At 45.8% G+C, this 53,548-nt stretch overlaps 1 protein-coding gene and 2 pseudogenes across 1 annotated transcript; 2 read left to right on the top strand and 1 right to left on the bottom strand.

Moving 5' to 3' along the window:
• The first annotated feature begins 15,627 nt into the window (after positions 1-15,627).
• Positions 15,628-16,260, top strand: LOC136504126 (NDR1/HIN1-like protein 10; annotated as a pseudogene).
• A 4,758-nt stretch (positions 16,261-21,018) lies between these two features.
• On the top strand, positions 21,019-21,960 carry LOC136506123 (NDR1/HIN1-like protein 3). Its single transcript, XM_066501242.1, has one exon. It carries the CDS (start codon positions 21,090-21,092, stop codon positions 21,738-21,740), a length of 651 nt encoding a protein of 216 aa, XP_066357339.1. The 5' UTR covers positions 21,019-21,089; the 3' UTR covers positions 21,741-21,960.
• Positions 21,961-28,762: 6,802 nt separating this feature from the next.
• On the bottom strand, positions 28,763-35,940 carry LOC136503166 (uncharacterized; annotated as a pseudogene).
• Positions 35,941-53,548: the final 17,608 nt, after the last annotated feature.

The raw sequence follows: 53,548 nt of genomic DNA, 5'->3' as shown, positions 1-53,548 counted from the left end.
GGCAGATCCAACGGTGGCAAAATCGAGTGACAAAGCCAAACAAATCACGCGGGCAACATATTGTTTGCATGAGAGCCAAGTTCTTCATTCTCTCAATCTCTCATCCATTCTTTTTCTCCATATCAGCAATAATGTCGACTAGTTTGACTATAGATCATTATCATACTTGCTCTAAGGCCATTCTCAATGAAGAGTTTCATGACATTGTTTTCAAGAACTGCTAGTCTCTCTCCGTTCCAAAATATATGACTTTTTTTTATACATCCATTTTGCTATGCATCTTGATATAACGTATGTCTACATATATAGCAAATTCTACATACCAAAAGTCAAAACGACTTATAATTTGGAACGGAGATACATCTAAAAGGTAATGAAACATGAATGAAACATCCATGCTCAAATATATAGTTTCATTCCATATATGGCCCCGTTCGCTGGTCTGAAACTTGGCTGAAAAAACACTGTTCCGGCTGAATTGTTGTGAGATAAAAACACTGTTCCGGCTGAAAAAAGAAGCCGAACAAGCCGAATATGGGGTAAGCCGAACAGGGCCATAGTTTTATAAACATTTGAATTTAATGACTCATGTAGAGTTGATAATCGTGCCAATAGATGAAACTCCTCTCTTGTGAGGCTCGCCTAAGAGGAAATGCAAATAAACTCATGTGAAACTTCCATTAAGGCTGACCTAAGGAAAAAAAAATTCAACCGTGTTATTTCCAAAAACACCTTAACGTGGGGCTCACTTGGAAGTAAGGCTGGATAACGAGCCGGCTCTGGCTCGTTTCGGCTCGGCTCGTTAAGATAACGAGCTGCTCGGCTCGGCTTGTTATCCTAACGAAGCCAGAAAGTCAGCTTCGGCTCAGCTCGTTAAAAGCTCGAGCTGGCTCGTTAAGCTCACGAGCCAGGTATAAAAAATACACAAAATATAATATTTGTATTTATCTAAAGTTTAAGAATAATAATAATACAAAAGAAATGCATCTAACAACCTTAAATCGAATAAAAAAATAATATGCGCTAATATATATACAAGTATAATAAAATACTATAGTATTCATGCATCTAACAACCTTAAATGATACTTTTTTTTCCTGGAAGCTTGGCTCATTTAGCTCGCGAGCGGCTCGCGAGCTGGCTCGAGTTGGCTCGTTATAGCTAACGAGCTAAAATCATGGCTCGACTCATTATCTTAACGAGCCGAGTCGAGTCAGCCACGAGCCGAGCAAGCTAACGAGCAAACGAGCTTTGAGTTTTTCGTCGAGCCTTACGGAGTCATCGACAAAACAGAGACAGAACAGCAGGACGACGCGTGCGGTCCTATGAAGGGCATAGATGATGTGATGTCGGGTGTGCCGTGTGCAGATCCAACGGTGATGACGCTAAACACATCACACGCAATATATAGCTTTTCTATTTCCTCGGATCCCCTGGAACTGGAAGGCCGCCCGCCCGCAACCGTGTCCAGACAAACATGCTCAAAAGCGCACGCATACACAGCCTATTCGTTTCGGCTGAAACGATCGTGGATTATTACGGCTGACTGATTTAGTGTGAGAAAAAAATACTATTCTAATTTATAATCCACGATCATTTACGATCAAACGAACAGACCGACGGTTCATGGCAGAGCGTGAAGCTCTCATGGCCTCACATACACGCTCGCTGTTTCTTAATTTACTACTCCCTCCGGCCTATATAGGCCTAGGCACTAGATACAACATCTCGCGCCAATAAAACCAACAGCCACCACAAAAAGAGAAGCTTTCAAAGATGGCGTCCATGAAGATGGTCCTCGTCGTGGCGGCGCTGCTGCTCGTCGCGCTTGCGCTGGAGGCTGCCCCTCCGGCGGCCGCCATGGACTGCAAGGCCGGGTGCGCCGAGGTCACAGGCCCACTCGGCATGAGCATGGAGGAATGCCTGAAGAATTGCGCTGCGATCGCCGAAAGAGCAGGGACCCAGGGACCCTAACCTGGATCAGAAGTGGGACATCCCATAAATGCTCATACCTGGTGATATCTGCCTAACCATGCATGGACGATAGATCATGCATCTATCTATATGAACTATGCATATGCCTGTCCATGAAATTTGGTTTCCCTTTTTGTTTGGCGTCCGACAATGTTCGACAAGCTAAGTCACCCATGGTTCCTCCATGGATCCACCGATCGATGGATCTGTAATAATGTAATCGGTCCACACAAGGGATCAATGCTTGCCATTTTATTTGTATTCCACATTATAAGAAATACAAAGGAATGCAATTGAGCTGGATTTATTTTTGTGTCATGATTATTGCTCCCCGGCCCTATGCAATATGCATGAGTGATTTATTTTTCTGTCAATGAGTCGACGATTGCAAGCAACTTCCTCGAGGAATCAACTATCTTAAGTTTAGCTAGATTTATAGAATATAAAAAAATACTATTAACATTTATATCTATAAACAAGTTTACTATGAGAATATATGGCATAATTAGTCTAATGATGCGTATTTGATATCATATATTTGGCTAAACTTAAGATTAGTTGACTCCTCAATATAGAAGATGTGCATTTATTTTGGAACCAAGGAAATAAGGTGTAACTTAAGATTAGTTGACTCCTCAAGATAGAAGATGTGTATTTATTTTGGGACCAAGGAATTACAAACCTATCCCTGCTGTCTAGCAGGCTTAGGACAGGGCACCACAGGTCATTTCGACACCAAGGAAACTGCAATATCAATACTATCTTTGTCATGAATATTAAAGAATACAACTAGTCAAACTGTCTAAAGTTTTACTAAATTTATAGAAAAATATTAATATTTGTAGTATTAAATAGGCCTATTACAAAAAATATATTCAATGAAAAAAGTTTTGCGGATACTCATTTGATGTCATATGTATATTTTTGCAATATGTAGACTTGATATGCATTGACTCTGGTACATGCTACTTCCCTCTCTGTCTTGAAAAATATAAACAATTAAGAGTTGTACTAAAATATAAGTTATTCTCTGTCTTTATTAAGCGAACACCACTTTTCTTCCGAGTACACTATACCTTTCCTCTCTAATTCATGGCAGGAAATAATAACATGTAATGTTCCTTTTAAACTAGTAAAACAATAAGTGAAGGAATTCACTCCTTCCTAATTAGTGAGGGGTACTGCGGTATTTTGCCTAGACTCCTCATTTTGTCTGAAAATCGTTCCGATTCGTTATATTTCAGGATGGATGAGGATGCTATAAGGTGAGTAGTGGCAGTCTCATAGAGATTTTGCCGATAAACACATATAGCCCACGATTGCAAATATATGCTTTAATCTGAATTTAATAGTCAATTTGTTGAGATGACCCGGCCCAATTTTCTTTTTTTTTCTCTTTCTTTTCTAGTAAAGGAATTTTGCGAAGATAACAAGGCCAAAGAAAAGACCCGTTCCATTTGGTGCCAGTCCATCAGCAGGAGAGGGATACCAACTAGGAGAGAGTCAATTAGGGTTTGACCCAACTATGTTGCCGGATCCTATCCTCTGATATGGATCCTTCGTCAAATCCTACCCCACGATGCTGGAACTCACCCTACGTCGCCGACAAGATGCTTGGGCTAGGTATGCCATGATGGTCGACCACCTCTGAGACGGCCCTGTGCCTCGTGAAGTGCTGCAATGAGTTCAATGTCAACTATACCACATATGGCCACATTCGCCGGTTGCCCCACCATCCAAGCACCAAGCACTATGCTAGAAAAGACCTTTACTGTCGGACTATCACTGATGGTTATTTTGGAACCAGCAGCGATAGGAGTATCACTGGTGGTTCGTGGCTTCAACCGACAATGATAGGATAACCGACTTAGATAGGTTATGTAAAAAATATTCATAATTTTTGTCATATGAAATCGGATCAAGATAAACTTTATATCACAATTATATAGTTTAAAGAGATTTAAAACTTTGTAATTTGTAATTGACAACACCTGTTTTCCGGACGGACGTGTTCAAAAGCACACGCATGCACCCATCCAATGCACGGTAGAGCGCGAAGCTCTCGTGGCCTCACGTACAGGCTCGCTCTTCCTCGATTTACTGCTCCCTCCGGCCTATAAGCCTAGATACTAGATACAACATCTCGTACCAACAAACCTAACGCACCACAAATAGAGAAGCTTTCAAAAATGGCGTCCAAGAAGATGGTCCTCGTCGTGGCGGCGCTGCTGCTCGTCGCGCTCGCGCTGGAGGCTGCCCCTCCGGTGGCCGCCTCGAACTGCAAGGAAGATTGTGTCGCCGCCAACGAGGACACCATGCTCCTTGTCCCCGCCAAAAGAGGTCCGAAGCCGCCGAGCAGGGATAACAAACTTGACATCCCATAAATGCTCGTACATGCTGATATCTACCTGTGAATGATCGAAAACGGTGACCAGATGGGGTGAATAGGAGTCGTAAAATTTCTAGCGAAATATTCGATCGCTGTCCTAAATTCACCGCCAAACACGTGGAGCAACCAACGTGATGTCTATGACCCAAATGAGTGGGTGGATGTTTCCTATGAATACAGCGGGACACCACAAAACCAACGCAAAGACGGAACTCAAATCGGATCACAATCGCGTAAACCACGGACGAAAGAAATAGAGCAAACGTGAGCACATACTCAAGCAATAATCAATGGAATAATCAATACAAGGATTAGTTTTGTGAATAATTAAATAGATTCCACCATATTGCTTGAAAGCTACAGCAACAAAAGAACTTGCATGCTGCTGTGCACGCAATTGGGAAAACCAACGAACACAGACAGAGGAAGAGCCGAGAGCAAAGCACGAACAGGACAGGGGCTGCGCTGCCTGTTGAACACGGACAGAGAGAGAGAGTGCAGACGCGGGCACTGGACACCCTGAGCTGGACACCGCTCGGTCTTTGACGGTGCACCGCCTGGAGGCCGTCCGGTGTACACCGGTCCCTCCGGTGCCCTCTGCGGAAAAGAACGACGAAAAACCAGAGACCCAGGGCGACGGTGGTGCTGCACGCCGACGCGAAGAGGACCGGAGGGAGCGAGAGCGCACGGCGCTGGAAATCCACGGCCTGTTCGCTTGGCTCAGTCGCAGGGAGCGCCTAGCGCTGAGAGCGCCCTTGCGCAGCTTGGCCCCTCGTGGCCATGAGCGAACGACGAACAGAAAAGAGGGACTGCTCTCCGTGAAAACAGCAAAGCCGCTGCTGTGCTTGCGACTCAGAGAAGAAACAGTGAACAAGAACAGGGACCGAGCACTGCTCCCTTGAGCACGCACGGTGCTTGAGCACCTGCGTTGGTAGTGCTACTACCTGACGCCATGCTCGACCTCCAAGAACGAGCAGAGCAAAAACAAACTGCTGAACGGACGAGCACAGAAAAAAGCTTCCACGAAATTAGATGAAATTCGACTCAAAACTCCATGATTCGTCCCCAAATTTTACAGAGATACAATTCAACTAGGAACGATCCTATCCCCAAAAATTATCGTCTGAAATCAATCCAAAATCCGGAGCAGCACGATTTGGGGAACGACGGGAAATCGAAGAACAAAGAACCAAAACGCAAAAAATAAATCACGACACCGTGATTTCAAAAACCCGGAGGGCACGGTGAGGTTAGGGCCTCACTTCCCAACTCGAATCTCACAAGTGTTTACACAAATTTGGAATTTGAAATTTGTGGACCTCAAGAACAAACCCTAGGTGGAGAAACTAAAGGATAAAAATAAAAATGTCCAAGAGGCACAGGCGGAGCTAGCTAGGTGGCACGTTGTGCCATGGACCACCATAGATTATGGATGAATGTTAAAACTACAGTATATGTGTTCTATAATATAATGCATATTATATTTAGAACACTATTATTTGGCTCATTACATTTAGTTGGACCACCCTTACATTAAACCCTAGCTACGCCACTGCCAAGAGGTGAGGTTAAGTGGAGGCAGCCCCATCTTATTTATAAGCCTATTACTCAATTCCACTAATGTCCCTAGATATTTTAGGGCGAACCACCAAGCCTGAGGGCATTATGGTCCAACCCGATTTCTGTCGATTGGACGGCCATGCTTCCTGCACAGATTTGCTTCGCCTCGACGCAACCTCTGTGATTCCGCCATGTGTCGCCCGTTTCTCCTCGGAACCTCCGCTCGGGTTTTGAGGCCAAACCCGTGAAACCGTCACCGGTGGTTTTGAGGCTCAATCCACCAAACCGCCGCGAGTAGCGTACTCCATACGTGTCCCCCGCCACTCGACGCGTGTCACCTCCGTCCTCGACCGCCTGGGCGCCAGGTCATCTAGAGCCTCCACTCGACTTGCACGTCCGCTGTCTGGACTCGGTCAACACGGTCACTCCCATATACACTTGCGCTTGTCGATGTCCCCAAATGGTAGCCACTGTGGCTGGTCACCAGGCCTCCTGGTCCCTCAGTCCAAGCCTCACGTCCGTCCTTCACCGCTCTCGGTCCATCGACACGGCACGTCCTTACTTGACCTTCACCTCGTCGTCGACTATCGCCTCCGAGCTCTACACCTGCGCACCATAAGCCAAGAGACATGGTGCACAACCTAACTCACGCCATGATTAGTTCACAAACTCAACCCAAGACGCGAATCACGTTGACAACCACCATCACAAACCTGAACCACAAGGGCACATATCAACCTTGTGTTCGCAACCTGTCCATAAAATTTTGGTTCCCCTATTCTTTTGGCGTCCTGGTTAAGTTCCAAGAGCTAAGTCACCCACGGTCCTCCGTGGATCCACCGATCGATGGTACGTTCTGTAATACTCCCTCCGTCCAAGAAAAAAATATAATTCTAGCACAGTGTTATGTTTTAGTATCTCAAGTTTGACTAATTATAGATAAAAAAACTAATATTTATAATACCAAATAAATACCATTAGATTAATTATGAGATGTATTTTCATAATAAATTGATCTGAAACCACAAAGATGAATACTATTCACTAGAAACTTGGTCAAATATAAACTACTTCTACTGGCACGTAGCACGTAGTTACATTCTTTTCTGGACGGAGGGAGTACCCTAGTTGGTCCATTCAAGATCGATACTTGCTATTTTATTTGTATTATTCCACGTTATAAGAAATAAAAAAAGGCATGCAATTGAGCTAAATTTATTTTAGTGTCATGATTATTGCTCCTCCGCCCCGTTTGCGGTCCCATGCATGCGTGGTTTATTTTTCTGTAAAACTAAATGAAAGAACAACAAATATGAAATCTCTGAGTCCATGCATGCTGCTACATGCATTTAAAATCACCGCATCCATTGGGGCAGCAGAAGGATCGGAGTTCGGAGGTGTTGCAACATGTCCAAGGAAGCTACTAGCTCCATCCGAAAATAATTCTTTATCTTGTATTTCCAGAAGTTAACTAATCTGAACTTTAACTAGATTTATATAAAATATATCAACTTTTGTATCTACAAATAGGTTTATATTATGAAAATATATATTGCCATCAATCTAATGATGCTTATATAGTATCACAAATATTAATATTTTATTATATATATTTTGTCAAAATTTGGACTGTCCGACTCCTCACAATTCGAGATGGACACTAGTTTTAGAACTGAGGCAGTAAGGTACCCCTTCCGTCCGTAAAAGAATGCAATTCTTGATTTTTGAAGAGACAAACAGTTTGTACTTTGACTAAAGTTATATGAAAAAATACTAACATTCATGATACAAAATAAAAATACCATTAGATTAGTTATAAAATATATTTTCGCTATAAATTTATCTGGAGACATAAATGCTAATACTATTTCCTATAAACTTAATCAAATTTGAGTTGGTTTGATTGGAACGCATCTTATAATTACATTCTTTTATGGACGGATGGATTACTCTTGGACCTAGTGCGCCTATAACTACACTACATAGATGCGGTCTCACCAGGCCAAACCTATCTTGCTGTCGACAGGGCACCACAAGTCATTTTGACCTGTCTCTTTCTTATCTAAAATCTAAGGAAAACAATACTGATAAAGATTAAGAATACAATTAGTCAAACTATCTAAAATTTGACTAAATCTATATAACAATATTAATATTTGTGACATTAAATAGGTCTATTATAAAAATATATTCAATGAAAAGAAATAATGTTGATACTTATTTGGTATCATATTTATATTTTTGCACTATATAAACTTGGTATGCATTTTTTTATAACTATCTTGGTATGATTGACTCGGTACTATATATGCTATAAGCTGCGGTGTCACGACAGATTTTGCCGATAAACACATTTATATATTCGGTGATTGCGTATATATGCTTTAATCTGAATTTAGTGGTCAATTTGACCAGACGACCTGGGCCAATTTTCTCCCCCCCCCCCCCCCCCCCCCCCCCCCCTTCTTTCTTTTTTATAGAAGGAGATGAAGGAATTTTGCTGAAATAACGAGGCAAAAGAAAAGGCCCATTCCATTTGGCGCCAGTCCATCATCCTTTGTATGCTCTTTGAAAAACAGGTGGGTGGGCCTACAAGTGGCTTATCTACGCTCTTGCCTTCTCCCAACCAAAAAAAAAAGGAAGAAAAAGGCCTCCGAGATAGTTTGCCATGCGCGATGAGGCTATAGGCAACTGCCAAAAGCCCGAAAAGATGTTACTCTGGTCCTCTTCTTTTTGTGCCCTCTGCATAGCTCCCTCTGCACCGGCACAAAAGACCAACAATAGATTGTATTTTCGATTTTCCCATCTTATTTCCACAAATTTTTTTGACTCTTACAAAGGGATGAAGACGGTTGTCTTTCTGATTTTCCCACCTAATTCCACAATTTGTGTTTTTTTACATAGAATGAAGATGATTGTGAGTTGAATGGTGCAAACAAACTCGCGCGATGGTACTATGCTATAAGATGTGTCCGAAAGCACACGTACGCGGGCATCCAAATGCTCGGTAGGGCGCCAAGCCCTCGTGGCCTCAGGTACAGGCTCTCTTTCCCAATTTACTACTCCCTCCGGCCCAAAAGGTTAAGCTCATAAGGAGAGGTCAACAATTCACTTATATTCCAACACTCCCCCTCACATGAAGGCTCCCTCAAGCCTCAGATGTGGAATAGGAGTGAGCAACAATTATTTTATTTAATTGCGCTAACCAGGATTCAAACTCAAGACCTTCGGCTCTGATAGCATATTAAGTTGCATGCACCGACCAGTTCAACCCAAAAACTTAACACTACCGGAGACGGCTTCTTTGCCGAGTGTCCCAGACTTTGCCGAGTTCTTTTTATCGGGCGCTCGACAAAGAGGCTATTTGCCGAGTGCCAGAGAGAAAGCACTCCGCAAACAACTGGCACTCGGCAAAGAGGTAGTTTGCCGAGTGCCGAGCACCCGGCAAAGACCAGTCATGGCGACTTTTCTTTGCCGAGTGTCAGATTAGCACTCGACAAAGGCTTTGCCGAGTGCCCGATAAAGTGCAATCGGCAAAGAGGTCTTTGCCGAGTGTATATCGGTCTTTGCTGAGTGCCTGAGGCACTCGGCAAAGAAACTGAATCCGGTACTGTAAACTGATGAGAAGAGATGGACAATTCACTTATATTCCAACACTATATATATATAGAATAACTACTCTATAGCTGGCTACAAAATAACTTATTCTGTAGCCACCTTGAGTTACTATAATTACTATGTTAATTTATGAGATTATAGTAACTCCTTACTAAGTGGTTTACTATAACGTTATGGTAAATATCCCTATGTGTTATAGTAACCCAACTATAGTAAATATATATTGACATTATCGTAAATTAGTATATAAAATTATGGTAAATGGAGGTGGCTACAGAATAACTTATTCTGTAGCTGGCTACCGAATAGCCTCTCCCATATATATATATATATATATATATATATCTATATATATATATATATATCTATATATATCTATATATATATAGAGAGAGAGAGAGAGAGAGAGAGAGAGAGAGAGAGAGAGAGAGAGAGAGAGAGAGAGAGAGAGAGAGAGAGAGAGAGAGAGAGAGAGATCTCACCAACAAACCCAAAAATGGCCTCCAACAAGATGGTCCTCTTCATGGCGGTGCTGCTGCTCGTCACGCTCGCGCTGATGGCTGCCCTTCCGGCGGCGGAGACCTGCAAGGAGAGGTGTGAGGCCGGTGGGGGCTCCCTTAACCCCTTTTTCAGCAAAGAGGCGTGCTAAGCCGCCGAGCAGGGATAACAAACTTGACATATCCCATACACGCTAGCTCGTACCTGCTGATATCTCCCTATGTATGCATGTCTGTTTGTTATTTGGTTTCCCCTATTCGTTTGGCGTCCGACAAAGTTCGACGAGCTAGGTCACCCATGATCCTCCATGGATTGGATCCACCGATCGATGTTTCTGTAATAATGTAGTTGGTACACACTCAAGATCGATGCTTGTTATTTTATTTGTATTATTCCACATTATAAGAAATAAAAAGGCATGCAGTTGATCTCAATTTATTTCTGTGTCATGATTATTGCTCTTCGGCCCCATGCATGCGTGGTTTATTTTTCTGTAAAAAACTAAATGAAAGAACAACAAATATGAAATCTCTGAGTCCATGCAATTATTTCGAATCACCACATCATTGGAGCCACGCCAGAAGGTCAGAGTTCGGAGGTGATGGAGTATGGAAGCTACATTCTCCTCCATCCCAAAATATAAGTGCACATCTCGCACTTTAAGAAGTCAATCTCATGTTTGACTAGATTTATTGAAAATATACGACGTGTTTAGTCTAATGATGTGTATTTGATATCATAAGCATACCTTTGGTATATGTTTGGTCAAACTTAAGATTGGTGGACTCCTTAAAATGTGAGCTGCGTATTTATTTTGGGACAACGAAGTAAATTAAAGAATACAATTAGTCAAATTATCTAAAGTTTGACTAAATAGGGAGAATGGAGGTAGTATTTGGTATTGTATTTATATTTTTGTACTATATAAACTTGGTAAGCATTGACTCGGTACTATGCTATAAGCTGAGCAGTGGCGGTCTCATGGAGAATTTTGCTAATAAACACATATAGTCGATGGACGATTGCGTACGGGCCAATTTCCTTTTTTTCTTTTTCTTTTCTTTTCTATAGAAACGAGATGAAGGAATTTTGTAGAGATAACGAGGCCAAAGAAAATGTCCGTTCCATTTGGCGCCGGTCCATCGGCGTCTGTATACTGCCTCTTCCAAAAACAGCTGGGCCTACAAGTGGCTTATCTACGCACTGGTCTTATCCCAACAGAAATTAAAAGAAGAAAAAGGCCCCGAGCCAGTGAGCCATGGGTGGGGAGGCTACAGCCAAAAGGATGTCTCCTCAAGTCCTCTTCTTTTTCTGCCCTCCGCATAGCTCCCTGCATGGGCTCAAAAGGCAACAATAGATTGTATTTTCGATTTTCTCATCTTATTTCAACAATTATTTAGTTTTTACAAAGAATGAAGACGTTGTTTCTGATTTTCCCAACTATTTCCACAATTTGATTTTCTAACATAGAATGAAGATGGTTGTCACTTGAATGGTGCAAACAAACAACTAGCACAATGGTCACAACTGGTCTATGTCCTTGTTTTGAAACAATTTAAATCCAGCATACGGTTAAAAGAAGCGAAAAGGCCTTCAATCATGGGCAAATTTCTTGGGAAGCCATTATGGTTAACTGAACTAGACCTTAGCAACCAGAAATGTGGAGCATGGCCATGTTTCTTGTTCCATGTTTCTTGTTCCGAAAACGTCATTCCGAGAACATTTATGTTTTCACAGTACAATTATATTACAAGTATATATAGCTCCACATTCCCGTTCATGAAACTGAGGTTCTGAGCTGCTTCTCGTGGCCACATGGCCCCCAAAAATGAAATTGCACCCGTTACCCTAAAAAAATACCATCCACATACCCAGCTCCATATCCCCCCTACCGAACTGTTCTCGCCCATGCATCCTTATTCCGCGAGTTATGAACAGACACCAACTAGGAGACGAAGGCGACCAGTAGAGAAATGGGTTGCAGTCCCGGTTTCCCAACCGGGACTACGAATCCGGGACTAAAGGTCCTAGCCTTTAGTCCCGGGTCACATAACTATGACTAAAGGTCCATCCTCAGGAGAAAAATAAACAAAATTGTAGGGAGACCTCTCTTGCGATGTGTGAGATTCGAACCCAGGACCTCTTTCCTCGCGCATAAATTCCTTACCAATTCAGCTGTACACCATATGTGACAGGGTCCTGGACACTCTTCTTTTGAATTGACCTGTGGGGTACCTTTAGTCCCGGGTGGGATACCTTTAATCCGGGTTGGTGACACCAACCGGGACTAAAGGTTGAAGGACCTTTAGTCCGGGTTGGTGACACCAACCGGGACTAAAGGTCGACCTTTAGTTCGGGTTGGTAACACCAACCGGGACTAAAGGTGGCATGCTGCGAAAGCGTGCCAGGACAGGGACCTTTAGTCCCTGTTGGTAGCTCCAATCGGGATTAGTTCTTCCTTTACTCCCGGACGTAAAAAATACCGAGACTAAAGCCCAAAATCGAAGCGGATGAAAGGTCATTTCTCTACTAGTGGCGATTAGGGTTTGACCCTACATAACAGAAGACTTTGAAAAGTAGATCCACTTGTTTGGGAAGGGATCCTTAGATTCCTATGATTGAATGCATTTCAGCCAACAAAAGGTTGATGGGCAGAGTACTCTTGTATGCCAAGGTCATTTTTCTCATCGCCATTTGGCAGAACTCTTAAATTTTAGCTTGGGATAGTTGCTATGCAAAACGGCCTCTTTCTGTTATCTCTCTTTTCTCTAAATATAACACACACACACACACACACACACACACACACACACACACACACACACACACACACACACACACACACATGTTGCATTGTCACTGACGTATATACCAGTGCACATGCCCTTTAGCCTAACCCATCGGGTGCCGCCCGTGAAAGAAGGCAACTCCAACTCTGGCCACAAGCCCTTGCATACGTATCAGTTTGCCTACTTGACTGCAACAGCACTCAAGGAATAAACAAAGACGCATGGCTCTATATCTTTGGTCCAAGTCTTGTCCAAATGTGCTAAAGGGCGAGGAGTCGTCCAGTTGGCGCATGCATCTCTAGTTCTCTAGCAGTAGTTGCCACTAGGGGTTAGTTTGCTCACGGTCATCTCTCATATTTCTAATGATTTTCAGAAGAGAAGGAACAATTTTGCTGCTATATCGGCCTGAGTGAAAATCTTTTATCCCATATATCTTTTTTTTTGGCCTTTTCTTTACTTTCTCTTTTTTTCTTGTAAATACCATGCATGGAGGGGAATATAACTAAGATTCAAACGGATATCTTCTTTCCCACACTCCAATTTAGTTATTGTCAACTTATACTGGATTTACAACAACTTATACTAGAGTTTCAATGATTATTTTAGAGCAATATATAGGTAGAATTGGTGTAACTAATAATTCGAGTGAAAAATGTTCTCTCACACACCCCAATTTTAGTTTGTGTGAACTTATGCTGGATTTACTACACTCGATTTGCACTAGAGTTACGGTAATTATTTTGATGTAATTTCTAGGTAGAATTGATGTATCTAAAAATTCGAGTGTGGAGAAGGGATATTCCACCTGACACGTTTAATCTGAGTGTGGAACTCCTCTAAAAAACATCTGAATTTTTCTGATAACATACTCATGAAATTCAGGCGTAGCAGGAAATTTTTTGACCCAGGTACGAAAATTCAGGTGCAGGAGGAAAGTTTTATCCGGACACGGGATAGACAAGCCCAAGAGAAATAAAGGACACATTTTGTGGATATCTATATATGTTTATATTTGAACAGAACGTGCATGTATATATATGCACAACGGATGAGCATCACTACGGGGAACGGAGCGGCACACGGCAAATAAACTAAAACACTCGCAAACAGTTCGTCGAGTGTAACACTTGGTAAACGACACATGTCAAAAATTTATCGACAAACTAACTTTGCCGAGTGTTTTTTGTCGAGCACTCGGCAAAGACTTTGCCGAGTGCCCAAAATATACTCGGTAAACAATTTTTTAGAAAAAAAAAATCCAAGCCCAGGCCCCACCACGCCACGCCGCCACCACGCCGCACCACCACCACGCCGCGCCACCACGCCCAGGCCGCCGCCACGCCCAGGCCGGATCCAGCCTCCCTGTGCGCCACCGTCGCCAGATCCGTCCGCCCGTGCCGGGGCCGGATCCGGGCTCCCCGTGCGCCACCATCGCCGGATCCGCCCGCGTCGGGGCCGGATCTGGTGGAGGCGGTGGAGGAGCGCCGCCGGGAAAGGGAGAGGCAGGGGGAGCGCCGCCATGCCGAGAGAGGAAGGGGGGAGGGCGCCACCGTCGGGAACGGGAGGGGGAGGGCGCCGCCGCGCTGGGAAAGGGAGAGGGCAGGGCGCCGCCGCACCGGGAGAGGGAGGGGGCAGGGCGCCACCGCGCCGGAAAAGGGAGGGGGGAGGGCGCCGCCGTGCCGGTTGAGGAGGGCCGCACGCCAGATCTATCCGCCCGCGCCGGGGGCGGATCCGGCCTCCCCGTGTGCCACGATCGCCGGATCTACCCGCGCCGGGGCCAGATCTGGTGGAGGCGGTGGAGGAGCGCCGCCGCGCAGGGAGAGGCAGGGGAGCGCCGCCATGCCGAGAGAGGAAGGGGGGATGGCACCACCGTCGGGAAAGGGAGGGAGAGGGCGTCGCCGCGCTGGGAGAGGGAGAGGGCAGAGCGCTGCCGCGCCGGGAGAGGGAGGGGGCTGGATCCGCCGGGACGGATCTGGGGAGGGAGGAGGAGAGGGAGGGCGCGGGCGCTCTGGGATGGAAGAGAAGAGGAGGAGAGAGGGCAGGGCGCCGCCGCGCCGGGAGAGTTAGGGGGCCGGATCCGCCGGGACAGATCTAGGGAGGGCGCTCTAGGGATGGAGGAGGAGAGGAGGAGAGAGAGAGGGTGCGGGCGCTCTGGGGAAGGAGGATGAGAGAGAGAAAAGAGAGGGCGCGGGAGGAGGAGAGAGGCCGCGGGTGGATCCAGAATTAAGTAGATATTTTTGCTTTGCCGAGTGTCCTGGATCTGGGCACTCAGCAAAGTTTTTATTTTTATTTTTTTTCTTCTCGTTTTTTTCTAGAAAAAAAAAGATTTTGTTTCTTTGCCGAGTGCATAAAAGAAAACACTCGGCAAACCTCCTCTTTGCCAAGTGTTTTTTTTTTTGACACTCGGCAAACCTCCTCTTTGCCGAGTGTTTTTAGTTCAGCACTCGGCCAAGAACGTGTTCGTCGAGTGCCCGAGGGAATACACTCGACAAACAGAAAAACACTCGGCAAATTTGACGTTTCCGGTAGTGCATGTTTGTGCACCACTGGCATTCCTTGAGACATGTGAGTAGAATATTCGAAACCCTGATCATTAGCTTGGTATTAGTTCCCCGGCATCCCAAGCTCCAAATCACCAATACATATAGGGCCCAAACGGCACAATGAACTGAAAACACGCACGAACTAGCGCTCCTCCCTCCTCCCTTCATCGACCACCGACACCAAGGGCATCAAGCAGCGAGAGGCGGCACGCGGCAGCAAGCTCCCCCTCTCCGGCCGGCTCCTGTGTCCAGTCCACGATGCCCCAAGGAGGGAGCGCGCAAGGGCGGTGCTGCTGCGGAGGATTCTGTGCGCTCCTCGTCACCGCCGGCCTCGTCGTGCTCTTCTACTGGGCCATCTTCCAGCCCCACCACATCCGCGCCACCGTCGACTCCGCCGTCCTCTCCAACCTCACCGTCTCCAACTCCAACGCCTCCTCAGCCGCCGCCGCGGCGGTCTCCTACGACCTCACCGTCAGCCTCAGGCTCTACAACCCCAGCGTCCGCGTCAACATCTACTACGACGCCATCGACGCCGAGCTCCGCTTCCGCGACGCCGTCGTCGGCCCGGCCGCCAACGACACCTCCCCGTCCGTGTTCTACCAGCGAGGTCGTGAAGATGGAGTTCGACTACTGGAGGCCGGGCGGCGGCGGCGGAGTCACCGTCGGCAGCGACGTCGCCCGGGAGCTGGTGAAGGAGACCAGGAGCTGGGGGGCCGTGAGCTTGGAGCTGGACGTGGACGTGCGCGTGAGGTACGTGTTCAGGATGTTCAAGCTGCGCCAGAAGCCGAGGATACGGTGCTCGCTCAGCATTCCGGTCAAGACGGATGGCCGGCACCGTGGCTTCGGTGGCGCTGTTGCCTCCGGCGACCGGTGCAGTGTCAAGTACTGACGCTGATGATTATACTAAGAGTAGTGTGCTTTGCTGCTTTACTGTTTGGAGACTAACTATTGTGGTGGTTCCATTCGATTCATATAAAAGTTTGTTATGAATTGTTGGGTTATTGGTACAGATCACACTGTACGTACGACGGTACATGTAACAATGCTATTCTTGAACCTTTATTCTGCTGTATGTATGTTATACCATTGGATTATTTATCAAGGAGTTCCTGTAAATCACATGGATTTATATTTTTTTGAGATAATATAGAAAAAAATACTTTCGGCTTCAGCCTCCTATTTGAGATTTGAGAAGACTTCGTGAGAGAGTGGATGGCTCATTGGTGGGGGTTTACTCAGTGAAGCACCCACGGCCTAGGTTCAAGCCCCGCTCCACGCAGACTTTGCATCGGAATTTCTTTCCATTTTCTTTGCAGCCTCAAGCGCGGATGTTCTACAAATGGTCAAGGTGTCATATGTCTTTAGGTATACGTGTTCGTCTAGCTTGCGCACAGTGTGTTGTGAGTTTGTGCTTAAGTTCACATACTACAACTTGTACCTGAATGAATTAGCTAGGTCGCTTAATATTAGGTTTCAATTCTATTAACTAAGCTAGAGAACTAGACTAGGAAGGTAAAACACACAAGTAAATGCAGAAATGTAAATAAGTTAGAGATGCGAACTCTTCCACTACAATATTTTGCCCGAGGTCAGTAGCGGAGCGTGACTGTAAATCAAGGGGGGGGGGGGGGGGGGGGCTAATTCAGTGCCAAATTTTTATAGGAAGCACCGTGGCCCGTGAGTTTTAGAACTAATATTTTCTAGCACCAGTATAGCTCTCCTCCTCTCAATTGGCGTACGGCAATTGGTGAGATGTCACGGCTCGGCCTGTGTTTTGCGCAGCAGTGAGTAGCTGCCAAAATTGTCCACACTTGCTGTATCCTTTTTTTATAAGAGTCTGCACTCGAGAACTCTACTACTGAGTACAAAAGGCTAGGTAGGCCTGTTGACAAAACAGACCATGTATGATTCATTGCCTCCAACATGTACTAGCTTAGTATGCTACTCTTAGTGTGACATGCTTTTAGTATCTAATCTTATCAAACTTATAGCTGGGAGCTATAGCTAGTCCTGCATAGTTCATAGTTTTTTTCTTGAAAGGGGAGTTCAGAGTTTAGTCGCAGGCAAGTAGGGGGCGGAGCCTAGTATCGCCTCCACTGAGCTCCCGCCCCTGCCCGAGGTACCGGAAAGCTTACACTTTCCTCTGATCCTGGAGCCCCCCGCAAGGTAGCCGTCTGCGGTCAGGTAATTCCGCAGATACCAGCTCATAGGCCTTCCCAATACACACGTGGGTCTTATAGGGCTTTCTAACACACACGTGCGTCTCCACTAGGTGAGTTTTGGCCGGAACGTCAAGAGCCTCACGTCCCTCATACACCACCGTACCTACGACCACTCCACAAACTCGATTGGAGGGTCTCGCAAGACTTACAAGCCCTGAAGAGTACACAACTTAGTATGAGCAAGCACTGATAGCAAGGAGGTATACGAATCTCATTAAACACTAGGCCTCAACCTAGAGCAAGCTCTAATGCAGCCTCTAACTAGCCTAAGAACTAAAGCTAGCAGTTTTCTAATCGCCTAATCTTCTCTTTAGCACATATGGTCTCTATCTCACAAATCTATGAGCCTCAGCTCAACTATAGCTTCCTCAAACTCCATCACACTCCAAATAGCCGACCAAAGGGATATATATATATATATAGCCCCACAAGCACCAACTAGCTGTTGGGAGCTCGGGTTGCAAAAGCAGGGTGCATCGGATAGCTCCGGTGACCACACCGTAGAAATCTGGTGCCCTCTCTGTGCATGTTTAGGAAGTGCAACCCTCTCTTGATTGAAACTCTAGTGTATTTTCCGCTGCACACACCGGAGAAATCCAGTGCACTGTTTTGCCCTTCATAGGTAGCGCATAAGCTCCAGTGCTTTATTCGGTGCATGCACGACAGAGCTCAAGTGCTCTCTTCTGCTTCCTCCGCCATGCCACTATTGTGAATCTTCGGTGATCACTCCGGTGGCCATATCAGAAGCATACCATTGCTGCTTCCTCTGCCTACCGTGAATCTCTAGTGACACCATCTGAGAGCTTTGGTGCTCCTGAGCGGAGTGCATTTCTTCATGTCCAATTTTCACTTGGCTTCACTTATATGATGGTATCTTTAGCTTCTTGTTTGTTTTATAGGGTCTTCAGTGGTACCCTTTGATCTTCATTTGATGTGTTGATTCATTGATCATCATCGTAGCCTAGCTCAAGTCGTCTTTGCATCCTTAGGCATAGTGTACCTTGTATACTAACAAAAATTGTTAGTCCTAGGTCCTTGCTATAGGGTCTATGATTTTTACGATCTCCTCCTTTTTTGTGATCGATGACAACACAACCAAACCTAAACTACTTGCTTGTATGAAATACAAGAGCAAGATCATATGATGTTAAAAGAAATATGCATGATGCTAAAGAAAACTGTACCTTGTTCTTATCATTTTTACAATTGTCCCCTTTTATGCAGTTATTATGGATATAAGCCTCCCGATTACTCCACAATCCACCTTTGGTAATTTTGGTATTTATTGTTGATTTGGTTCACGTCTTCTCCCCCTTTGAAACCAAACAAAAAAAAAAGATATTAGTGTGACAAGGCTAGGGAAATCATAATGATCCTTTAGGTGTGGATGGGATCTGTTCATGCTCATTGTTCTTGGCCTTAAGTTTTTGTTCTTGCCCTCTGTTCTAATCACACAAACGTAGGATTTTGAAATGTGAGGATCGCTGGTTTACAACACGAATATGGTCCTTAAGTATTAATTGATGAATTTATGTGATTAAGGCCACAATGTTACAACTCAGGGTGGGCATTCGGTCAAGACCGGAAATTCGGTTCGGTCTCTTCGGGTTTTAAAAAAGTTTGGTCTTTGCAAATCGAGAACCAAAATTAGCATGAAAAAATCGGACCCCCGCCTTCCGTTCCGCCCCGCCGCCCAGCCGCCCGCGTTCCAGCCAGGACGCGGAAATGCTACTGCCGCGCACGGACGGTGATGTTGTCCAGCCACCGCCAGGCCGCCACGCTCACGCACACACCTCGGCAAGACACGGTCTCGTCGGCTCACCTTGCTCACACGTTCCGCCGGTAGCTGCGTCTGCGTGCCTGCTCACCTCGCGCGCGAGCGGAATTTCACGCCAATTCACGTCCGGTGCGTTGCGTTGCCAGCTCTGCCGACGCGGCTGCTTGCCATACACCGCGTAGACCTGGACTCCGTCGGTCTTCTGCTCCAAAATGAAATAATCACTGTGACCCAAACAGACGTCCCAATCACTCGCGAAAAGCCACACCAGCTTTGCCTTGAGTCTTCAAGGAATATATACACAAAGACCTGACACAGTCCGGGTCTTTATGCATGCCCAAGAGAAGAGGTTTCGCCGGCCTGGTGGTGTGAACGCGGTCTCGAGGCAGGCAATGCAAGAAACACGTTCCTCCAATAAGCAAATAGACCAAGGGTAGCAACGGTTGGTCATGGTCAATTATTATTACTATTATTCATTAAATAATGGACCCAATCGAGCAAGAAGGATGCAGCTCAACTCCGAAATGCTAGGTAAACACTACAACCAGCAGGTGGTAAAATCAGAAGAAAACAGAGAAAATCAAGTAGTAGTACCTAAAAAGCACCAATATCTCTCCGTTTCATAATATGTCCGGTTAATTAAAATTTCAATTGAACTATAGCCAGTTCCAAAAAATACTAAGTTCGGTTGAATGGATTATTATGAACAACTTGCCAATAAAGCGCCTCTGTCTACCTAGCAAATGCGATATATACTAATGTTACCAAGGATTGGTCTAGGTCAATTGATAATGAATACCATGGAATCCATCCTGAGATCCATCAGCTAACAAAAGGGCCTTAAATTTAACCTAAAAAGGCTAACCTTACATCGCAGAGTACCACCTAAACTCTCAAGGGATGACACTGTCAGTATCATAAACATAACCTTTTTAAGGGCCGAGATTTCTCTTTGTCGCAAAAAAAAAAAAAAAATCTAGATGGGCGGGGTGTGCAGCGGCAACATGTTCAGCATTGCTATCCCCAAGGTACACAAAGAGAAAAAATATTTACATTTCACAACCTACACTAGCAAATGCATATGATGTCTTGAACACAGACACAATCTCCAATATGCAATTTGACCACTTCTTTTTTATCTGAAAATAATGATAGTGAGGAAGTAACGAAACTACTCATTATTGGAACATATTTTCTATAGCCCGATCCAAATAATCCATCTTAAATCCATGGCCAATTTCAATGTCTTAGATTTTTAAAACATCCTGCATTAAACATATGAAAATATCTGTTTTGAAAACTCCTTTTAATACTCTACCAATCCTATTGCCCAATTATCGTTCCATTTCAAATTGTAAGTCTTTTTGTTTTCTCCTAAATTAAACTTCTCTAAGTTTGATCAAAACTTTTTAGAGATGTTGATTTTTATAAACCAAATAATTGCACTATCAATGAGTATTTTAAGTTTGATTTAATAAAACCATTGGAGTACTAGACGGGAAGGAGTAGTACGTTCATGTGTACGACTAGCATTTTGTGTGGCAGTGTGGCACGTCGTTATTAGAATATTCGGAACCATCACCATTAGCAATAGCTTGGTATTAATTCACCAGCATCGCAGCTCCAAAACACACACAAACTAGCTCCTCCCATCTCGTCCCTCCTCCCTTCCCCCCAATTGATCAACCAACGAGGCGGCAGCAAAGTCTTCTGTCCACCATGCCCAGCAGACAGGGCAGCGGCAGCGGCAGCGGGGGAAACCAGAGCTGCTGCGGTGGAGAAGGCTTCTGCGGGTTCCTCTTCACCGTCGGCCTCCTCGTGCTCATCTACTGGGCCATCTTCCAGCCCCACCACATCCGCGCCACCGTCGACTCCACCACCCTCTCCAACCTCACCGTCTCCAACTCCAACGCCTCCTCGGTTGCTGAGGTTTCCTACAACCTCGCCGTCAATCTCAACCTCTACAACCCCAGCGTGCGCGTCAGCATCTACTACGACACCATCGACGCCAAGCTCCGCTTCCGCGACGCTGTCCTTGGCCCGGCCGCCAACGGCACCTCCCCCTCCGAGTTCTACCAGCGCAGAAAGGCCAGCGACGGCGTGAAGCTGGAGTTCGACTACGGGAGGCCGGGCGTCGGTGTCTCTGTCGACGTCGCCGGGGAGCTGCAGAAGGAGATGAGTAGCGAGGCGCCGGTGGTGCGCCTGGAGCTGGACGTGGACGTGCGGGTCAGGTACGTGTTCAGGATCTTCAAGCTGCGGCAGAAGCCAAGGATATGGTGCTCGCTGAGCATTCCGGTGAAGGCGGAAGGTCCGGGCCCCGCCGTCGGTGGCGCTGTTGCCTCCGACGAGCGGTGCAGGGTCAAGTACTGATGACTAATGCTGGTTGATTCTGAGATTATGTCATTTTTGGAACGCGTGTGCAGTGTGCTGCTTCAATTTCTTGTTCAGAGATTAGTGTGAGCCATTATCATGTTACTAGTTCGTGCAAAGGTTGCTACTGTTTGGCCTTGTGGGGTCCACGCTATTCTTGAACCATTTCTCTGCTAGACTAGATAGAGTATTGCATTGAGATCATTCATCTGGTAGTTATAACGCTTCTGTTTGGCAGAATATAATTTTTTTTGCCATTACTACAGAAAGTTCACCACCGCCGGTTGCAAACCCCACTTCACCGACGGTTTTGACCGCCATTGGTGAAAGTCGTTGATGATAGTCATTGTTGATCACCGTTGGTTTCGAACCGTTGGTGGCATTGTTCATCACCGCCAGACCAACGTTCAATCCAGCGGTGCTGTTGTTATCATCACTGGTGTATCAGTGTTCGATCTGGCAGTGATGTAGAGATATCAATACCGGTCTGGCGTACCTCCCATCAGTCATGATATAGACATCAACGTTGGACTAGCATAAAATATTCAGCGGTGATGGGGGAAACATCAATGCCGGTCTGGCGTGCCATCCAGCGGTGATGATGGAGGCATCAACGCTGATGGATGGTGATATTGTATACATCAACGCCGAACAGGGTACTATCCGGCGGTGACGATGGATACATCAACGCGAACGGGTGTGCCATAAGGCGGTGATGATGGAGACGTCAATGTCGGTCCCGCATTCCATCCGACGGTGATGTAGGTACCAGCGCAACCGGTCAGTATTCCATCCAACGGTAATAAGGACAACATCACCGCCACCATTGCATTTGTTCCTGCAGTAATAACTTTCCATTACTGCCGGCATTGGCACTATACATCATTGTTCATAATACAATGTAATAATAATATAGAAAATTTCATGGCTTAAATCGCCAGCAACATATATATATATATATACATGGACAATGTGTTGTAGCCAAACATACATCACCACCAAGACACAAATCCATACAACAAATCCAACCACAATGACATATGTAGTTTTCATAACACAAACAAACATCATATAATCCATAATGAAACCAGCATTACAAGGTGAAGAACATTAGCACCTTGATTAGATAAGGTGACGGTCTCTATCCGGACTTATTAGGACTTGGTCCATAATGAAACCGGCAGGCTCTTTTTTCAACCTAGATATCTCCAAATCGGTCAACTCCGCTATAGATGACACTAGTGTCTACAACACAAGAGAAAGGTGAAAAACACAGTTAAGACATGCTTTGGTATATACTCTAATTAGGACTCTGTCATCAATTGACTAAAGGGGCCGAGGGGACAACCTATGAGCCGGAGTAGACATCTTGGATGAGGCTGCGCATGTAATGGATGACATACAACACACATTGATCAATGCCCATGGGCTGCATTACGATTGAATCGGCCTCGAGTACTTTGAACCCAAAATTCCAATACGGACGGTGTTTCTTACTCTTTTTCTTGTACTTGTCAAAGGACCTATGTGACAAGTTCATGACAGTGACATATGATGATCAAAGCTAACTAACAAATAATCTTATCATTAACAATGTAATAGTAGTTTGTCTTACTTGTTCAGTGTCAATGAAGGGTTGGATATTCTCTCGTGGGCTCCTTTGAGAGTAAAAAACAGTGAGAGTGCATATCTCTAGGTTGATGTCAAGGAGGACATAATGGTTGCTGCATTCACAACACCCCGCTGCCAATTAGGCTCAGCCCTGAAATATGTAATGGAGTAGAAAATTAGGCATTTACAACACACTTACTTGCACCACCTGTTAGTCATCCAATTGCCTAATTAGGCTTCGTCTCCTCCTAATTTTTAATTGCTTGATTTTGTTAAGTTTAATGGGGAGGATAGTAGGAGCACTTGGGAGCATATAAGTCAATATTTAGCTCAATTGGGAGAAGCTAGTTCGGTTGATGCTTTAAAGGTTCGCATGTTTCCATTGTCTTTAACTGAAACGGCTTTTTCTTGGTTTGCATCTTTGTCTCCTGATCCAATTAATTCTTGGTATGATTTGGAGAAGAAATTTCATGAGCCCTTGTTTTCTGGTTCTAATGAGCTTAAACTTTCTTACTTGACATTGGTTAAGCAACAACGTGATGAATCCATTGTTGATTACATAAAAAGGTTTAAAAACACCAAAAATCAATGCTTCAATGTTTTTATTGCTAAAAAGGATTTAGCCGACTTGTCTCTTAATGGTTTGTGCTCTCATTTTAAAGAAAAGCTTGAGGGTTTTGATCATTTTCTTTAGCATGAATCAAGTCAAGCTTCGGATGTTGAAAGCTGAAGTAAAGAACCTAAAGAGCATCACAAACAACATTGTCCTAATATGCCTGCCATAGAATACTAATCCAATAGTTTGGATGATGATTGTAATGAATGTTATCATGCTGAATTCGCATGGCCAACAACTTCTAGTGTGTTTTTTGAAGGCAAGCTTCTAATATGTTATGGTTCCATCTCTTAAGCCGATTCAAAAGAATTAAAAAGATGACACGAAATTTACTTTGATCTAGCTAAGTGTGATTGTGTTTGATGAATTGCTTAGAAACAGATATATTAAATTGACTCATCCTTGGCCATCTCCCGAAGAATTAAAAAGAAGAGCTTATTGTAAATGGCATTCTGGTTCTCATGCCACTAATGATTGTAATGTTTTTCATCGGTGGGTCCAATCGCTGTCAACAAGGGTTGATTGAGTCTTGGTGAAATGCAAATCAACAAAGCCCACTTCCTAGTGAATGTGCTTGAGTGCAACAAACCAACCATCTCGACCGGAGCAAGCTAAATTCATCGTGAGGAATAGTGTGGTTATTGGTGAACCAAGAAAAGATGAGAAGAGGTGGTGAAAGGCCCTAGTTTGGTTTTGGTACTTGAGTGATAACCTAGGTGGACTAACATGTGTTTGATGTGAGATACACAGATGTTTAGTCTATAGGTACACTAGTGGAGAAGTGCTTGATCGGTTTAGGACAGATGGCTATACTATTAAGAGGGAAAAACTTGTTTGCATATCGGTCATCTAGTGCCACTTGAGCGATCTAACTTTGCATGCGTTCCTAGGATCGAGTGGCGGTTGAAAATGAGTTTGAAAATCTTTGCAACATGATTTGTGAAAATTCTAACATGGACTTAAGGTGGTGGTTGTCTCATGGGACAACACTTGAGGTTAGAATGTTTTCAAAGGTTAGTGAAACTTCTTGAGAATGGTTGATACCATTGGAGAAGGCAGTGGTGCAAAAGGCAACGGAGACAACTTTGGTGGGCTACTGCTAGTGGAACCGCTAGGCACCGGTGTGGCTGGTACTGGTGTCCAGAGTGGTGCGTGGGGTGCTGGCATTGGATGGCCCGGCTGGCTAGGTGGTTGGACCACAACGCTGGGCAGTTGGACCACCAATTGGGCTAGAGCACAGGAGTAGGTCATTTGAAGTTTGTGGGCCACACATGTGTGTCTGGTGTGCACCAGATGGAGGGCCACCTGACAGGAGGTCAAGAGGCTAAGTTTTGGCGCTTGTTGGGTCATAGGCCCACCGAACATGTCTGGAGTTTGGGCCGGATGCATCCGACTATTGGTGGGGTGACTTTGCCTAGCGGTGGGAGCGCTGTTATGACCAGTGTGAGCGCTAGGATGAGAGGTTGATGCATGGGATCAGCTATGGTAGGTATCCATTAGGGCTAGCACGATGACCATTGGAGCCATTGGCGGTCTCCAACAGACCAAGCACTAGACCAGCTACAGTCTCCAATGGTAGGTAATGGCTAGTTTAACGGCTAGCTACGAGAAAGGCACTGGACCTGTCCATAGCCCCACCAAACACGTTCGGTGACTGGCACAATGGCTAGCATGTACCCTTGTCCAACCATTTGAGGTGTGTGGGAGTTGAGAAACATACCAAGGGAGTTGAGGCTCCACTCGACTGCTCTCCACATGCATAGTGCTTAGTGAAACACTTAGTGATTAGTGTAGGTGCTTTACAAAGTGCTTAGGCTAGTTAGACCACCACTATTGTGCTTGCTCTAGGTTTAGGCCTAGTGTTTAGTGACGTTTGCATACCTCTTACTCATATGGTGCTTGCACACACTATTGCTATACTCGGAGGGGCTTGTAGTCTTGTGAGATCACACCAACCACTTTGTGGTGCAGCCGCCATCATGTACAAGAGGGAATGAGGCACATGGTAGTTCGGTTGGAAGCTTGATAGTGAAAACGACAGGGAGCAATCCGAGAGAGGTAATCTCGTAGACCCACTTGCGTGTGGGGAAGGGCTCGAGGCTATCCATGGAGTTACCTAATTGAAATCTTGGCCCTTGCTAGGGCATCCTTGTGAGGGGCTCCAACGAGGACTAGGGGGAGCATGAGCTTCTCAATACCTCTATAAAAATATCGGCGTCATCATATAGGAGTTTGCATCTCTATCTCTCCATACGCACAGGAAGTTTGGCCCTTTCGCTTTTAGTTTATGTACCTTGGTTCTGTGTTTTACTTACTGGCTTAGTTTGATAGGCTAGTGATAGGCTTAGAACCTGGGTTGCATAACTCTTTTGCAGTAGAGATAGCAACACACCTAGCAAAACCTTAGTTGCACATCTAGATAGATTATTTCTTGCATAGGTTTTGATTAGGTTATTTTAGAGGCCATAGTTAGAAGTAGTTTTTAGTTGCCTAATTCACCCCCTCTTAGGCATTATGGTTCCTATAGAGGTGTCTGTACCTACCAATGCATGTCATAGGCGTACTAGTTTTATCACAAGGTCTTAGTCAAAGCTTTAGGTTTGAATCATTTGGATGGGAACATCCCTGATCTACTTGTAACGCATGAACACTCCTAGAGGATAAACAATACCATTCACTAGGTCCAAGCCATTATTTAGAAGCTTTCAAAATATAAGTGTCCATGGGAGGAATTTGTTTGTGTCAAAGTTTGTCCTCTTCATGAAGGCTAGAAGACTGAGGAGTTTTTTGATGGCTATCACTCTGATGTGGGGAACAAGTGCCCATATATGAATCTCTAGTGAAATTGTATGTATAGGGATGTGTTTGAGGTTAAGTTGTCTAAGGATGCGACTAAGGGAAAATATTAGATACTATTGATTAGGTGATAGAGGACCTGGTTGGGAAGCTATTGGCTGAGGAGATCAAGCTCATTTGTGAAAAGTTTCCTAACCATCAATGCTAGAACAAGATGTTTTGATGATATCTCTATTTCATAATATGATTGGCTTGTGGTTGCTGATCAAGTTTTTGTGGTGGCTCCTTCTACTCTAGGAGGAAGAGGGAGTCCAAAGGTGCTAGCCCCTCAAAAGCCTCCTAGAGGAAGATGCTAACCTCTAGACCATGAAAAAAGACAATTCAGAGGGGGTGTGTGAAAGGTGTCTACTACTACTGGAGCATCAAAAGTTGCTCAGCATGGCAAAGGTGCTCACTACAAGTCTTCTTAGCATCTCCCTCAGGAGATATTTAGTGGGGAAAAGGATAATTGATTGACACACTACTATTGCTAATGTGCACACCCTACTGACGGTTGAAGTAGGGGAGCACCGCAATGGTCTGGCCACGTGCGTTGAATGAAAACCACTTGCATGTATATATTCTTATCCTATGATCCCTACTAGTATGTCAGGATCATGTAGATTGCTATGCTATAGGATCCGGTAGAAGTCGAGTGATTACCTGCCACTCACGAGAGATAGGAAAGATATTATTGTTACTATATTACTATCACATGGAATATATATGGATGATAATTGGAGATGGGGCGGAATGGTACTTTGGATTTGGTCTTGGTTAGGCATTCAAGTGAGGCTCGGATTGCACTTGTTCCGTCTATGTCGACTGAGGACCGTCCATTGCTATGGATGGTAGTCAGGTCACAGACTTATTATCCTGAGTACATATTTGCTTATGGCAGCGGGAAGGCTCGTTGTGCTCTTGTCGCGGGTTCCGGCTCTTTCCGGACCGACTGATTGAAGGCAGGGAAAGGTGGAGGTCTAAGCACCATACTAAACTAGGTCTCAAGTGTGGGGGCTTGGAGTCCAAGTTTGGGCAGGGACCTAGACCCTATGATAGGAGTGGAATGGGTGGTCTTGTTTGTGCCTAGGGTATAAGCGAGGCGTGTGTTTTGGGGTACCCAGCTGGGATACATTGATTCATGAATCGCTATTTCTGTGAGACGGTACGACTTGGCTATGGTCTAGCACCGTAGTAAGAACTAGAACTTGAAAGGTGATAAAATAGTTCTGATTGCTTACCACCTGCTTGAAAGTAGCATAGGTACTTACATAGAATGGTTAGTTAATGAACTAATGATGACTGCTAATAAAATTGAATATAAGGACGCACATTTAGTAATGCTTCTACTGCAATAACCCACAAGCCAGATAGCCTTGCATATCCTTGGAGTCTTTTATTTTCCTCCTGTTGGGTAAGTCTTGCTGAGTACAATCGAGTACTCAGGGTTTTATTCCCCTGTTGCAGGTGATCGGAGGATACTTAGAGCTGACTCTTATGTGTGGAAACCTCCTGGTGGGCTCAGAGAGGATTCCTTTCACGCTACGACTGTAGTGTTTATTTATAACCCTTACGAAAGGTTTTTATAAGAAAAGATGTATAATCTGCTAGCATCTCTTGTATAAAAATGCATACTATGTTAATGATCCACCATGTCATTAAATTAATCCTGCTTCCTCTGTAACTCTGATAACATTGTTATATTCCATTGTTATAATAAGTTGAGGTAATTCTGGTACTGTAATAAAGTGATGTAAGAAATGACTTAAGAATGTTGTAAGCTTTATTCTTTCATTTATGATCCTGATGGAAAAATATGGATTTTTGAGTTCTTCCTTGGGGTGTGCTTGATGGAACTGCGTAGTTTAGTGTCCTCTCTTGGGTACTTAGTGTCTAATGGAAGACAAGTACTCCTGTGAGGTATTAGATTAGGCGGTTCTACCACAGGTTCTAGAAGTAACTATTGAGGAGTCATAACATCTAAAGTAGCATCATTGTTGTTAATGCATTTCCTGAAGAACCGTAGATCCTTGGTTATGTATGTCATAGCTGGGAATGATCCACTCACAATTGGTGTAGGTGTTATTGGGGTTGCCATTATGGGGCATTCTCTTTATGGTGGAAGTGGCAATGGTAAATGCATTGGATTAGCATTAGTTGGTGGCAAATGTGGAGGAATGCAAAGAAAGGGATTATATCTAGTAGATTGAGAAATAATTTGTGTCATTTGGTACTGATCAGATGGAGGTTGGAGGGAAGTTGATGACTGATTATAAACCTATTATGATGAGGATTCTTAGTAGATTGTAGACAAGGATCAGACTTGTACTTTTCAAGATGTGTGCATAGAACACCATTTAGAAAATCATAGGACTCAATGGAGGCAATTGCCTCAGCAATATCAGAGTCTAATATGATGCTACGATTGTGGGAACATGCATGAAAGGGACCGTGGCGCCTAAGAGGGGGGAGGATGAATTAGGCAACTTAAAAATCTAACTCTAAACTATGGCCTCTTTTTCTAACCCTAACAAAACTTATGTAATAGATAAACTATCTAAATGTGCAACTACGATTTTGCTAGTGTGTTGCTATCTCTACCGCAAAAGGAGTAATACAAAAAATGTAAATGCAGAAGTTAAAGAGCAAGGTAGAGATATGCAAACTCCCATCAATGACTCCAATATTTTTAACGAGGTATCAAGAAGCGCGCAAGCTTCCCCCTAGTCCTTGTTGGAGCCCCTCGCAAGGAATCCCTCGCAAGGGCCAAGCTCTCGGTCGGGTAACTCCGTGGATAGCCTCGGGCCTTCCCCACATGCAAATGGGTCTCCGACGTGCCTTCCGGCAAGCCTCTCCCGGATGCTCCCCGCCGTCTTCACTATCAAGCTTCTGGCCGAAACATCATGGACCTTGTTCCCTCTGGTACACGGTGGCGGCCACACCACAAACACGGTTGGTGTGATCTCGCAAGACTACAAGCCCCTCTGATGTACAACAATGGTGCGCGCAAGCACCGAGTGGAAAGAGGTATGCAAACCACACTAAACACTAGGCCTAAACCTAGAGCAAGCGCATAAGCAGTGGTCTAGTCAACCTAAACACTTCGCAAAAGCACCTACGCTAATCACCTAATAAATCACTAAGCACTATGCAAGTGAAGATCACTAAAATGGTGTATCAACACCCTTGATATGTTTCCTTAGGTCCACACTTCTCATTTGGAAGGTTGGGGGATGTATTTATAAGCCCCACTAAGAAAGTAGTCGTTGGGGATGAAGTCCCGCTTTTCTGCTACTGACCGGACGCTGGAGTCATCCTGATCTGACTTGTCCGATCGTCCCGACCGTTGGAACCACGAACAACTGATCGGATGCTGCCAGCGTCCGGTCACTTGCCACTGGACGCATCTAGTCGCAAGTTCGCTGCTCTAGAACCTCTCCGTACTTGATCGGACGCTACTGTCCTATGTCCGATCGGTTTGCCGCCAGCGTCCGATCCAGTGTCCGGTCGCTGCTGCTGTTGCTGAGCCTCTAATCGGAGCGTCCGGTCGCTTTCCATAAGCGTCCAGTCGCTGCTGCTATTGCCAAGCCTCCTGATCGGAGCGTCCGGTTGTTTTCCTCTGGCATCCGGTCCAGCGTCCGGTCACCTTTGTGAGCTCGTTTCTTCATGATCTTACGTGTGGCTTGGTTCCTATCTTTGTGCTTGGACTTTGCTTGATATATTGGGTCTTCTCTTGTGCTCCTAAGGTCTTGTTTAAGGTGTTGATCATCGGATCATCACGTCGCCTTTGTCCAAGTCACGTCTTGCATCCTATTGAACTACAAAACAATCACTTGCAAATTCATTAGTCCAGTTTGGTTGTGTTGGTCATCAAACACCAAAATTCAAAGTAAATGGGCCTAGGATCCATTTTCCTTACAATCTCCCCCTTTTTGGTGATTGATGACAACACGACCAAAACAAGCAAATAATAAAAATCTTGAATTTAAAACCTATCTACTTGCTAGGATGCAATGCAAGGGGCAAGGTTATATGATGCTAAAAGATACTACTTGTAAGACTATATAAAAACTTATCTTGCCCTTGTAAATGTCCCCATGTGGTATTATGGATTTAAGCCTTGCTTTCTACAAATTCTCCTCATTACATAGGCTAACCCATAATCCACTATCCTCCCTTTTCTTGGATCATTACTATAAATTAATGCTTGCTTTTGGTCCTCTAAATTCTCCCCCTTTGGAATCAAACACCAAAAAGAAAGACATTAGTAGCACAAAGGAGGGTCAAACTTTATGATCCTTTATGTGTAGAGTGAAATAGATCACAAAATTTGACTCTCACATTATATAGACTAAGCTCCCCATAAATATATGCATACATATGATAGAAGGCAAAGCATATGCATAATTGGCAAAGTATTTCACAAGGGAATTTAATCTATATAATGCACGGAGAAAACATATAAATATCAAAATGAAATCAACATGATGATATTGGTTTAGAAATATTGATTTCTATCACTTGCAATCGGTGGTGGATATTTGAAGTATGATGCTTAACTCCGGGGACTCCATTTTCCTTGCAATGAGACTACTACACACATGATAAGCTTGAAAAAGGTGTTAGTCTCAAAGCATCCAACTTGTAGAGTAACCTCCCCCTAAATTTGTGCACACAAGTATGGAATACTTGTAGGAAACATGCACATTGATTTTAGAATAAAAAACACCACTTGAAAGATGACATCACATGAATGTGAGGGTCATTTTCGAAGGCGATATTTGGGAGAAATTATCTACAATTTGGACTTTGGCACATATTAGATGAACAATTGAAGGACAAGCTATGTGATGTGCTCCTAAACAATTTTAAACCATGTAGGATTGCTCCAAGGAATAAGAATAAAACCGAGCAAGCCTACCATATGAAATACCTAGTATGTGCATGACCAAATATATAAGAATGCAAATGCAAACCTAGGCATGAGGAGTAACTAGATGCTAAATGATTCCAATTGTAGGAAAATTTAAATCTAATACCAATTGAAGTAAATTAAATCTAGTTACCTAATATGGGAAGGGGAATTTGGGTTCAAAGTATTTACTAACCCACTTGGCAATGATTTTATCCATCATGATGCACCCCATGAAATGCATCCATACTTTGCCAAGTCTCCAAATTCCCCGAAGTCCATTGAACTTCTCACTTCCTTTTCGGGATCCAAACCTTCTTGGTGCTCTTCATGTTGGAGATGATTTCCTTTGGCACCCAAAAGCGTTTGACCCCATTGTTGGCTTGCTTGTTCACCTTGATGGCCACCACCTTGTCATTTTTCTTCTTCTTTAGCAAGTATGGTGTGGAGGCCTTCTTGTCCACCTTGTTGGTGTAGGTGTTTGAGAGCTTGCTTGTTTTCTTTTTCTCTTTCTTCTTTGCTCCTCCCCCATTCTTCACCTTGCACTCATAGGACTTATGACCTTCCTTGTGGCACACGTAGCAAACCACGGTTTGTCCTTCATCAAGCTTCTTCACTCCCTTGACGGTGTTATCTTGATGAAGTTGGGCTTGCTTCGACTTGCCTTTTACTTGAGTCAAGTCCTTGGTGAGGCGAGCTACTTCTTGCTTGAGTTGCTCATTCTCTTTTGCAACCCCTTATGTACATGTATCTACAACAACTTTCTCAACACAAACTTGGTTGCACAAGGATGAGTCTAAACATAAATCATTACAAGAAGTAGAGGCATCCTTTTTAGACATATTAGAACTTTTCTTTTTAGATGCCTTGGTAGGGGTTGCACCAATGACTTCAAGATTAGCAACTTTATTAGTTAGCTCATCACAATGTTTGCACATAGTTTCCATTTTAGCAAGCAAACTTTTATAAGCATCTTGTAAGCTAGCTAATTTTTCTTTTAATTTTTCATTTTTCTTAACAAGTTGCTCATCATTAATTGTGCATGCATTTGTTGTTGCACTAGCCTTAAGTTGCTCAATTTTAGTAGATAGTTCAACATTGAGATTAGCAAAATTCTCATATTGTTCAAGCAAAGTTTTATATGCTTCTTGTGAACTATCTAGCTTTTCTTTTATTTTTCCGAGTTTCTTTTGTTGACTAGTGCAAACTTTAGCATAATTAAGATTTTGTTGCACAATTTCTTCATAAGAAGGCATTTCATCATCACTATCACTCTCACTAGAGGATAAGCTTTCGTTACCTCATGCCATAAGGCACATACGAGAAGAGCTTGATGATGAGTGCTTGCGCCCTCGCTTCTTGTGATGATGTTCTTCTTCACTTGAAGAATCATCCCATGATCTTATTGATGTGAGGGCTTGGTTCTTGCATGCCTTCTTCTTTGTCTTGGGTGTGGGCTTGTTTGGACAAACTTCAACAAAGTGCCCCAACTCGCCGCATCCATAACATCCTCTTTTTCTTTGCTCATTTCTTTGATTGGTGAAGATGATATCTTGAATTTGGATGGGCACACCCTTGACATTGAGCCTTTGGATCATCTTCTTTACTTTGTTGATAAGTTTGATTGATTCTTCATCAAGGTCGGAGGTGGAGGAGGAAGATTGATCATCATCACTTGAATCTTCTTCATCATCATCATCCTCATCTTCTTCTTCTTCTTCACTTGAGGAGCTTGAGCTTGAGCTTGTCTCAACTTACTTACCCTTCATCTTCTTTTTCTTGCCACATGCAAAAGTTTTGCCTTTGCTTGATGAAGAGGCTTCATCTTGACCCATCTTGCATGACATTTTAAATGCCACTATCTTACCAATGACTATGGTCGGGGTCATGGTGCTCAAGTCCTCCATGTTGTGAAGGATGGTAATGATGCTTGCATATTTCTTTTGTAGTAGCACGGAGATGATCTTCCTCACAATGTCCGCATCATCTAGCTTTGTTAATCCTATAGAATGGATCTCATTGATAATTAGATTCAAACGAGAATATATATCACGAACAAGCTCATCATCATTCATTTCGAAGGAATCAGAATTTTGTTTAGCTAGACAATGTTTTTGCTCACGGACATTACTTGTGCCGCCATGGAGCTCTTAAAGTTTTAACCAAATTTCATGTGCCATATTTAAAGTGAATACTTGGTTAAACACATCTAAGCTAAATGATTCAAACAAGCAATTCTTTGCTCTAGCATTGAAATGAATTTCCTTTTCATCACTCTTCGTGGGTTTATCGAGATTCTTAATGGATTTCATCCCATCACGAGGGACTCTCCAAACTCCCAAATCAATCGCCTCAAGGTAGCAAGCCATTCTAGCTCTATAGTATGAGAAGCTAGTGCCGTCAAAGTGCGGAGGCCTAGAGGTATCCATTCCAACCACTCTAAATAGCGTCGGCTCAACGGTGGTTAAGCCAAATGTCCAAATTGAGCCAACCGGCTCTGATACCAATTGAAAGGGACCGTGACACCTAAGAGGGGGTGAATTAGGCAACATAAAAATCTAACTCTAAACTATAGCCTCTTTTTCTAACCCTAGCAAAACTTATGCAATAGATAAACTATCTAAATGTGCAACTACGGTTTTGTTAGTGTGTTGCTATCTCTACCGCAAAAACAGTAATACAAATAATGTAAATGCCAAAGTTAAAGAGCAAGGTAGAGATATGCAAACTCCCATCGACGACTATAGTATTTTTACTGAGGTATCGAGAAGCACGCAAACTTCTCCCTAGTCCTCGTTGGAGCCCCTCGCAAGGAATCCCTCGCAAGGGCCAAGCTCCTGGTCGGGTAACTCCGTGGATAGCCTAGGGCCTTCCCCACGCGTAAGTGGGTCTCCGATGTGCCTTCCGGTAAGCCTCTCCCGGATGCTCCCCGCTGTCTTCACTATCAAGCTTCCGACCAAAACGCCATGGGCCTTGTTCCCTCCGGTACACGGTGGAGGCCACACCACAAATGTGGTTGGTGTGATCTTGTAAGACTACAAGCCCCAATGATGTACAACAATGGTGCGCGCAAGCACCGAGTGGAAAGAGGTATGCAAACCACACTAAACACTAGGCCTAAACCTAGAGCAAGCGCATAAGCGGTGGTCTAATCAACCTAAGCACTTTGCAAAGCACCTACGCTAATCACCTAAAAAATCACTAAGCACTATGCAAGTGGAGATCACTAAAATGGTGTATCAACACCCTTGATATGATATGTTTCCTTAGCTCCACACTTCTCATTTGGTCGATTGGGGGTTGTATTTATAAGTCCCACTGAGAAAGTACCATTGGGGACGAAGTCCTGCTTTTCTACTACTGACCGGACGCTGGAGTCGTCCTGATCGGACGCGTCCGGTCGTCTCTACCGTTAGAACCACAAACAACTGATCGGACGCGTCCGGTCATAAGTTCGCCGCTCTAGAACCTCTCTATACTCGATCGGATGCTGATGTCTTGCGTCCGATCGGTTTGCCGCCAGCGTCCGGTCGCTATTGCTGTTGCCGAGCCTCTGATCGGAGCATCCGGGCGCTTTCCATTAGCGTCTGGTCCAGCATCCGGTCGCTGCTGCTATTACCGAGCCTCCTGATCGGAGCGTCCGGTTGTTTTCCTCCAGCGTCTGGTTCAGCGTCCGGTCACCTTTGTGAGCTTATTTCTTCATGATCTTGTGTGCGGCTTGGTTCCTATCTTCGTGCTTGGAATTTGCTTGATATCTTGGGTCTTCTCTTGTGCTCCTAAGGTCTTGCTTAAGGTGTTGATCATCGGATCATCACGTCGTCTTTGTCCAAGTCGCGTCTTGAATCCTATTGAACTACAAAACAATCACTTACAAATTCATTAGTCCAATTTGGTTGTGTTGGTTATCAAACACCAAAATCCAAAGTAAATGGTCATAGGGTCCATTTTCCTTACAACGCACACATCCAAGCATGGGCTAAAAGTTCCTGCACAAATATCTCACATGCCTTTGTCATGAAGGTTGGGGTGTCAGATGTCATCATCATTTTACCCTTCTCAGCACAAATGACCTTTTTGAGACAGGTCACGGGGATTGTGCACTCTCCAAAGTTCTCAATCGCCTCAATTTCTTCTTGTTTCTTTATCCAAAATTCTTCTATCATTTGTTGCTTAGACATTGACAAGGGCGTCCTTGGTGATGTACGAATGTTAATTGGACGATCCATTTCTTTCTTGTTTGCGCTTGATAGATTCACCTGGATACATAAAGCACTCGTATAGTTAATGATAAAATAAACTATTGATTCATCTAACAACTTATCAGTTCTATTCTCCTATCTTGCATAGCTTTGGAAAACAACATAGTTTCTCGAAGTACATATATACCTAGAAACAAACATTTATATAAACTACTTTCAAGAATTATAAGATAGATGCTATACCTTAATTGATAAGAGACTTTGAAAGCCATAAGAACTAAAACTCCAAAAAGCACAATAGGTGATCGGTGAGGATGGGCACCGCATATAGTGGCTTTTATAGGAAAACTAAGGGTTGCCTTTTTGTGGAAAATAAAATAGGATAAACTAATATATTAAAAGGTTGTTACTTGTTGATAGATATATTTTTGTTTTTGCTATCCTTTGTAGCTATACACATCTTTTCCGCCGTTTTATCAATACATTCACACATTAGTTAACACATGATGCTATCCATTCATCTTACCCTTGTATCCTTTAGCTATAATCGGTTTGTCGTTTACCATCTTACATGCTTGCTTCTTAATGGTTTCTTTGTTAAAGAAATATAAAAAAACTTTCAGGTTATACTAGATATTACTTGTGTACTTATGTATGACAACTAAGATGATCAAGTGGGCATGGGTGTGCTACTAGTTGGATTCATGCTATATGAGAAATAAAGGTGCTTGTGTAATGCATGGTTCGAGATGAAGCCTGAGTTTCGTGCAAGCTATAAACACTCTCAAAAGGTTACCTTTTTTCTTGCATTGGCACTATTACATTATATGCCAGTTTTTGTGTAAAGGTACACACTTCCTTTCATTTGCTTTACCTTTCTAGTCATTTGATGATAAAGGTTATCTTGTTATTTGGCTCTGTTACTGTGGATGTTTGCTTGCGGTGTAAAGGTATCTGTTTCTAGTCATTTGGTTTATCTTTCTAGTCATTAGGGGAAGAGTTTAACTTGTTATTTGGCTTTATTATAGTTGATGTTTGTTATCAGTGTAAAGGTGCGCTTTCTAGTTATTTGTTTGCTTTATCTTTTGAGTCATTTTAGGAGAAAAGGTTACCTTGTTATTTGGCTCTATTACTGTGGATGTTTGTCTGTGGTGTAAATGTGTGCTTTCTTGTCATTTGCTATTTGGCTCTATTATATGGATATCTATATTTATATCCATCGTACCGTTATATATATATATCCTCTTTAATATAAGTATAGATATAGATAGATATAAATATAAATATAGATATATTTAATTATTAAAATATTTATTATATCTATTATTTTATGACCTTCGCCATTACAAGTGCTATATAATCATATTCTTTACATGTATAGTGATTTTGTTGTACTAAAACAAACGACAAGTAAATAGATATAACTTATCATCAAAATCTCGTAGATATCCGAATGCAAATTCTAATTCGAGATGTCTGTTTTGCATTTGTATTCAATAATATCCGTATTTGTATCTGAATTTGAATTAGAATGTAGTAAATAGTATTATCCGTATTTGATTCCATAATGATCCGATCTGAATCCATCCCTAGTGGTATTCGAGCTCCGCCTTCTAGGACAGCACAGGGAACTTCGTTGTAACCTACTACTATTACGCTCGGTATCAGTTTCACACCAACCACTTCACTCCGTTTTTCTTTGTTCATTCTGCGGCGGCGCTCCAAGGTTGACACCGACGCGTTAGGTCCACACTCGAGTCGTTCCTGATCAAACGAAGGTGAACAACAGCACAAGGGGACCAAGGTGAGCTCATAGGAACAACTAGCTGAACCCCTACCGAGGAGTAGGGCCTTACCCCCAAGTCATGCTCTATTTCGGAGGCGTGATGACCAGCGGCCGCGGAAACACCAAATTTGTCCGCGCCGAGGCACGGCAAAGCCTCGATAGGGGTCGCCTGGCTAGTTGACCCCCTAGGCCACTTGCTGGTGCAAGGAATTGAACTATGACGCTCCGCGCTAAATGAATCGAGAGGCAGAGCGCGCAGTGCACCCGCTGTGGACATGTCGTGGAGAAAAGCGTGCAGATGAGCTCGAGCGGTAGGGCGTGTTAAAACAGGGCTCCGGTCGACGGTGGCAGAGTGAGCTCGTGCACACAGGTTATGAGACTAGGCGGCTTGGCGCGACGCGCATGAATTGGAGCGGCCAGACCCGAGCAAGTCTCACCGGCATTGACTAGCGGGGGCAAGTGACGCAGGACTAGCAGAGAGGCATCACCGTCACCCTATGACTAGGGTCGGTTGACCTAGATGCGGCGGGCGGTGGCACGGGCTCGCGGTAGGTGAGACGTAGGGCAGGGCGACTGTCGCGTCGACAATGGCCACGACCTTGGCTCGACCCCGCGCATGGCTCAGCGGACACTGTGGCGCACGCACACGGCGACAGCGGCGCACGTGATAACCGCACCGCGGTGGTGCCTTGCAGCGCGGCCACCCAGCAGCTACACCGGCGTAGCGCAGTGGCAGCACACCAGCACAGCGCAGCGGTGTGGCACAGCCCTCATGAGCACGTGAACCAAGGCACGGCTCGGCCGGCCTGACACGAGGTGGACACGACTCGCTCGGCCCAAGGCACAGCACGGGCGGCGATGAGACAGCCACCGGCAAGGTCACAAGTGATGTGCATGTGCACCCCCGCGCGATGCCGCACTCCCGAGCACGGTGACCGCGCACACCAGACCAGCCAGCCCGAGGTGAGGTCGTGCATGAGTTTGAAAGCGAAGCAAAAGTTACTAACTATCACAGTTGAGGTTCAACTAACTCCCCTATCGTAAGGTCCACATTGCCAACGACCTAGCAATGCCATCGCCATGACCGGAGAGAACCCAGGGAAGGAGATAGATGGATGCCAATATGAGCTCGTCGCGCTGAACGCCAGTTCACGGACAGAGTGCCAACACGTGGTTTACCACACGTTCCAACGAAGTTGGGAAATTTTTACGAGAGCAACGTGACACTCAACACAACAACCACCTATGCCATGCTCAAGTACTCACTTTGATGCAATCAACAATACAAAAACATGGACCTAGTGTTTAAACATTTTTGTTAGAAATTAAATGTCAAAATAGCATTGTCTTACTACTTTTCCATACTTAGGAAAGTTAAGGATTTCAATTGAGGCTAAGTAACCATTAACTCTTTTGTCTCAATTTTTAATAGATCTAAACCTTGTTAACTTCAACCAACAAATACTTCATGCAATAGTCCATACCTTATACTAACCCGTAGGAGCAAAATATTTAAGCACCATTTAACTATTTTGCTCAATATAATTCACCAAAAATGGTATTTTAACAATAGTTCAAGTGATTTCCGACTTAACGAAAAGAGCTTATCTTAACGTCAAATTTGATTTTTGAGCTCCCAAAACACTAGTTAACAACATTTATTTTTCCAAAAGTTAAAGTAGCATTTCCATCTACTAAACTTGTACTTCAATTTTTATTTAAGTACTAAATACAAGTTATGCTTGATCCTTGTTCCTAGAAATTGTTTTTCACCTCACGTGTGTTATAATTTTTTAACACCAGGAAACTTGTTAGGTTAATCCTTGTCGGACCTAAATCTCGGTGCTAAACAAACTCGTAACACCATGGGTGCTACAGAACCACTACCCAATATTCCAAATAACTGCTACATGAGTACCATTGCTTCTACTGATACATATTTGTGTTGGTAGTGCTAGCACTTGTAATTTTGTTGCTCAAGATGGTGACATGGCATTCCATTTCCCTCAAGTTCCTCTAAAGCCTTTTCAATTATCATCCTCTTCAACAATGGATAGTATTGTTTGCCCTATATATACTGATATCGCTAAATTGAATCATACCAAACTGGATGTTACACATATCGGAAATTCCACACATGACATTAATCCTGAAGCTACTTTCAATGTCAATGATGGTGAACAAAAACATATGGGAGATGAAACCACTGTTGTCAATCATATGAATGTTGCGCATGGAGAGTTAGATGCAGAAGTTGTTACTACTACTAATGTGGGGGCAGATGACAGCAATATAAATTGGGATGAAATTGAAATGGGCAGCAATTCCATGCTGATGGAGTTTTGGAAAGACGTAATGATGGAAGAAGACCCGACACCTTTGCCAGCCACTGTCTCAACCAATGATCATATTGTGCTTCCCAGTGAGCCCTTGTTTAGTTCCACGAATTTGGATTTTGGGGCTACTGTAGTATGTTCGTTTTTATTTGGCAAATAGTGTTCAAACATGGACTAATTAGGCTCAAAACGTTCGTCTCGCAATTTCCCACTAAACTGTGCAATTAGTTTTTCTTTTCGTCTATATTTAATGCTCCATGCATGGGCCGCAAATATTCGATGTGACAGGTACTGTAGCAACGTTTTGGAAGTTGGGATGAAACTAAACGGGCTGATATGTTGGAACTTGGATGTTGTCATGATTCATATCTTCTTGATGACATCATGTCTGATACAAGTACCGATGGAAGGCATAACTAGGATCGATTAAAGGCAGGAAAAGGAAGCAGGAGCATATATATATGTAGTGACAAATGTTTTCTATTTTTATATGTTTGTGTCATATATGGCTTCCCTAATAAATACAAATACACTTGCACTTTATCTAATTTGAGCAATCAATTTTGAGCAAGAGAGAGAAGAGGACACACTAGAGATAAGGTTTGCTTCGTTGAGAGACTCTAACTCAACATGCACATAGACAAACTAGTTGTCGTTGAACCTTGTGAAAAATAGGCCAGTATGGCCGAGACAGCGAATTTTGTTGGTATAAATCTGCCATGGGCTCCTGAAATTTTGGCCCAAACCTATCCGGGGTGTTGGGTTGGTTTCTTTTTCTTCCTGTGGTATGCTGGGTTTTTTCTGAGTTAGGTCAGCTTTCGGTCATCTACTCCAATGGCTGGGGTGGGTAAAAACCATAGCTTGAGTTCACTCGGAGCATTTGTCCGACGCGTTTGGGTTCCGCTTCTGCCGCGTAGCGCCTAGCGCGTATCGGCCGCGGCTGCGGTTACGCACGCGGAACGGCGGCAGGGTACCATCAGGTTGACGTGGTCGCGTGGATCCTTCCCAGTTCTCTTCTCTAATGCGAAAGCGGAGACAAATGCGACCAGTGTAGTGGTGGAAGCGGTTGGGTGGTTGCTGCGACGCGGTTGTTTGTTTGTCATCATGTGCCAAGCAAGGTCAAGGTCAATTGATAATTCTGTCATGGACCCAAATTTGTGTAAGCAGAGTTTCAGCTAAAACAGTGCTAGCTAGATTCATATCTGAATCACACCCTCCTCTTTCTGGTTGCTAAAATGAACACAGCTTTCATGCTAAAAATGTTTCTTTTCCTCCGCGGACAAGCTAGTCTATCGAAAAAGTGAGGCTAGAAGTCCCAAGTCCAACCTCCAACGGTTTTGCGTCTTTGAAAATGCGTTTTTCTGTTGAATTAGTATTAGTCTTCTATTAATTGCTATAGTTTTTTTTTCCTGGATATGCATTGTATTAATCAGAAGAGTTTAAACATACAGACAACGCGCTTTTCGAGCGCCAAAAAGATTGACCTAAAACAGTCGTAGCTGGACCGTCCTATCAATAGACAACACCCAAATTAATTGCTATAGTCATGTGTTACTCTTGAAACTGTTTGACTGTTCGCTTGAACTTATCAGTCTGACTTATTAGTCATGGTACAGTGTTTTTCTCTGAGAACAAATCAGTGAACAGTACCTTTTAGATAAGACTATAGATTTGGCAAGTCGCTTGAACCCAAACTATGACTATTCATTTGGTCTCCATTACCATCTATACTAAAGGTCCATGCACATCATAAGTATATATATAATATACCTCAAAAAAAGTATATATATAATGGCCCCGTTCGCTGATCTGAAACTTGGCTAAAAAACACTGTTCTGACTGGTTTGTTGTGAGAGAAAAATACTGTTCGACTGATTTGATAAATAGTGAACTGTGAGGAGGATCAGCCGGCTAGCTGGAAGAATCCAGACCAGCGAACTGACCCAATAGTTTCCCATTCAGACAACTCCGTCCCCAGCGTTGCAACCAAAGTTGTCCTGCGAGGCAAATGCATTCTACAAATTTTAAAACAACTTAAGTGAACACTAAAATAATGTGCGTATCCATGGATTAAACTCAATTAAGAGCCTGTTCGGTTACGTGGGAATTCCTAGACGCTGTGTTCCTTCGTTGATTTATAGCAGCGGAACGATTCCAAGCGTGAAACGGTCCGGGACGGGCTAGGAACGGGCCCTAAGTAGTTTTCTCCTTAAATTATGGTTTTCTTTTTAATAACCTTTATCAAAAATCAGCATGGACATCATATAGAATATATTTTAGTATAAATTTTAAAAGTCATAACGCACTATATTTCAGAACAAAGAATGTGTAAGCTTGCTCACTCATTTTTTTGAAAGATATGATTGTCACTGGCTTATAATAATAAGGAAAGAAATAGAGTTAGTGCGTGGAGCGTCAATTACATAGCAGACTGCTAGTAGGTGGATACACTTAGGCTGTGTTTAGTTCCTAAAAACTTTTCCAAAAAATACTACAGTAGCCATCACATCGAATCTTACGATACGTGCATGGAGCATTAAATGTAGACGAAAAAAAACTAATTGCATAGTTTGGTTGGAAATCGCGAGACGAACGTTTTGAGCCTAATTAGTCCATGATTGAACACTAATTGTCAAATAAAAACGAAAGTGCTACTGTGGGGGTATTAACCCCTATACCCTTACGGCTAAGCTTGGGCTGGCCCGGATCGATGGGTTCAGTCCACCCGAAAGGCGACGTGCGGCCCAGTTAACCTGATCGGAGTCCCGCACAAGGAATCAAGACGGATTTGGCGACCAAGCAGGATCCTGGTCGGTTAGAATAGGAATCCTTATCCGGCCACATATGGCAATTGTAACTGACTAGGATTAGTTTCCAGATCTGTAACCCTGCCCCCCGGACTATATAAGGCGGGCAGGGGACCCCTCTAAAAAACATCTCTCATTGACATACAGCAATAAAAATCAGACGCAGGACGTAGGTATTACGCCTTCTTGACGGCCGAACCTGGATAAAACCTCGTGTCTGTCTTGCGTCACCGTCTTGTTTGGGGCTTGCGCATCTGTCTGCCGATAATCTACTACCTTGGGCATACCCCTAGGTAGACTGCCGACCATATTTCGTCGACAGTGGCGCGCCAGGTAGGGGGTGTGCGTACTGCTCTCCAAGCAAACAAGATAGTCATCATCTCCGGCTCCATGGCTACGTCCAACGGCCTCACGTTCACCGTCGGCCAGATCACTTGGACCACCGGCCCTGGCGTCTCCATCGCCATGACCGCGGAGGAGGCGTGGATTCAACCCGCGCCGACGACTACTTCACCTGCATCGGCTATGGCTCCGACCACGGTGAACACGGCTCCGACCACGACGAACATGGCTCCGACCACGATGGATCTGGCTCCGACCACGGTACATCTGGCTCTGACCACGCCCACAGCCACGCCAACAACCCGTCATCCGCTTCCCCGCTACAGAGGAAAGCAGATCGACGACACCAACCTGCACGACTCCATCGATCGGGTCGGCATCAAACTCGCTGAAACCCTAGCTCTGGTAAGTACGATTCAAAGCCAACCTAATGAGCAGGTAACAGCTCCCCACAATAGATCTATCCGACCAGCTCGGGCCAGTCATCCTGCACGGCTTGGAACAGATCTTATGGTCGTATCTACTCCTGAGGGGCGCTCCGCTCGTCGCCAGCCAGCCTTCGCGACGGGTCTCCGACTCTGCGAGTACGAAGTCCCGACGGAGAACCACCAGGTCCAGCCCTACGGCCTGCGAAACGCTGCCTCCAGCTACGCGTACAACCTACGACGCCACTCGGACCTATGTCCTATCCACCGATCTCGGCCAAAGCCATGCAACATCGTAAACATGGTCCGGATTGAAGATTATCAAGAAGGATCCGTCCACACAGTCCGAGAGGGTGACTCCAGCTCCTCATCCAGCGTCGCATCCAACGCATCTGTCCACACCGAGCTTCAGCGTCACGAAGATGAAGGCGTCAAATACGATCTGGATCTACCAGACCACGCCCCGGGTTTCCCCCAATTTCTGTCTTTCCCGCCAAGACGAGGGGATTTGATCCATGTTGTCAGCAACGACGAGCCGCCAGCAGTTGGCGAAACAGAACAAGAAAAGACTGCACGCGAAGCACGCAATATTGACCGGTTTAATCGCCGGCAAATCGAAGCTGAAGCAGACCAGGAGGCACGACGCATAAGGCTCCGACCTCGTGACCTCAACAATGCTTTCGACAGGGTGGGGGACAAACAGGTCTTCAAGACCCCAAGCGCCAATGTAGCCGTCGCCATGGCGACAATGCAGCGGTTGCCCAACACTCCCGAGACCCAAGCAGTCCGTGATGACATACAAGCTTATCTGACAGCTGCTATGGCTCAAACCGCAGAGATGAATCAAGCCCGGGCTCCATCCGTTTCTGTCGAATCAAGCCACAGCCGCCAATACTCGAGTCGCTCACAGCCACTCGACCAACGTGGCTCGCGCAATAACGACCCATCAGACAACCGTCAAGGCGGAAACGGTGGTCATGATGGTGGTCGGGACGACAACCGCCGTCGGGAGGATAACCGCCACGACGTTCGAGGCGACAACCGCCGAGATAACCGCGACAATCGCTGTGATAACCACGGTCGCAGGGCTAATCTAGATGGCAATCGAGATCGCCGCGATGGCAATAACGATCTCCGCCATTACCTCGGCGGACGTGATCTGTGTGCTCGCATCAACCAGAGAGCCGATGATCGTGCATCCCATGAAAGCTATCGCCGTATGGAGTATGACACCGCCCACGGTCTGTCGGGTCTGAAGCAGTTCACTCCACACCTGCGCCAAGTCATATGGCCCAAGAATTTCAAGCTCGAGAAGCTTCAGAAGTACGACGGCAAGGAAAACCCCGAATTATGGGTCATGCTCTACGAAACTGCGTGCCGCTCAGCCATGGCCGACGAGCACGTCATGTCTAACTACTTCCCAGTCACTGTTGGTCATGCAGGTCACCAATGGCTGGTTAGCTTGCCAGCGAACTATTTTGACTCTTGGCAGGAGCTCAGGCAGGCCTTCATCGACAATTTCATCGCTACTTGTGAACAACCCGGCAACAAGTATGATCTGCAGCGGATCCGAGATCGGAAGGATGAACCACTGCGCGAGTACGTTCGGCGTTTCTCGGAGATGCGCATCAAGGTCCCATCAATCTCCGACAACAAAGCAATCGAGGCTTTCGTCACCGGCCTCCGCTTCCACGACGCCCTAAGAGACAAGCTCCTCCGGAAGAGACCCGAATCAGTCACAGCGCTTTTGGCCACCGCTAAGAAATACGCGGACGCTGACGACGCTAAAAAGATAATCGTTGAAGAAGCAGCAAGGGTTCCACGCTCCGACCACCCTCCACACCGCGACGATTACCGCAGCAATCGTGGTCGGAACGATAATTTTGACCACCGCAACCAGCGCAACGACTCCCGCGACCACCGTGATCAACGTAATCAGCGGCGCAACCGCCGTGACGATTACAGAAGCAAGCGCGCTCGGGAAGACGACGGCGAGGTCAATACCGTGAAAAAGGGCAGCGGACGTCGAAACTACGAGGATGACTACGCCAAAGCATTGAAGGGACCCTGCCAGCTCCATCCCAAGTCGAACCACACCATGGAGAATTGCTGCGTCCTCAAGACTATCTACACGCGTCAACAGGCTCCGGATACGTCCGACAAGCCTAACGACGCGGGGGAATAGCGCAACGAGGACAACGACGACGACGATGCAGATCCTCGTCATAAATACGTTAAGCCGACTGATCGCGTGCACACCATCATCGGCGGCAAGGTGTCCATTGAGACCAAACGAGAACGCAAGCTGCTCGCCCGCGCTTGCTTGAACGTGGCAAAGACCGACAACCTTCTCACCGATCCGCGGCTTCCTCCGTGGTCTCACCGTGAAATCTGCTTCAGCAGGAAGGACCAATGGGCCGCCATACCCGAGCCAGGGCGTTTTCCCCTAGTCCTCGATCCTTGTATCAACAAGGTTCAATTCGACAGGGTACTGATCGACGGCGGCAGCTCCATTGATATACTGTTCAAGAACAGCCTGCCCGCTCTGAAAATAGCCCAGGCGGACTTGAAGCCGTACGAGGCACAGTTCTGGGGCGTTCTCCCCGGACAGAGCTCCACACCTCTCGGGCAGATCACGCTACCTGTGCAGTTTGGGACTCCGGACCACTTCCGCACCGACTACGTCAACTTCGTGGTCGCTGATTTCGATGGCACCTACCATGCTATTCTTGGTCGATCGTCGCTCACCAAGTTCATGGCCATACCTCATTACAGGTATCTGGTGCTCAAGATGCCTACTGAGAAAGGAGTTTTAACCCTCAGGGGCAACGTATACGCAGCTTATACCTGCGAGGATGACAGCTTCAAAATAGCAGAGGCCCACGACCTCTCTATTCGCATGGCCGAGACCATGCTCGACGCTAAGAAGACCCCGGCCGACCACTTGGAGATCCCAGAGCTCAAGGCTCCGCGCAAGAACATCAGATCCAAGGAGCACAAGACGATCCAGCTGGTCGAGGGCGATCCCAGCAAAACGGCCCTCATCGGGGCCGACCTGGATCCCAAATAGGAAGACGCGCTCGTCAAGTTCTTGAGGGGCAACGTGGATGTGTTTGCATGGAAACCTTCCGACATGCCCGGTGTACCTCGAGACTTGATTGAGCACTCCTTAAATGTCAACAGCAAAGCCAAACCAATCAAGCAGAAGCTACGACGGTTTGCTCGCGACAAAAAGGAGGCGATTAGGGTAGAAGTTACACGGCTTTTGGCAGCCGGATTTATCAAAGAAGTGTATCATCCGGAATGGTTAGCCAACCCGGTTCTTGTACGCAAAAAGAATAATGAATGGAGAATGTGCGTTGATTACACTGATCTCAACAAACACTGCCCTAAGGACCCCTTTAGCTTACCTCGCATAGACGAGGTCGTAGATTCAACCGCCGGTTGCGAGCTGCTTTCCTTTCTCGATTGCTACTCTGGTTATCACCAGATCGCTCTCAAAAAGGACGACCAGATCAAGACATCTTTCATCACGCCTTTTGGCGCCTACTGCTACACGACTATGTCGTTCGGGCTCAAAAACGCCGGTGCTACCTACCAACGCGCTATACAGGCCTGCCTCAACGACGAGATAAAAGACGGCCTCATCGAGGCTTACGTCGACGATGTAGTTGTCAAAACCAAGGAAGCACATACCCTTGTTGACAATCTGGAACGCACCTTCGCAGCCCTTAATACGTTCCAATGGAAATTAAACCCAAAGAAGTGCATCTTTGGTGTCCCTTCTGGCATATTGCTCGGCAACGTCGTCAGTTACGACGGCATACGCCCTAACCCGGAGAAAGTCAAAGCTGTCTTAGACATGAAGCCCCCAAAAAAGGTGAAGGATGTCCAGAAGCTCACCGGCTGCATGGCTGCTCTAAGCCGTTTCATATCAAGATTAGGAGAAAAAGGACTACCGTTCTTCAAACTGCTCAAATCATCCGAGAAGTTTGAGTGGTCGGAGGAGGCAGACGCTGCCTTCACGCAGCTGAAACAATACCTCACGTCACCTCCGGTACTTACCGCTCCTAGAGAAGACGAAACTCTCCTACTTTACATTGCGGCAACCGATCGGGTGGTTTCCACTACAATGGTGGTCGAGCGCGACGAGCCGGGCCACGCCTACAAGGTACAGCGGCCAATTTATTTCATTAGTGAGGTACTCAACGAATCCAAGACCAGGTACCCATAGATTCAGAAACTGCTCTACGCCATACTGATAACATCCCGAAAGTTGAGACATTACTTCGACGGATATCGTGTGGTGGTCATGACCGAGTATCCTTTGGGGGACATCATTCGCAATAAGGATGCGAACGGGCGCATCGTCAAATGGGCAATGGAGCTATGCCCCTTTTCCTTGGAATTTGCAAGCCGTACTACAATCAAGTCTCAGGCACTCGTCGATTTCATCGTCGAGTGGACAGACTTTAGCACGCCTGCCTCTCCGGGATCCGACGAATATTGGACGATGTACTTCGACGGTTCTCTCAACACTGACGGTGCGGGAGCAGGAGTTCTTTTTGTATCACCATCCAAGGAGCAGCTCCGGTACGTCCTCAGGATTTATTTCCCAGCATCTAATAATGCCGCCGAGTATGAAGCATGCCTGCATTGTCTACGCATTGCGGTTGAGCTTGGAGTTAAACGTCTCTATGTCTACGGAGATTCAGCTCTGGTCATCAACCAACTCAACAAAGACTAGGACACAACCAGTGAAAAGATGGACGCATATTGCAAATCGATAAGAAAGCTGGAAGGCAGGTTCTATGGCATCGAGTACATACATGTGGTCCGGGACAAGAACCAGGCAGCGGATGCGTTGTCAAAGTTAGGATCATCCCGAGCCAAAATCCCACATGGCGTATTCGTCCAAGACCTGCTCACGCCTTCCATTGAAGACGAAGATTCAACAACCGACAAAGTTTCAGACCAGCAATTAGTGGCTATGGTTCCGGCGCCGATCACAACCGAGCCGCTTCCGACCACTCATGAGCCGGACTGGAGAACGCCTTTCATCAAGTACTTGACAGATGGTAGCGGTTATGTCGATCGAACAGAAAATGAGCGCCTGATGCGTTGTAGTAAGCAGTATCTGCTCGTCGATGGCAAGTTATGGCGCAAAAACGCTAAGGAGGAAATCTTGATGAAGTGTATAACCCAGGAGGAGGGCGAGCATCTCCTAGACCAAATCCACTCTGGCTCCTGCAGCAACCACGCGGCCTCAAGAACACTGGTCGGTAAGGCTTTTCGAGCAGGTTTCTATTGGCCGTCAGTAGTGGCCGACACAGAGAAGCTAGTCCGCCGCTGCGAGGGTTGTCAGTTCTTCTCCAAGAGAATCCATGTACCAGCACATGAGATCCAGACGATTCCAGCCTCTTGGCCCTTCGCATGCTGGGGACTGGACATGATCGGGCCTTTCAAACCAGCTCCTAGGAAATTTACATGCGTCTTCGTGTTAATTGATAAGTTTTCTAAGTGGATAGAATACATGCCTCTGGTACAAGCATCTTCAGAGAAAGCTATCACATTCCTCGACCAGGTCATCCACCGTTTCGGCGTGCCCAACAGCATCATTACTGATCTGGGAACTCAGTTCACCGGGAACGCTTTTTGGGACTTCTGCGATGAAAGAAGCATAGTTGTAAAATACGTCTCGGTGGCGCATCCTAGGGCTAACGGACAAGTCGAGCGGGCAAATGGCATGATCTTGGATGCATTGAAGAAGAGGATGTATAGAGAAAACGATAAAGCTCCTGGAAGATGGCTCAAGGAGTTACCAGCCGTTGTCTAGGGCCTCCAAACTCAGCCCAGTCGTAACACCGGCGTCTCACCATACTTTATGGTTTACGGCGCTGAGGCAGTCCTTCCACCAGATATAGCTTTTAGATCAGCACGGGTAGAAAACTTCGACGAAGGCAAGGTCAACGAAGTACGGGAGCTAGAAGTTAACAGCGCAGAAGAGAAAAGGCTTGATTCTTGCGTACGCACGGCCAAATACCTTGCTGTTTTGCGCAGGTACTACAACAAGACCGTTAAAGAGCGTTTCTTCGTGGTCGGGGACCTAGTCCTGAAGTGGAAGACGAACCAGGCCGGTGTCCACAAACTCGCAACCCCATGGGAGGGACCCTTCATGATCAAGGAAGTCACACGTCCAACGTCTTACAGGTTAGCTCATCTAGACGGCACGGACGTACCGAACTCATGGCACATCGACAAGCTTAGACGCTTCTGTGCCTAACTACTGAGATATGTACTCTACTTGTATTTTCGATTTACTTTACTAAAGCAACTATGATTTCTCCGACCACTCTAATGTGTCACTCTGAATTTTATGGTTATTCTAACTTAAGCCAGTACAAGCCGACCACCACTCCTTCTACGGTTTTCGGAGCAGGCCCTGTCTCCGGTTCCTCCCAACACGTGCATGGGATCCGCTCTCTACGTTGCGGGTGATCGGCAGGTCCCCCCTGGTTTGACTTGTCTGCATCCACGTGTGCACAGGTCATAGTACCTCATACTCCGACCACATGCCAGACTAGGGCCGCACAAACTTTTCAGGATGACGTGTCGAGCAAAACGGTACAACTAAACAGAACATTAACGCGTTCCCACTTAGTTACACCAACAAAAAATTTCAAGCTTAAAGTGTGTTTTGTATAAAACAAACAAGCTTATAATGATATACAGTTACGTTATTACAAGCTTGCCTGAAAAGGCTCAAGTTTACAATAACACAACTATGTCCTCCTTCTATAGCTCTAAGCCTATTACATTGGCTAGTCGGGGCGCATGGCATTTACTGCTCGCTGCCTCTGATACCCTACTCGAGTCTCGGGGACTCTAGAGCTAGTCAAGCTGAAGGGGATGGCCCCGCCAGTGCCTGGCTGGTCGAGACCGCAGGCTTCGTTGGTTGGCTTGCAGCTGGTGGCATTTCCAGCTGGCTTGTCGATGGCATACCCTGCACAGGTGCTGTCCCACCTCCGCACAGGTTAATATCGCCAATTATCTTTGACGACAAGTCTAGCTAGGCCGTCCAAAGCTCTTCGGCCTTGTCTGGGTCTATCTCCTTCGGGTACCCAGCCTCCAAGCGTTTGAGATCGATCAGGGGGTAGTGAGCACGCACCATGCTTAGCACATGAGCACCCGTGTACTCACCCGCCTCCTTCACGAAGTCTTGGAACCATCCCCATGCTTGCTTGCATCTCTCGACCAGTCCGAGCTGAGGCGTCCTTAGCTCTTCCTCTATGAGCGCTGGGTCGATAAGGTCGAGGACGGGCATAATGCCAGTTGCCATTTCTTGGCACCGCTTGCTCCACGTGTCCCGCTCCTCGGTGGCCTTAAGGCATTGTGCTTTCCAGTCGTCACGCTCCTTGATCACGGCCTCAAGGTGCCTCTTGGCATTGACTTTCAAAACTAAAAACAGTACAAGACATCAAACGTGATGACACGACAAGGCAATGTGGGCAATTGAATCAGAAAGGTGGTCTGGAGTGCTTACTTTTCAGGTCGTCCTTCATTCTGTTAGTGTGGTCTTGGAGTTCCGACTGGCGGCGTGCCAGTTTCTCGTTGTCCTCCTTCAGGCGACCACATTCTGCAAGCGCACGGCTGTTCTCCCCCTGGAGGCGGGTCATTTCAGCTTCTAAACCTACATTACAGCTATTACTGTCAAGAACAAAATAACACAAGTCCCGCACTTGTTATGATACAGTGAACACTTACCTGTTTTCTCCTGTTCTTTGTTTTTGAGCTGGCCGACCAGGTTTTGGTTCTGTGCTTCTCGGACTGTCCTCTCCTGGTCGGCGGCTTCAAGTTGGTGCCGTAGGCGTTCCACTTCAGCCGTCAGCTCCTTATTGGTCGTCGTGATTCCTTCTATCTGGTCGAAGCACCTTTTTCGATATCTGGCAGTTTTCATCAAGTCCTGCATTCAGACAAGCTACGTCAGACAGTTCGACTACACAACAGGGTCAAAGGACTCAAGCCAAATATACCTGGACTTCCGTCACCAGACGCTTGGCCGCCCGTTCGACTCTTAAGGTCTCTTCGACCTCTGGGATTTCCTCGTGCATGACCCATTCGTCGTTCTGATAGCGCGACACATATATATGTTGTCGCCTATCTTGGGGACGGCCCAGGACTTCTTCCACTTCTTCCTCTTCAGCCTCCTGTTCGGGAGGCGGCACTGGTCTGGAGTTCTCAGACTCCACGACCACCAGGGCTTTCCCACGGGCCGTCGCGTCGGCAACCATGTTCTGGGCAACTTCTGGTTGCTGCCCCTCGGCTATATCCAGCTTCCTTGGTGTCGTGGTATCCGCCTCAGCAGGTTTCGTGCTTGAAGCACTTGTATTCTGCTCAGTTGTCTTCCCGACCAGCTGCTCGGGGACTGGCGTCTGGTTGTCCACCTGCTGAGGCTCAGGCGGAGTCCCTGCCATGGGCTCCTCCACGGCTGGTTGCTGAGCAGTTTGTCCTGCTGTTGTTGGTGAGGACGTTCCACACCCAGTTAGCTGGTCGGGGCTTTCGGTGGAAGCCGATCTGATGAATTCAGAGACAAATTCAGAAGACAATAGCATCCAATGCAAAATGCAAAGCTTACATAAAAAATATAGATACTTACAGTTTCGACTTGCGGAAGGATGTGGCGAAGGAACGTCTCCTCGACCGCCCCTGCTCCGCTTGCTCGGCAGTTTCCACTGGGACTTGTTCAACCTCCGGTACGGGCGTCGGAGTATGATGTGGCATGTTTCCTTCATCTCTCCTCTGTGTCGCAGTGGTCGGTGCTGTGACCACTGCTGGCCTAGAGGAGCCACCCTGCTCCGACGGTCCCACCTGCCTTCTCCTCTTTCGGGGGACGAGCCGGAAGATGTCCGCATCCTCTGCTTCGTCATTCGACAGGGGGAAGATGGCTTGACGTCGTTTGCTGGCAGCCGGATGCTTGCCAGCGGCTCTGGTCGAGGCGTCCTCTACGGTCTCGAGAACCGCCCAGTGAACGTCGTCGGTCCTGGCGCTGGTCTGGGCGGCTGGGCCGGTAGCTTGCGGCCATTCTACACCGGGGGGAGGCGACACGAACACTTCTGCTCGGTCACGGCCATTACACTGAGACACAAAATGAAGGAAAAGACAGTTATTTTCTTGATACAACATGACTCTACAGTTAAAAGGAGGCGTCATTTACCTTTGGGGGAGGACGAGCCAGCTTGAAGGCGTGCTCGATGGCGTTCAGTGCAACATAATTGGGATCGGCCAGGTTGAACAGCTCTCCAATCCTGGCCTTGATCTCCATCTTGTCGAGCGGCTCCTTCCTGGTCCTCGTTGGATCAGCGCCTCCTTGGTACTCGAAGCCAGGATGAATCCTTTTCTGGCAGGGTTGAATTCTTCGGCTAATGAAGTTACCGACCACGCTCGGGCCATCAAGCCTTCCCCACGGGATCATGCCGAGCAGTTCGGCGATCTGCTCCAAGTTTTCGGGCTTCTCTGACCAGCTACTTTTCTTCTCTGGAATCAGCCCCACATCGCACAGAGTGATGGTGTTCGGCTCTTCACGGATGTAGAACCATTTCTTGTACCACTCGTCCAATGAGGTGTTCCAGGGGCAGTGCAGGTATTGAGCCTTCATGCCGTCACGCAGGTTCAGGTAGACGCCTCCGGCGATCTTCGAGCCACCGCTTCCTTTCTTCCGAAGACAAAACAGGTGGCGAAAGAGGTCGAAATGGGGCTGGAAGCCACCATAAGCCTCGCAGAGATGGATGAAGGTAGAGACAAGAAGAATCGAGTTGGGATGCAGATTGCAAATCCCAATCTCGTAGTACAAGCAGAGACCCTGAAGGAAAGGGTGCACTGGAATCCCAAAACCCCGTTTGAAGAAGTCTTCAAAGACCACAATCTCACCTGGTTGTGGAT

This window comes from Miscanthus floridulus, chromosome 14 (assembly GCF_019320115.1).
Source record: "Miscanthus floridulus cultivar M001 chromosome 14, ASM1932011v1, whole genome shotgun sequence".
NCBI lineage: Eukaryota > Viridiplantae > Streptophyta > Magnoliopsida > Poales > Poaceae > Miscanthus > Miscanthus floridulus.
Note: the sequence above shows the minus strand (reverse complement) of the source record. Positions and strands in the feature narration are given on the sequence as shown.

Bases quoted from the DNA above. Each gene is read 5' to 3' on its own strand.
- LOC136506123 (XM_066501242.1), top strand. From the start codon at position 21,090: ATGCCCAGCAGACAGGGCAGCGGCAGCGGCAGCGGGGGAAACCAGAGC.